General features: G+C 33.0%; 2 protein-coding genes across 9 annotated transcripts; one reads left to right on the forward strand and one right to left on the reverse strand.

Moving 5' to 3' along the window:
* The first annotated feature begins 37,204 nt into the window (after nt 1–37,204).
* On the forward strand, nt 37,205–40,729 carry LOC107842379 (protein CURVATURE THYLAKOID 1B, chloroplastic). 8 transcript variants are annotated; one of them, XM_016686187.2, is made up of 7 exons: nt 37,205–37,664; nt 38,255–38,371; nt 38,818–39,501; nt 39,595–39,681; nt 39,797–39,859; nt 40,284–40,321; nt 40,415–40,729. In XM_016686187.2, exons 3-7 carry the CDS (start codon nt 39,313–39,315, stop codon nt 40,470–40,472), a joined length of 435 nt encoding a protein of 144 aa, XP_016541673.1. In that variant the 5' UTR covers nt 37,205–37,664; nt 38,255–38,371; nt 38,818–39,312; the 3' UTR covers nt 40,473–40,729. The 8 variants fall into 8 exon arrangements, with proteins under 8 accessions (XP_016541673.1, XP_016541676.1, XP_016541678.1 ...); XM_016686190.2 differs by having other exon boundaries at nt 37,210–37,664; nt 39,360–39,501; XM_016686192.2 differs by having other exon boundaries at nt 37,210–37,664; nt 39,375–39,501.
* A 10,527-nt stretch (nt 40,730–51,256) lies between these two features.
* LOC107842378 lies at nt 51,257–60,113 on the reverse strand. The gene is made up of 2 exons (XM_016686186.2): nt 59,377–60,113; nt 51,257–52,748 (listed from the first exon to the last, which is right to left on the reverse strand). The coding sequence occupies exons 1-2, from the start codon at nt 59,804–59,806 to the stop codon at nt 52,687–52,689; spliced, it is 492 nt and encodes a 163-aa protein (XP_016541672.1). The 5' UTR covers nt 59,807–60,113; the 3' UTR covers nt 51,257–52,686.
* Nucleotides 60,114–72,089: the final 11,976 nt, after the last annotated feature.

The following is a 72,089-nucleotide window of genomic DNA, read 5'->3' on the forward strand; positions in this document are numbered from 1 at the left end:
AGGACTCGATAGAAGGAACCTGAAAAAGCATGACTTTCTTGAGTACAGGACCAACATCAACAATACATAATCCATTGGCTAAGACATTTCATCAAACACTTGACATACATAACTTGTACATGAATGGAGATTTCATATTATCATACTAGTATGGCACTTTTCCTTCACATAGGCATTTAATCAAACATCGGGGGAGCATGCTATGGTTATACAATCATCAACACACCTAATAATCAAGGATACATCAATCAACTTGCGAATTGAAGGGTTTATCATGAATACTTTGTAATTCCTCACATACTAGAACCAATTTTTGTAATTAATAGTCAATAACATGGAATGAAACCAAACAACAACATGAACATCACTTTTTAATTCAATCAAATCATGAACATTCGTAAATATACAAATCTTTGATTTTGAAAAGATATTCTTGAGCTTCATGGGTGAAACAGACCCATGAATCAACACATGACATACCTTAGTTCTTGATTTAGCGAAGTTTGATGGAGAGACTTTATTGAAATTGAATCCCCAATTGAAACCCTAGCTTGTTCTTGAGAGAAAATTAAGAGAAACTAGTATATTTTAGGTTCCAAATAGTTGAATCTTGTGTTAAAGGGCTTAAATAAAGGTGTGAAATTAACCCTTTTAACCCTGGGCGCATCTTTTAAATTAGTGAAAATTTCCTGAACTGGACCCCTAGCGCGACGCGGGGCTATCGCATCGTGTCACTGGAATTTGACAATTGGGAAATAGGGAAATGGCGTGACGCAGAGCCATCGCGTTGCCACTTTATTTACGACCTGTAAGTTTGGCACAACGCGAAGAAATCACGCTGGGACACTAGAAAAAGGACAATTTCTATTTTATCTTGTGGCGCGATGCGCCACTGAACAATATGGCGTTGTTTTTCGACGGAGACTTGAAATAGTCATAACTTCTTACCCGGTTATTGAATTTAGGCAAATTTTATATAAATGGAAAGCTTATTGAATTTTTCACATGATAAAAAGTGAAAAATCTTATAAAATTCCCCATGGAATAAAAATCATTCAATTTAGAAGCTAATACTTGACATTCTTAAGACAAAATTAGTTAGAAAACTTTGGAGTTAATATCTCCCCCTTGGGAACATTCGTCCTTGAATGAGACTGACTGAGAGGGGAGAAACGCTAAGCCAAAGTACAAACTGAACATGAACATAGAAACATGACTATGTAACTGATATTTCTGAGATTCATACAGAGCATGCATATCTGATGTATGATTTCATGACTAAGCTAATACGTGAATGCATGACTGAGAGTACTGATAAGACGATCACACATATCTAATGCGTGAATACATGACGGAACTGATTACATGATTGAGATTTCTAATAATTGAGTCTTTCATAAGAAGAATGCATATCTGATGCATAAACACATGACTAATCTGATTCATGAACATATAATTAGATATGCAATGGTACTTAGTACCAAGTTTAAAAATGGAATCCTGAACATGAGGATGACACCAAGTTATAACTGAAATCTGGACATGAAAACTGAAAAGCTTAAGGAGAACTGTTACCTTGAGCTAGATCTGAGTTGGTGGAGAAGAGGTGAGGGTACGTGGTACGCATATCTGCTTCTGCTTCCCATGTCTCTTCCTCAACAGACTAATTCTGCCAAAGAACTTTGACTAGAGGGACTTCTTTGTTCCTCAATCTACGAGTCTAGTAGTCTAGAATTTTGACTGAAATCTCCTCATAAGAGAGGTTGTTCTGAACATCTATGCTCTGAATAGGGACTACAACTGCTGGGTCATCTATACACTTCTTGAGTAAAGAGACATGGAAGACTGGATGAACTGAGGATAGATCTAAAGGCAATTCGAGCTTATAAGCTACCTTGCCGAAGCGACTGAGAATTTTGAAGGGACCAAAATATCAGGGACTGAGCTTTCCCTTCTTGCCGAACCTCTTCACTCCCTTAGTGGGAGAGATCTTTAGATAGATATAGTCACTAACCTCAAACTTTAGATCCTTTATACACACATCTTCATAAGACTTCTGTCGGCTCTGAGTGGCCCAGAGTCTTTCTCTGATTAATTGGACTTTTTCTAAGGCATCGAATACCAAGTCAGGTCCTATCACCAAGGCCTCACTAACTTTGAACCAACCAACTGGAGATTTGTATCTCATACTATAGAGAGCTTCAAATGGAGCCATTCGAATACTGGAATAATAGCTATTATTGTATGCAAACTCAATGAAAGGCAAGTGGTCATCCCAACTACCCTTGAAATCAATTGTACACGCCCTTAGCATATCTTCTAGGGTCTGAATGGTCCTTTCTTCTTGACCATCTGTCTGAGGATAAAAGGCTGTACTGAGATGAACTTGGGTACCAAGACCATTGTGTAATGCTTTTCAAAAAGGAGAGGTAATCTGGGTACCTCTATCTAAAATAATGGATAATGGAATACCGTGTAATCTAACCAACCCTCTAATGTAGATTTTAGCGTAATCCTCGACTGAATAAGAGGTATGAATTGAAAGAAAATGGGCTGATTTGGTCATCCTATCTACAATGACCCAAACTGAATCATACTAGTGACGAGTACGAGGCAAACCCATCACAAAGTCCATGTTCACTTCTTCCCACTTCTAAGTAGGAATATTCAACTCCTGTATGGACCCACTAGGCTTTTGATGCTCTATCTTAACCTGCTGATATGTAGAGCACTTAGCCACAAACTCTGCAATATCTCTCTTTATCCTACTCCACCAATAGATCTCCCGCAAGTCGCAGTACATCTTTGTGGCCCCTGGATGAATAGAGTAGCGTGCACCATGCGTTTCTGCAAGAATTCACTGCCTTAAGTCATCTACACCTAGAACACAGAAATGGCCCTGACAACGCAATACGCCATCTGCCCCTTGGGAGAAAACCTCTACTTTCTGATCCTTAACTGACTCTTTCAACTTGACTAAACTGGGGTCTTTATCTTGCTTTTCTTTCACCTCGGAAACTAGAGATGATTCTAAACTACTCTGAACCCATATGTCACCATCCTCTGAATCGGCTAAGTGAACACTTAGTTTGGCAAGCTGATGGACTTCTTGAGCTAACTTCTTCTTACTGTCCTCGACATGAGTAACACTAACCATAGACAGTCTACTGAGAGCATCGGCCACTACATCGGCCTTGTTCGGATGATAAAGAAAACTCATGTAGTAATCTTTCAAGAGCTCTAACCACCTTCTCTGACGAAGATTGAGATCTTTCTGAGAAAAGACATACTAAAGGCTCTTATGATCGGTGAACACATCTACATGAACTCCGAACAAGTAATGCCTCCAAATCTTTAAGGCAAAAACCACGGCTGCTAACACAAGATCATGAGTAGGATAATTCTTCTTATGAGGTTTAAGCTGTCTAGAGGCGTAGGTTATGACCTTACCATGCTGCATGAGGACACAACCCAAACCTACTCTGGATGCATCACAGTACACTACAAACCTATCTGGATCATCTGGAAGAGATAAGACTAGGTTGAGGTGAGTCGAGTCTTCAACTCCTAAAAGCTCTTCTCGCAAGGATTTGACCACTGAAACTTGACTTTCTTCTGAGTCAATCTGGACATAGGGGATTCAATAGATGAAAATCCTTCAACAAACCGTCTGTAATAGCCAGCCAAACCCAAGAAAATCCTGATGTCTGATGGAGAGACAGGTCTGGGCTAGTTTCTTACAACTTTGGTCTTTTGAGGATCAAATCTAATGCCATCACCAAAAACAATATGGCCAAGGAATGCTACTAACCTTAGCCAAAATTTGCACTTCCTAAATTTGGTGAACAACTAGTGATTTCTAATAGTCTGAAGTATAATCTGAGATAGTCTGCATGATCATGCTCACTACGGAAAAAGACCAGAATATCATCTATAAATACTATGACGAACATGTCCAAGTACTGCTTGAACACACGGTTCATCAAGTCCATGAAAGCTGCTAGGGCATTGGTAAGACCAAAGGACATGACTAGGAATTCTAAGTGACCGTATCGGGTACGAAAGGCTATTTTTGGAATGTCATATTCTCTGACTCTGAGCTGATGATAGCCTGATCTGAGGTCTATCTTAGAGAAATAACTGGCACCCTGAAGTTGGTCAACTAAGTCATCAATTCTACGGAGAGGATACTTGTTCTTGACTGTGACTTTATTGAGATGACGGTAATTAATGCACATTCTGAGAGAACCATCTTTCTAGTATATAAATAAGACTGGTGCACCCCACGGGGACACACTGGGTCTGATAAATCCCTTATCTAAGAGATTTTTCAGCTTCTCTTTCAGTTCTTTGAGCTCTACTAGTGCCATTCTGTATGGCGATATAGATATAGGTTAAGTATCTGGAAGAAGGTCAATGCCGAAGTCTATTTCCCTTTCAAGAAAATTTTTTGGAAGATCTTCGAGAAAGATATCTGAATATTCATTCACGATTGGACTGAATCAAAGCTGGGAGTTTCAGAACTAGTGTCCTTAACTCGAACAAGGTGATAGACATATCCTTTAGATATCATTTTTCATGTCCGAAGGTAGAAAACAAGTTGACCTCTGAAAGCTGAAGTACTACCCCTCTACTCTCTGATGGGTTCATTCAGAAACTAAAACTGGACTATTCTATTTCTGCAGTCGACTACGGCATAGCAGGAATGAAGCCAATCTATGCCAAGAATGACATCAAAATCAGTCATCTCAAATTCAACTAAATCTACTGAAGTGACTTTTTGAAATATCATAATCGGGCAGTTCTTGTATACCCCCCAAGATATGATAGTTTTACCCACTGGGGTAGCTGATTCTAAAAATAACTACTATATAGGGAGTTAAAAAGGACAAGGAAGCTCCTGGATCTAGTAAAGCGTAAACATGCACAAGAAAGATCTATAACATACCGGTAACCACATCAGGAGAATTTTCCTGATCGTGCTGGGATTGGAGAGCATAGAGTCTGTTTGGTCGTTGCCCACTAGTAGCACTAGAAGTGGCACCCTACTGATTTGAACGATCAGACTGAGCTGAGGAATGGTTCTGCTGACCCTGATAACCTGACTGGGGATAATCTCTGACTCTGTGGCCTGGATTGCCACATCCAAAACAGACAACGCTACCAGCTCTGCAAGCACCCTTATGGTTCTTACCACAAGTCTGACAAAGGGGATTACTTCGAGCATTGTTGACACTGCCCTGAGACTTAGAGCCTGGCGCCCTATCTCTATTTCCATCCCTGAACTTAGGAGTTGGAGCACTGGCTGAAGAAGGAGTTGGAACTAATGACTTAGGACGAAACTAAGAGCGGTTTGCTCCTTCTAATTTGGGCTGAGAAAAGTTAAAACCACCTGTCTTTGCTCTCTTATTCTGTTTCTCTCTCATCTTAACCTTTTGATCTTCTATCTGCTAAGCATGAATCATAAGCCTGGCTAAAGTTATGTCACTATTCAACATCGCAGACCTACACTCATTGACCACATTATCATTCACCCCAAAAACAAACTTACTCATCTTGGCCTTGCTATCTGCAACCATATGAGGAGCATATCTGGCTAATTGAGTAAACTTAAAAGAATAATCTTTCACCATCATGTTGCCTTACTTGAGGTTGATGAATCTAACACCTTAGCCTCTCTCAGCTCTTGGGTAAAGAATCTATCTAAGAATCTAGTGATAAACTTCTCCCACTCACTAGCCCCTGCATCATTTGGCCTTTTTGATTTCTACCATTTAAACCAAGTATGGGCAACATCCTGCAACTGGTATGCAGCTAGCTCAGCACTCTCAATAGGAGTAACCCCAATGATATTTGTAGCCTTCTGAACCTGATTGATGAATTCCTGAGGGTCTTTATTTGACTTAAACCCGAGAAAGGATGGAGAATTTTTTTGGGTGAAGTCCTGAATCCTGGCCGCAGATGAATTGGCCACTGGGTTGGCTGGAACGATAGCTGGTCGTTCATTCTGAGCAGCAACTGACTGAGCAAGAGTAGTTAATGCAACTCTGAACTCTGCATGAGAAACATGTTCTCTCAAAGGTTCTTCAGGCTGAGGGGCTGACTGATTTCCATTTCTTCTGTTAGGAGGCATGTTCTGTAGACGAAAGGGAGAAATGGATTAGACTGAGAGATTGACTTGAAATTATGCTCACTGGCACAACATGAAAACTGAAAGAAGGAAAATTATTCCTAAAACATCTCATAGCCTACAGTAGATAAATGTGGCGCGCAACACACCTATGCATAAGACTCTACTAGATGCGACTTTCAGACTTCCTAGGACATTATTGAACTTTAGGCTTTGATACCAAGTTTATAACGCCCCGGATCTAGTACTCAAAATGCTATACGGTGCTCACGACCCCGAAGGACCACAAGCTAACCCATGACTGATATATGTACCTGTACACTATATAATATACTAAATATAATGTGGAAATAGAGGTTGAAAGGCCATAAGGTTCAAAACTACATGACTGATAAAATATAACATCTGAGTGGGGTAATAGAATACCCAAAACTGAAATACTGTCTGAACATACTGTAGTCTGAAAAACCTCTAAAACATAACTTTCTGGATAAGGAGTTGATGGGATATGTCCCCACCTAACTCCAACTTATAAATTAATTAATGAGATAATAAATAAATGATCATGTCCTCGAATGATGAGGACTTACTTCTAACTCTGAATGGTGAGACTGGAATGTTACTGATGCTCTGGAGCTCGTGCTTATGAACCTATGATATAAGACACCATAGTGTAAATGCGTCAGTACTTTGAATATAGTGGTATGCATGAAAGGTAGGCTGAATGCATGGGGTTCATATACATGAAAAATACTGGCTAACTGACTAATATGAATGTGAGAATACATGCATGAATACGTCGTAACTATATATGATATCATGATAACTTGAATTTACTGATAACTAACATGACTGATAACTGAATTCTGATGACTGATATACCTGACGACATGAGTGACTGTATCTGACAGTCCTGAATCTGATGGAACTAGCTGAATTTCATACTATTTTGAGTTGAATATATCTGACAGTCTTGAATTCTGTAAAACTATCTGAGTTCTATTACTGAGATTGAATGATTGTATCTGATAGTCCTAATTCTGTAACTAAAATTATGGAAAGTAGTTATCTAACCAACATGCCCCTAATATGCCATTATGGCTGAGTTGGGGTCCAATCTGTAACTCCAATTGGAAGGGTGTAAATACCGTGCCACTGGTAAGGACAAGCTATGAATGACCCTCATTTGATAGTGTCCCCAAAAAAGAACGGTGGGGCCCCTATCTGACAGTGCTTATCTACCTTATCAACCCTCATCTGACAGTGTTGATGTCTCAACCTATGCTGGCTAAATAGTTTTGGAATGCAAGGATGACTTTTAAGAATCACACCCTCATCTGACAGTGTGTGTTCCCATCCTTGATTTCACTGGGTGCTAATTCCTACTCCCATCTGAATAGACACTGATCATGGATTACTAAATTGAACTGGACTGAATTAACTGAGTTCAGTTGATTCACGGAATAGTACTGAGATTATTGTATTACTGAGCTTTCCTAAGTCACATGACTAACTGATTTCTATGGATCATGGCTTGACTGAGGATATCGTGAAAACATAACACGGACTCTAGGCACACAGCTATATTTTTTTAGTACAAGTACCCCCAGGACTTGATAGAAAAAAACTGACAAAGCATGACTTTCTTGAGTACAGGACCAACATCAACAAATTGTAATCCATTTGCTAATACATTTCATCAAACACTTGACATACATAACTTGTACATGAATGGAGATTTCATATTATCATACTAGTATGGCACTTTTCCTTCATATAGGCATTTAATCAAACATGGGTGAAGTATGCTATGGCTATACAATCATCAACACATCTAATAATCAAGGATACATCAATGAACTTGTGAATTGAAAGGTTTATCATGAATACCGCGTAATTCCTCACATACTAGAATCAATTCTTGTAATTAATAGTCTATAACATGGAATGAAACCAAACAACAATATGAACATCACTTTTCAATTCAATCAAATCATGAACATTCGTAAATATACAAATCTTTGATTTTGAAAAGAGATTCTTGAACTTCATGGGTGAAAGAGACCCATGAATCAACACATGATATACCTTAGTTCTTGATTTAGAGAATATTGACGAAGATACGTTCTTAAAATTGAATCCCCAATTGAAACCCTAGCTTATTCTTAAGAGAAAATTAAGAGAAACCAGTATATTTTGGGTTCCAAATAGCTAAATCTCATGTTAAAGGGCTTAAATAGGGGTGAGAAATTGACTCTTTTAACCCTGGACACATCTTTTAAATTGGTGAAAATTTCCCGACCTGGACCCTGGCGCGACGCGGCGAATCGCGCCGTGTCACTGGAATTTGACAATTGTGAACTAGGGAAATGGCGCGACGCGGAGCTATCGCGTTGCCACTTTATTTGCGACCTAGAAGTTTGGCACGATGCGTAGAAATCGTGCTGGGACACTGGAAAAAGAACAATTGTCATTTTATCTTGTGGCGCGGTGCGCCACTGACCAATATGGCGTTGTTTTACGATGGGGACTTGAAATAGTCATAACTTCTTACCATATTATGAGATTTAGGCAAATTTTATATCGATGGAAAGCTTATTGAATTTTTCACATGACAAAAAGTGAAAATATTGAAAATTATCAATGGAATAAACATCATTCAATTTAGAAGCTAATACTTGACATTCTCAAGACAAAATTAGTTAGGAAACTTCAGGGTATTACAGTTATCCTGGATTGTAGTGTTATTTTTATCCCTTTTTGAGGGTAGGATAACTAATCCTGGGATACGTTTTTTTTTTCAACCAAATGACCCATGTATTCTAATGGAAGCTTGGTTGCAAGTACTTTTGAGGTAAAATCTTAATTTAATGCACTATTCCAATATATTAAGGTTTTTCTCCCATTTGAATGCTAAGATATGCTTTTTTTGGTTGTACTATTTTCAGACCTAAATAGTTGAGGAGTACATGAAATACATAACTGTCACTCCGTTGTAAAGGTTAGATATGTGCAAGTGAGCAACTTCCTTTGGATCTTAGGGTTAGGCTTTTTTTAGAGTTATCTCATCTATTTCATCCTTCACTATTATGTTCCTGTTAGCTGTGTTAGTTGAATAGCTAATTGTTTGACTTGTTTAATGCAATTGACTGTAGTCCATCGAGAAAATATGTAAGTGCATTGTTCCTTTCTTTATCCACCATGTTATACTTACAACTTTCTCATATCAATGTCCACTTGATTATATATTCATTTTTACTTTACTTTTGTAGTTACTCTTCCTATTTTTTATTTTTAATACTTGTAGAGATTGGATATTATTGCGCGTCAACTTCGTTTTCCAAATAATCAGTTTCTGACTATAGAAACCTGTAAATTGAACGCTAAATATAAATTGTGTTATATTATTATAGTAGCAGTCTCTTACCATCTAATTGAACATGCACATCTCTAAGCTTCATATAGGGAATAAGGGTATAAGAAAAATGTATAAAAGACAACTTTTATCTTGAGTGACTTAAGAAATGCTAGCAACTTATGAGCTTGTGTTTCAAACTTCTACATTGCTTATGTTTACTATCTAACTGCTCCTCCATTCTTCGCTTTTTTTTCTTACAGGTTTACACTTTGAATATTCCTTTTGTCGGCTGTTGCTGCTCCACACTACAAAGAAGACTAAATACCTTTCCACTTTGTAAATAGTATGGCATGTAAATATGTATGTAATGTAAACAATACGTAAATGAACGTTTGTCAATCATATAATATTTATATGTGAATAATATATGTCAATCATATAATATTTATATGTAAATAATATATATGTCTATGCTAACAAAAATGTTTTAACGTTGGGCCCGTGCCATCACTATCTAGTATATATATATATATATATTCAAATGAAAAAAATCTAGTAGACAATCTAAAAGCTTACTCTTCGTCAATCAGAGGCTGACCTAGTACTCTCTACATTGAGGGGTCATCAGACCTCATTAACTTCAGCAAAAAAAAAAATTGTATATGTATTACGAGTATATACATTGAAAATGATTATATAGTTAACCTGGCACCCTGAAGTCTGAACACTAATAACCTTTTAGGGGACACCGATTGAGCAACAAGGTCAATTTTCTATAGTGCCTCAGTCGTGTTAAAATTTTAGATCCACCTTTCTCATTAATTTCCGGTATCAGGACTAGGAACTGACTCCATATTGTGGTCAATATAAAAATGCTTCACAGTAACCATCTCTCGGTTTCTTTATCACGGGGAGAAGAAGGCGGAACATCGCCTTTTTTGAAGGGAATTCATTAGTATATTGGCATCGTGAGAAGGATCAATCTTCTTATCCTCGATATTGTTCAATAACTTTCTTTCTTCGAAGCTAGGAGCATAAGAAACTAGTAGAAGAATTAAAGTAAGGAAAATTATGTTGCAATGAGCCATTAGTTGGGAGGAAAGTTTGAAACACTATACTAGTAGAATTATTGAAGGTTAATTGAAGGCAAAGAGAGTCATTATGATAAGAGCAGGGTGGCTGCGTGGTTGGCAAAGGGGGCGTGAGGGTCAAGTTAGTTTGCTTAAGTCCAGGTTGAATGCTTCCAAGTATATACACTTACAAAGGAATAAAATTATTTCTTTTATTTTAAAATATGTGCACCAACAGTGATTTTCTTTTGTTCTAACGTATGTGCGCTAATCGTGTATAAATATAGCTAAACATATTTTTTTTACAAACGTGAGGTTATATTAAGATACCTTGCAATAACCGTTATATCCTTCATTCCATTTTATATGAAAACACTTTTATTTAGAGAGTTCAGTTTTTTCTCTTTGACTATGACTTTTTCAAACTTTGTTAAAATTATTTGGAATTATTAACTATGTTGACGTGTAAAAAATTTTCTTTTATTTTAAATATGTAATTTTACTTTAAAAATTGAAGAGTCGATACAATAACAATAAAAATTAGTAAATGTTTGGACATAAATTGAGAAGAGGGAATAATCATTTATAACATGTATGATCTAGTAACCTAAAATATGGAATAAAAATAACATGGGATAATAGGTAAAATTGTATAATAATTTTCTAAATTATTAATGAATATAAATTAAATCATTTTTCTTAGAGAGAAGTTTTAATTACTCCTTGAACTTGTAATGTTTTATTTAGTGTATACCTAAACTATATTTGTCTTAAATATTCCCTCTAACTTGTTAATTTAATACGTCGAATGTCCTTTTTGGTTCAAAGATCACAATCGTATAAACACGCGTGTACAAGATGGAAAAATTGCTTATGTGTTTGTCCACGTAGATAAATAATATTCACTTCTCTCATATTTATCTAATATCAAAAAATAACCCACTTCCACCCTTAATTCTCCAATTTCTCTCTAAATTAAAAATTATGTTTTTGAGTTTTTCTCTGCTCCGAAATAGAGAAAGATTAAATTTTCGTCGATCAAGCAAGCTATTATCTAAAAAAAATTATGTTTTGTGTTTGTTTTCTTTGTGTTAAAATATGGGGTTGTTTTTTTCGATTAGTATTTCATAGTAGTTTTCGATTACTGTTTCGATTAGGATTTTGAGGAGACTCACATGCACAAACAAGTTTTCTATTATAATTTATGGAGTAAGAAATTACAATATTAAGTAGGTAAAATAGAAGCAATTGAAACAAAATATTTTTAAAAAAAAATTATATTTTTGAATTTTTTTCTGGTCCAAAATAGAGAAAGTTTGAATTTTTGTCGATCAAAAAAGCTATTATTTAAAAAAAAAAAATATGTTTTTTGTTTGTTTTCTTTATGTTAAGTTTTTTCAATTAGTGTTTTCACTCTAGTTTTTTATTACCACTTCAATTAGAATTTTGAGGAGACTTGCATGAACAAACAAGTTTCATATTATAATTCATGGAGTAAGAAATTACAATTTAAGTAGGTAAAATAGAAGTAATTGAAAGAAAATTATTTTTAAAAATTTTGAAAGTGACTAAAGAGAAGGGATAACAAATAGGAAGAGAAGAGAGAGACTTTGAAATTTTTGTTAAAATAAAGAAAAATGAGATTTTTCGTTTTTGACCATTGAAAAATGTTGATTTAGCAAAATTTTTACTACATTACACACCTCATTGAGTTTGTACCCACTTTTATGTTAGATGAACCAAAAAGGAGTACACGATATATTAAATTAGCAAGTTCGGGAGGTATTTAAGATAAATAATAATTTAGATATATACTAAATAAAACGTTATAAATTCATGGGTAATTAGATTTCTCTCTTTATCTTATGTTTGTACTATATATTAAGTGTCTACATATGGAAATTCCTCGTGTAATTAAGAAGTCGGCCTTCGTTGTTTTTGGCACTACATTCACTTAACTTGGCTCATGATATATCATTATTTGATAGTAATTGACATATAGTAGATCAGAGTGTCCAGCAAATATACAAATTAGTTCTTCATGGACACATATTATCTGCAGTGACTTCTGGTGCGTGCAAGCAATTATGTCAGGTGCAGTTTGGGCCTTTTTGGTGATACAACCTTTACTGATTTCCATCCACTAATAATAGAGGCTAAAACTTGAAGTTTATGCTGCTTTAGTAGAATTGGCACTTGGCAATGACTGAATGTAAGTAGAACTTGGGGATTCAAATAGGAAGATTGAATTAAATTTCAGCGGTTTAAGATGACCTGAATTATATTGGTCTGTTCAAACGTTGTTTGAATTAAAATAAGTTAGACTTTAAAATAACTAAAAATTACATATATACATAAGTAGTTTTACCTTATTACATAAAATCTTATATTGAAAAAAAATTACAAAAATCCTAAAGTGATTAGTTAAATCCCTTAAATTCACTCTTTTTCTCTCATCCACCTCATACATATCAAAATACCATATTTTGCTCCTATTTTAGTGCACTGATTTTTGCTCCATACATGTGCTCCTTTATTTACGCCTACAATCAAGCTAAGGTAATTTTAATACTCTCTCATCCCCCTCCTATTTGCGTCACTTTTATAATTGAAATTGAAGATGTACACTTTCAATTCAACTAATAAAGGAAATTGAATAATTCTATTTCCTTATTATCGTGTAGCAAATGTAATGTTACAATAACACTAATTTTTCCTTAAAATTATTATAATCTTGTAGATAATTAATGTATAAGGGGGATATTTTGTATGTATAGTGTGATATTATACATTTTAGAAGATTATATTTTAACTTATAAGTTATAACATATCAGGCATTATACATTAGTTATTTTTGGAAGACTAATGTATAATATAATTCTTCTGCTACATATTTCATTATGTTTTACATTAAGAAGTTCTTATTACATTTAAGAGGCATTTTATGTATTATTTAGTATTATACAATTAGAAAGTATTAATATTGTATAAGGTTACATTATACCTTCTGATAAAGATACAGAAGTATACATGTTTAATGTTAATACTTAAATGTATAGTATGACATTATACATTACTGTAGATTATTTTTTAAATGTATAATGTGTCTACATATATGTGCAACTGTTGTATAATGTTATCTTTAATACGTATCAGTTTACTGCTATCTTTTTCTCTCTTAATTTGAGTCTGTTTTTATTTTTTCGGGGCATGAAATACCATATTGACAAATCCCGAAAATTGTTTCTTCAACTCCATATAAACCCTCACTCCATTGTCATTCCTTATGATAATGAGAGAAGAAGTACCCTCAACGATGTATTTTACTTTAATTTTTGTACGAACTTATTCAATATTCAATTTCATTGCGATCATAGCAATCAATTTCAAGAAGATTATACTTTTCGAAACAATAATTGCGTCACTTTTGTAGGATTAATAAATAATTTTCGACTCCCAAATATCGAAATGACGCAGCAATATGGGAATGTTCATATTTTTTTTGAGAATTGAAGAAAGAAGACAGCGGTTTTTTTTTTCAAGAACGTAATTCAATAATGAGAACAATTAACAGTGATGTTTAAGAATTTTTTTGAATTTAAATTTTAGTTAGTATATTTAAACACCATATAATAATAGGTAATTAATTGTGTTAATTAAGGTAGAGAAAGATAGTTATCTGATTTCTCTTTCCATAAATATAAGCAAATTTTATCATACATTCCAGCAATGTATATATAAGGACCTATCTAATGTATAAATATATTTTACAAATTAAGAAGAGAAAAAGTCTAACGAGATTATATATAAATACTTTAACTATAGAAAAAATTTATGTGGTTTATACTTAAAATAAATCATAAAAAATTCATCAAATATATATGTAATACACAATCCTAGGGTGCGGATATTTAATAGATCTAATAGATTTATTAGGTTTCTAGTGAATCTATTTTTATTTGTGCGTGGATATTCCTTAAATTTTGTTTTAATATCTTTTAATGATTTACTTTTTTCGTAAGATATATTCATTAATTTGTTTATTATTTTATCCTGTAGTAATTGCAGAGTTACAAATTTCTGTATAATAATTTATCCTATCTATACTGTAATGTATATCTAATTCTAGATTTTCAATGTTATTTATTATCTTGTGTTGTTCTTCTCGTAGTGAGTTTTTTAAATTATATAAACTATCACATGTACTTTTATCTAAATTTTCTAAGGTTTTTTCTATCCATATTAATTTTTCTTTTAGATTTTCCATTATTTTTCTAATTCGGTTTCTATAATTAATTTCATTATTTAGATTTTCTTGATTTTGTCTAGTTTTTCTAATATATTCTAACATCTCTTAATCTGTATAATATTCTTCTAGGTAAATTTCTTCGTATAACTGTTCTAGCCAATTTATAGTTTCAATTTCGTAGGCTATCACTTTTTCTAATATTATTTTCTTAATATCTATAATTTCTATATTTTTAAGTATATATAAGATTAAAACTTTAAGATAATCTAAATGATCTATCTTTAAAATTGGTTTTATTATAATATTTTGTAGTTGTTTGTTTTAGCCTTAGTAGTTCTTGCATATTTTTATTAAGAAATTCTATGTATTTTATATCTTTATTTTCCTTGTATTTGTCTATATTTATTTTTATCTGTTTTTCTAGTAACTGTATGTTTTTCATGTAATTTATCATCATAAGTATTTATAAGAGTAGTTAGGTAGATATAGTATATAATTTACTCTAGTCATGTAATATTTACCAAAGGCTTTTTTTAATATGATTTTTCTTATATCTACTACTTTTATATCTTTAAGTGCATACAAAATAAGTATTTTAAATTTATCTACCATCACATCAGATAAATAATTATTCATTATCATAAAATTATTTTTTTCAAAATATTCCCTTCAACCATGTACATAACAAAATATTGTCATCTTAGCTTACTATATACTAGATTATTCTTAAATAATATGTTCTTCGGTCACTATTAACATGGTAATCCGGATACTTTTTCCCTTAAACAGCGCCTCTACTCTGGTTACTCCCCGCCACGGCTTCTTGCCTCATTGGTTTCACCTTTAGGATGGCATAGTCCTTAGGGATTTTTTTCCGTTTCCGCTTTGTTAATAAACTTCTTAACACATTATTCTTCGAATAATTCTACTATAAAGTAACTAATATGAATTTATTTTATCATATCATGATTGTTGGGAATTATGAATTTAGCTATTCATAATTATAAATAAATATACCTGTTCGGGTAGTTTTGATATTTCTGAAGTTTGTTCCTCCATAGCTTTTTCCATTGAAATATGTCTATTTAATTAACTGAGTAAAATATTTGTTGTGGAATGGAGAGAATGTTTGCTTCAACGCATGAAGGCTTGCCTTTGCAATGCCTTCGGCTTTCTTTATTTATAGAACGAAAAGTAACTTTACAATCCAATCTAACTTTACATGTTTTTAAAATGTAAAACTTAAAAGTCAAAAAGGGAGGCTAGGCTACTAACTAGCCTACTAGCCTTTGATTTTTTACAAACTTACAAATCTATATCTTTACGTAAAAGTCTAAAGTTTGTTCAATAATTTCAACAATAATAATAATTCAACAGTATCTTGTCTCCGTTGATTTTGTCGTATCTGTTATATCTTCATTATTGCTTCTTATCTTATCTTTCCAGTTGGCATCTTGTCTTCTTTCATTCTAGATGTACTTCTGGAATAGTATTATCTTTTCCATTACACCTTGAACATTGGTGATCTGGATATTTATGTCCAATTATTTTACAATATCTTGTCAGTAGTCCGTCTGAAATAAATCCTTTTTTTATTGCTCTTGCGGTAGATTGTTTTTCTGGGTTGAGTAGCGTCATTATCCATTGTCTGACGTCTTCCATATCTTCTTATCGTAGCTCTTTTGAATATGAGTAAATCATTTGATGATCTGTCGAATAATAGCTCCATATTGGGTTTCCATTTGTATAATTATTTGCTAGTTCTTGAATAATCGTAGCTAGTCCGATAAGTCATTTATTTGCATAGAAGTCCGGTATCTCGATTCTGGGTATCTCCGGTTGTTGTGTAATATCTTCTGGTATAATCATATCTCTAGTTAGTCCTATCTTTACAACTTGTATAACTGGTTTTATTTCATCATATAGTATCTCTGCCGGTGCAGTATAACACTTTATGTAAAATAAATTTCCTTTTGTTATTCTTTTGTAGGTGGTGAATATCTTGTATAATTCTTCCATAGCTGTTAATTCTTCTCCGTCTTGGGTATATATGGTGGTTAATAGTCCATAGTCAAAACAGGTTTTTACTAGGCTTGGGTTAGTTTTGGGTAGTGCAATTAGTTTGTTATATCCTTGTAATTTTTGGGTTATATAGTTGGTGTTTGGTTCTTTGATGTTTGTAGCTCTGGGGTTATGGTTTAGAAAGGTTTGTACTCTGTATATATTTTCTATGTATTTCTGGGCGGTGTAGTTGTAAACTTTTTTATCTTGGTTTAGGCTATCTCGGTATGTGTTAACTTGTGGGGGTATGAACAAGTGGTCTTTTTGTGTTTTTGGTGTAAATGGTTTTTCAAATATTTTATTCATATTTACATTCTGGTATCTTGGTCGATTAACTCCTTTGCTCGTACCTGCAGAAGTAGATTGATAAATGTTATGGGTTTTATGGAGTGTCCCAACGTCTCCTTCTAGCTCTGGAACTTTAATGTCTTCCGATCGACATAGCTCTGCACACTGCTGAGTTAGCTGATTTGTAGCTATAGACTTCAGTTTATCTTCATTAGTCTTTAGCTTTTCTATCTCATTACCCATACTGTCCACTTTCATTGAAAGCGTAGTTAGGGTGTTAAGTATTTTTTCTAGAGTATCTTCTTCTATTATTTCAATCTGTGTAGCTTTGTCTTGATATGTAATCTGCAATAATATTTTTGTTAGTACTGATCACTTCAATTGTAAATGTGAAATTTAATATATTCAAAACTAGTCTCCGAATCTCTTTTGTTGTAACTGAATTTTGTATTTTCTTTGTTAACCACCAGCGTACCTGTGTATTATCTGTTCGTACAATAAATTTGTTATACACAATATATGGCTCAAATGCTAATAAACATTTATATAATGAACATAATTCTTTCCTATTTATTTCCCATTTTACTTCTGTCTCATTGAACGTACCTGAGTAGTATCTACAATAGTGTTCTATTTTTTCTGCTTCATATCGATATTTAAGTACTCCTCCGTAACTATGTTCACTAGCATCTGCTTCTACTATATATATAAATTTTCTATTTTCATCTGGAAATTGTAATTTTGGTAATTCTTTACAAAGTAATTTTATTTTTTGAACTTGTTTTTTATCTTCTTCATTATAGTTATATTCTACATTCTTTTTAAATTTTTTCTGTAGTGGTTTTAAAGTTTCTGCTAATTTTGGAATATATTCTCTTACTTGGTTTACTAATCCTAAAAATGATTGTAATTTCTTCTTTGTATCTAATTCTTCTTTCGAATTTATTATTTTTTGTACTATATGTTGTTGCATTTTTACTCCACTTTTATCTATTTGTATTACTAAAAATTCTATCTGGTTTTTCATAATTTCAGCTTTCTTTTCGCTTAGACTTATTCCCGATTTTTCTATTATATCTGTAAACTGTTCTAATAATTTTAAATGTTCTTCTCTGGTTTTTGTATATAATAATATATCATCTATGTATACTATACAATTAGATAATTGTTTAAAATAATTATTCATAAAATGTTGATATCTACCTGGTGCATTTTTATATCCAAATGGTAATACGTTCCATTCATAAAATCCTTGTGGTACCGTAAATGCGGTTAATTCTTTAGATTCTTCTTCTAGCTTTAGGTGGTAAAATCTTGATTTATAATCGAATTTGCTAAAATAATTATATCCTTGTATTTGTCTTATTTTTAATATCTTATTTGGTATTGGATAATTATATGTTATAGTTTTTGCATTTAAATTTCTATAGTCAATAACCATCCTACTTTTTCCTCTTTTTTGTTCACTATGTTTATTTACTATAAATGCTGGACTATTATGTTTACTATTACTTTTTGTATATATTGTTTTTCTAATAATTCATCTATATGCATTTTAAATTCTTTTAAATCGTCAAAATTATATGTTAATGGTTTTTGGGTTATTATGCTATTTTTATCTATTAATTCAATTTTTATAGTAGTTTTATGTTTTTCCCATCCTTTTAATAGATCTTCACTATATAATTGTTCTAATTTTTTCTGAATTATTTCTATTTTATTTATTGAAAATATAGTTATTTCTATTTTATTTATCGAAAATACTACTAGTTCTATTGTATCTACAGTATTTTTTATATTTTCTAACTTTTGTGTAATTTTTTCACTTCCTTTTATCCAATCAGTTTTCTTTCTTATTTTATTATTAACTCTTTTTGCTCTTACTTTCTGCTTACATGGTGTTGTAAACCACCAGTCTGTTTTGGTTATTATATGTGGGTATAATTTATCTAAGAACGGCATTCCTAAAAGCATATCTTTTGATGTTAATTCATAATTATAAATTTCTTCTATTGTTAATATCTTATCCCATACTTGTATTTTTACATTCCTAGCTTTATAAGTAATTAGGCTTCCTTCATTATTAAATCCTTTAACTATTATTGGTGTTTTTAATTTATCCCATTTACTTTCTGGTAAGCAATTATATCTACATAAATTAGCTTCTGCTCCTGTATCTATCATAGACGTATAATATCTACTGTAATATCCTTCTACTACTATCTTCATTAATACATATATCTTCATTTCATGTTAAGGCTCTTTTTAAGAATAACTTTTCTTTGTTATATGTTAAGGTTAATTGTGTATGTTCTATATTGTATGGTTTTACTTGTTCTAACCATTTTATTTCTAATATTATATCTGCTTTTTGCATTTCTTCCTTTACTTCGAATTCTATTTTTATTTTTCTAATTCCTATTATTATTTCTTTTTCCGCTATATTTTTATTATTTATTAAACTTCTTGGTAGATCTGGGGACATATCATTATCAGTCTTTATTTCTTCATTTTTTACTAGATATTTTGCTATATAATTTTCTTCTTGTCCTGTATTCAAAAGTATTAGATATTCTTTTTCATTTATTTTTCCTGTTATGTAATATTGGTTTAAATTACTTATTGAATTTGTTTCATAACTTGTTCTTTTTGATGAGCTTAATGATTCTGGTTTTTCATTAGCTATTCTTTTCGTTGTACTTATTCTATCATTTACTATTTTTAAATTTTCTTCTGTATCTATGTCTCTATAGCTATAATCATTATAATCTATTGTTTTTACAATTTGTTCGAATGGGCTTTCTATTCGTATTTTGTTAATCTTATTTTTTCCTGTTATTTTATGTTTTGTTGTTAATACATATAGATTTTTGCATCTTGCTGTAAATATTTTACTTCCTAGGTTAATTCTATTCCTGAAATTTCCCAATATAATACGAGTGATTTATCTATATTTCTATTTGTTACTGCTACTGAATAATTTGCACTTATTATAAATTTAAATTTTTGGTATATTAGATTTCCTTTTACGGCAGTTATTATGCTTTTTTCTATAGGTTTTATAATTCTATCATCTGCTAAATATAATTTTATTGGTGTATCTATTCCTTCTCTAAAACATGTTTTTATTAGCATCTCTGTACCTCCAAGGTGTACATATTTTATTGGATCTCCTTTACTTTTTATTTCATTTATTTCTTTATTAATTATTCTTTTTGTTACTAGTGGTATACTAGCTTTGCCTTTTGCATATCTGCAGTCTATTACATGTTCTTTTTGGTATACTACATAATATTCATCCTTTTTCCTAGTAAAAATATTTTTTATTGTTGGTATTTTAAATATTTTCTCTATACTTAAATCTAATTCTTTTCCTTTTATTTCATCAAATATGTTACTGTCAAATATTATTTTTTGTTCTGTTCCTTCGTCATTTAAATATTCTTCCTTTGTTATTATTTTTATATCTTCTTCAGTCATTTGATTCATCTATTTCACTATCTATTTCATTATCTATTTCGTTTTCTGAAATTTCATATATACTATCCTCACTTTCTAATTCATAATCTATATAATCTATCTGCATATATTCTGTATTATCTATTTTTATTTCTGATATTTGTTTATTTTTTGGATTTTTAGGTAATTTACAATCTCTAGCTAAATGTCCTAACTTTCCACAATTATAACAAGTACATTCTTTTATAGAATTCTTCTTTCTATATGGTCTTTTATGTTTATAATTTTTTACATAATATCTTTTTCTTGGTTTCTTATATTTATATTTTGATTTTTTATATTTCTTATATTTCTTATGTCGTTTTCTTTTCTTATAATATCGTTCTTCACATCCAAATTGTGGTGCTATTTTATTTTTGCAACATGCTAAATTTCTTATTAATGTTTTTTCCATTTTTAATTCTTCTCTATATTTTTCACATAAGTTTCTATACCATTGTTGTAAAAATTTTATTCTTGCTCCTAACGTATCTACTATTTTTGCTTCTTCCCAACTTTTTATTATTTTCAAACTAAATGGCTCAGGTAATTTAGTAAAATATAATTTTCTTATTTCTTTACTTTCTTCTATACTATATGCTCCTTTGTAATAATATTCTTTAAATGCGCAAGTATATTCATCTATATAACACATATTACATATTGCTAATTTTAACATTAAATTTCTATTTGTATCTTTTTCTTCATCTTGTTCTTCTTCCATTGTTGTCGTACTACCAAATTCATCTTTTATAGCTGTTTCATATTTTTTTAATAATTCTATAAGTGTTAGTTTAGTTGTTGTTGATGATGTTCCTTCTATAGATTTATTAGTTCTTAATACTTTCTTTCTATTTTCGGTTAAATTTGAAAACCATAGTTTTACTGATCCTATTAGTGTTCTTTCTATATATTCTGGTGCATCTGTTATATTTATATTATTATCTAATAATTGTTTTGTCATATATCCTATCCATAATTGTATTATTTTTTCTGTATCTATTACATAGTCTAGGTCTAAAAAGTTATAATTTTTATTAATTATTTGTTTTGGTGTCCATTTGTCATATTCATTATATTTTTTAAACTTATTCTTATAATATATAGGTTTTCTTATTTCTGTTGTTTTAGGTATTATATTTTCATCTTCTTTTTTATCAAGAGTATTTATTTCTGTGGGGTACTTTCTAAATTTTCCTCATTAATTTCTTTTTGTTTTTCATTGATTTCTAAATTTTTTGTATTTGTTAATATTTCTGTATATGTTTCACTATCTTCGGAATCATAATTGTCTGTCTCTGTCTCTTCGACATCTATATTATTTATTTCTAATTCTTTGTTTTTTATTTCCAATTTTTCCTTAAATTGATTTATCTCGTTTAGTAATTTTTGTTCTCTATCTTTTTCTTCTTTTTCTTTTTGCCTTTGTTCATACAGCTCTTTTAACATTTGTAATTCTTTTTCTAATTCAGCAATCCTATTATTTTTAGTTTCTTCTATTTTTCGTATTTCTTCTGTAGTTTGTTGTTTTATTTTTTCTATTTCCTTTTTTCTATCTATCTCTTCATTTTCTTTTTCTATTCTTACTATTGCTGTTAATTTATCTTCTAATTTTAATTCTTCTTTTTCTAACATTAGAAATAAATGTTCACCTATTTTCTTATATCTTCTTCCTAGACTAGAAAATACTATTTTTATTCTTAATCCTTCGTGGTTTTCATATATTTTTTCATCTATTATAAATTCTTCTTTGTTCATTTTATTGTGAATAGTTCATGTTGATATATATATATATTCTAAACTATCTATTTGTGATTCTAATTTTGATATTTCATCTTTTTGTGTGTCTATTGAGTTTTTACTAACTCTGGCAAATATATTATAATGTAGTCTTTTTATTCTTATTTTTAATTCTTTACGTTTTTCAGAAATAATTTGTTTTAATTCTTTGTATTGTTGTACTTTATTCATTTTAAATTATATTTATAATATCTTGGCGGATATCTAAATCTTATTTTATCATAATTAGGTAGTATGTGTTTCATTCTCCTAGATTTTAAATGGATTATTAATTTTGATTCAATACTAGATATTAATGTAATTAAGTAGGCTAATCTTTGTGGGTTTTCTTTTGTTTTATTTAGACTTATATATTCTGAATAATTACTAATTAAAGATTCTTTAATTCTTCTAAAAGTTTCTCTATTTTTAAATGGTCTTCGCATAATTAATTTAATAATTAGGTAAATCTAATAATTCTAACATAAATTCTAATAACTCTAATAACACTAACATATATCTCACTTCCGTATCTTTTGAATTACTGGGCTCTGATACCATTTGTAGGGGGGTGCGGATATTTAATAGATCTAATAGATTCACTAGATTTATCCTAATTTTGTTTTAAAGAAAAACGACAAAGGTGGCAAGGGATGAGTCAATTAGTAAGCGGGAAAAGTCAATGACGTATCTATAATATATAAAAACTGTGAAGACCCTTAGAAAAGTGATTCAAACTTTTTACCCTTCCTTGAAAGCTTCTCCTTTAGACAAAATCGTCTTTTCACTATTTTCTTAAATTATTATTTAATTATATTTATATATTGTCTCCTAAAATATATGGGATCAGGAGTTTAAAATATATGGTAAGACCTTTTCTTAAATTAAGAGATAATTTTAATCAATCATAATTTACCTTAAATAAAAATTGTATCTTATTATAATTATACTCACTATAAAGATTAGCACTAATTTTAGAAGTAGGAATGTAATAACTTTGGAGTAGAATAATTGTCATTTCACTATTTTCTTATTATATTTGAAAAATAAAAACTTTTCATTATTTTTGATAAATTAGACATATAATAGGAGTCCTAGCAAACATTGCCTTATTTTTTGGCAAAAGAAAAACTTAGGACTTAGGAGTATATTTGGCAAAATTAAAAAGTTGTCATACTTTTAACAAATTAAAACACAATATGGTAACAATTATACATTCATTAGAGTCCTAATATATTGTCTTACTTTTGAAAAATAAAATTATTACTTTTGACCAACTGTGATAAAATAGTATTTTTGGCAAAATAAAAATTACCTTATTTTTAGTAAATAAAAAATTATCGACGGAAATAATTTTTTGCTAAATAAAAATTAACTTGAGTTCTTTTTTTATTATAAATAGGAGTCCTCTTTTCTCTTTGACAATCAATGGATGATATTCTAATACAAATTATATAGGAGTCTAAAATTAAGTTCTTTTTTAGTTTATGAATACTCCATTCATAAAGGAGTTCTTCTATGCGGTGATTAAATCATTAAGTAAAGAAAAGGTACATAGAAATGGTTATTTTGTCCTTTAATTTTTTCATTTCTTTATCATTATATTTTTAATTGTGTATTTGGATTGATAATAAATCATTACATAGAATAACATAGAGTTAACAAGTTTTTATAGTAATTGAGTTGTGTTATATGTATAGATATTTATTTTTGTAATCAATGGATGAAACAAGAGTAATATGCCATAATCCGTTTGTATCCTTCGAAATTATTTTTCAGCAATTAATTAGGTACTGCTATTTTATTTCAAAATTTTATTCATTCATTTTTTAAAAGATTTTATCAATTGTTCAACATATATTTAAAAAGCAAGAAGTGATACCTTTACTTTGCAATATATAGCAATTAAATTATAGCACATAAGATCAAGATGAGGACTTGAAACTTCGATTATTAAATTATTACAGATTTCTGACTTTTTTTTATAATCATTTTTACTTGGTTTCAAGTTTCAAATTTGAATATTAGTTTGCAAGCATTCATAAATGCCTCTATGATTTTTAAATTTGATTATCGACATTATATTTACAGTTAAAATTTTACACCGATAACATTATCCAAACTCTTTTGTTTTGATGATATTTCTCATGCATGTTGATTTTTTGCCGTGTCACCCATAATCTTACTTGATATTTGGAGAAGAATTTAAATAAGTAATTATAATTAGTCATGGTGTAAAAAGAACAACTAAAAATAATACAGTTAGTTTTAATTGATTGTATATTGAAATTATTATTGACTTTATCACTTGAATTTCATTACAAATCTACATCTATCTATATTATATTAAAGTGTGAAGGAATCTATCGATATTATATTAAAGTGTGAAGGAATCTATCTGTATTATATTAAAGTGTAAAGAGTCTTACAAATATTGTATGAACCTCTTGTCTTTATTAAAAGACTATCTTTTAGACAAAATCATTTTTTTATTATTTACCTAATAATATTTAATTAATTTAAAACTTCAAACCTAACTAAAATCGAATTCTTTTCCCCCTTCTTTTTTAGGACTTCGAATCATGTGTATATCATTTTTTTTAAAACAAAAAACTATGAACTCTATCTTATATTAAATAAAAAGGAAACAAAAGTCTACCAAAATTTTAAAAAGGTTCAGTAGACATCTTTAAAAAATCCAATATTTGTTTTAGTTTAGTTTCGTTGAAATTCAGAAAATTCTAATATTGATAAATAATTTATGAAAAAAAGTAAAAATCTATCATATTTAGATAATTTCTTTACTAAAGAAAAATATTTTGAACTTTCATAAATTGAGAATTCTTCAATAACAATACAATAATATCTAATATATGGAACAAGATTTATTTATTTTTGTTCTTAAATGATTCTTTGTCGTCTAGAAATATATTTTTGTAATCTTTGATTTACTTTGATGCATTGCTTTTTGTAGGTTTCTTTTCCCCCCAATTTATTAGGTATCTTGAAGATGAATTATGACGATGATAATATAGACAATTGACCATCAAAATTTTGAGCCATACAAAATATTATGATTATTTTTTGCCTACCTCATTTGTATCTTAAATATTTACAATTACTATATAACTAATTAAATAAATTCTTTTATTATTTAAGCAAACATTATATTTAGTATAACGTTTAAACTCATTATAGTGAGGTACACACGCGAAGCGCATATACCTAAACTAGTACTACAATACGCATGCCATATATGAGAGTGCTGGTTGAAATTCTTTCATTTTTAATATTCCCTTCGTTTCGTTTTAATTGACTCTTATTGACTTGACACACCCCTTAAAAAATTATTTAATAAAGGCTTATTTTATTAAAATAACCTTATTAATTATGCATTGAAAATATGAATTTGAGTAAATATACTTTGTTTAGTCATTTAATGTTGAGGGTAATATTGAAAGAACATAATAAAATCCTCTTGATTTTATCAAAGAAACAACTAAATTGAAACAAATATGTTTAGAAAAATGGCCAACTAAAATAAAACGGAGGAAGTAATAAAATATAGGAAATGGATAAATCTCATTACTGTGGATTCGGCCTTAATCAATTAAATAACCTTTCTAACATGTCATGATCTGGAATTGGATGGGTCAGGTACTAAATTAACTGAACACTCAATTGATACTTAAAAAAAGGTATCGTTCATGTTATATGTGAGGTTTGAAGGTTAGATCAGCCACAAAGGTTCATTATATATAATTTTACCTCTCGTAATTTCCTGATCACAAGTCATCAATTTTATCACTTACTTTAATTGGAGTACAGATTTGTGACTATCACATGCTACACGACAAAATTTGGATCAAGAAATGACTGATGATTATATGTTTTCAGGCAAAACTCATATAATTAACGATTTCAATATACGCATTATTATCCAACAAAGTACCAATCAAAGCACAAATAATATGATACATGCGGCATGGAATGAGAGATCAAAAGTGTAAGAAATTTGTAGCACGAACAAGAATCGTAAGAATCGTATACCTATTAACAACAACAAAAGTTTACATAACCTTCATTAAAGAATTACTCCAAATCGAACCTCAATTTTTCTTCATATTCCACGAATTAAGTGTTGGATTTTTAAGAGGTGTGAATAAAAAATGAATAGGTGTTTTTTCCGAAAAGACATCAAGAGAAAGGATGCAATTTAAATAGGCACATTTTCGGATTGAATGGTTATGATCTTTCCAATGGGTTGTGACTTTTTCGAAGAGTTGCACCTTTATGAGGGGCGCACCTTTCTGAACCTTGCTTCTCTTCATGAGGCAACACCTTGATGGCTATAAATACCTGAATATTTTCTCAGGTTAGATAATTTCTTTTGAGTGGAAAAACAATCTTCTTCTTCTAAACACTCTCGTGTGATCATCAAATCGTTGAGTGTGTTTGAAGATTTTGAAAATTTGAGCTACCGCTATCTTCCGAAAGAGAATCATTTTATCCTGAGAGGAAAGATTCCATAACCTCGGATATTTGAGGGTAATAAATTCCTTAAGGACATACCGTGCATTCGGTGGACTTGATTCTACAATTTTCTACTTCATCTTCTTTCCTAAAGTTGATAAACACTTCATTTTAATAGTTCATTTGATTATTCATTTGGACTTGTGTTTGAAGTTGTTGAAACTTCATTGTAGTTTTTGAAAGTTGTTCTTGAACTAAGTATTGAAATTTGGGTTGAAACATACAGATTTTTGTACCCGGATCAACAATTTTCAGGATTTTGTTAAAAAAAAAATTGTGTTTTTTTGGTGAAATATTTTTCTCACCATTTATAAATAAAGTACATTCATAGTTTGTATTGTTTGGTTTCTTGAGATTAAAGCTTGTTGATTTCTACTCTGTTTGAACTTAATAGTGATTTGAAGATATAAAACCTTCATAACAAGTTAAAGTTCATTCTGTTGACAATTAGAAGAACATAAAAACTTCATCGTTAAACTAGAAACAAGTTGGTGTTTAAAGTTCTTAAAACATTATAATTAGTATTCTGACATACTAAGTTGGTTGTCTTTTGTGACAACAAAATGAATGCTGAAAGTCATCCAAATGATGAAATGGCAAGTGTAGCAGCAACAACTGTTGCTACAACAAGTCGTACAAGTGTTGCGCCCGCAATGGCACCTACGAAGAAATTCGAAAAGTTTTCGGATGTAGATTTCAAACATTGATAGCAAAAGATGTTCTTTTATTTGACGAATCTAAGTCTTCAGAGGTTCTTCTCTGAAGATGTTCTAGAATTGCCCAAAGATACATCGGACAAGGAGCAGTTTGCTGTAATGGAGGCATGGAAACACTCAAACTTCTTGTGCAAGAATTATATCCTAAGTGGCCTCCAAGACGACTTGTACAATGTGTACAACAGTATGAAAACCTCGAAAGAGTTATTGAATGCTTTGGAACAAAAGTATATAACTGAGGATGCAGGAACTAAAAATTCCTTTGTTGCAAAGTTTCTTGACTACAAGATGATTAACAATAAAATTGTCGTCTCTCAAGTATAAGAATTGCAAGTAATTATCCATGATCTCCTTTCAGAAGGTATAAATATAGTAAATACCTTATTTGAACATGTTAAATGTGTTCTTGATAATCATATGACCTTTGTTGTAGGTTGATTATGAATGATACTTTCCAAGCAGCAGCCATAATAGAGAAGTTGCCACCTTTGTGAAAGGACTTCAAAACTACTTTAAGCATAAGAGTAAGGAGATGTCAGTTGAATACCTCATTGTGAGGTTGTGTATTGAAGAAGATAACAACGCTGTTGAGAAGAGGTCAAAAGGGAATTCTGCAATAAGCAGAGTTAACATTGTAGAGGATGACCCTAACAACTTAAAGAAACGTAAGAAAGCTGTTGGAAAACAAAGCAATCCACCAAAGAAGAAATTCAAAGAGAAGTGTTTTAATTGTGGACAGGCTGGCCACAACTCCGTAGATTATCGGGCCCCTAAGAAAGGTAAGTAGAAGGATCAAGCCAATATGGCTGAATTCAAATAAAATGGATGATCTATGTGTCATGCTTTCAGAATGCAACTTGGTGGATAATCCTAGAGATTGATGGATAGATTCTGGTGCTACCCGACATATCTGTGCAAACAAAGAGTTGTTTTCTGCATACGCTCCTGCTCAAGCTAAGGAGAAGATTTATATGGCTAACTCAGCAACAGCAAAGGTTGAAGAAAAAAAATCTTCTTGAAAATAGCGTCAGCAAAGTGTTGACTCTCAATAACGTCCTTTATGTACCGGAGCTGAGAAAGAACTTGATTTCTATATCACTTCTGATAAAAATTGGATTCAAATATGTATTTATTTCTGATAAGGTTGTAATTAGCAAATGGACAATGTACATAGGAAAAGGCTACCTCACCGAGGGCTTATTTAAGATAAATGTAATGACTATTAAGATCAATAAAAGTTCTATTTCTAATTACTTGCTTGAGTGTAATAAATTGTGGCATGAACGATTAGGACATGTTAATTACAAAACTTTGTGAAAATTGACTAACTTAGAAGTTTTCCCAAACTTTAAGTGCAATAAATCAAAGTGTCAAACGTGTGTGAAATCAAAGTATGCTAAGCATCTGTATAAGTCCGTTGAAAGGAATTTTAATCCCATAGACTTAATCCACATAGATATTTGTGATATGAAGTCAACACCATCTCGCGGTAGAAAAAAATATTTTATAACTTTTATTGACAATTGCACTAGGTACTATTATGTTTATTTGCTAAATAGTAAGGATGAAGCAATAGACGCGTTTAGGCTACATAAAACAGAAGTTAAAAATTAATTAGAGAAAAAGATCAGAACGATAAGAAGTGATAAGTGTGGAGAGTATAAATCTCCTTTTGCAGAAATATGTGTAGAGAATGGAATTGTCCATCAAACTACTGCCTCGTATTTACCTCAATCAAATGGGATTGCAGAAAGAAAGAACCGAACCTTAAAAAAAATAATGATGTCATACTTATAAGTTCGATTTACTGCAAAATTTATGGGGGAAGCTATCCTTATAGCTAACTAAATATTCAATAGAGTACCCCATAATAAGACACTTTCAATTCCATATGAAAAATAGAAAGAAAGGAAATCCAACTTGAGATATTTCAAAGTCTCGGGTGTCTAGTGAAAGCCGAAGTTTCTATTCCTAAAAGGGTAAAAATATGACCTAAGACTATGGACTGCATGTTCATTGAATATGTTAAAAGCAATAAAGCATGTAGGTTTTTGGTTCATAAATTTGAACATCCGGATGTCATTGAAAATATGGTAATTAAATCAGATAATGTTCAGTTCTTTGAACACATTTATTCGTATAAAACTAGACATGAGTAGTCTAGTGGAGGGTCAAAATGACCTCGAGGTGAACCAAGCGAGAATGTACATAATGATGAGAATCCAAGGCATAGTACACGTTAAAGAACATCAACTTACTTTCTTTGGATCAGATTTTGTAATGTTTCTTCTAGAAAATGAGCCTCAAAAGTTTAAAAAAGTGATGTCGTCTTAAGACTCATCCTTCTGGAAAAAGGCAGTAAATAATGAGATCAATTCAATCTTGAGAAACTATATGTGGGAGTTGGTTGATCTTCCTCCAAAAAATAAACCTTTAGTTTATAAATGGATCTTAAAAAGGAAAATGAAAGCAAATGGTATTATTGATAAATACAAGGTAAAACATGTAGTGAAATGCTTCAAACTGAAGGAAGACCTTGATTATTTTGATATATACTCGACTACAATGAGGATGACGTTAATTCGGATGTTAGTTGTCTTGGTGGTTGTATATGATCTTGAAATTCATCAAAAGGATATGAAAACAGCATTCCTAAATAAAGAATTGAAGGAATAAATTTACATGGAACAACCCGATTTTGTGGTTCCTAGTAAAGAAAAGAAGTTGTGCAAACTTTTTAAGTCACTTTATGAACTAAAACAAGCACCCAAACAATGGCAAGCAAAGTTTGACCAAGCCATGTTGGTAGATGAATTTTAGATAAATGAATGCGATAAATGTGTTTACAATAAAGACACACCAAATCACAAAGTCAGGCGCGGACCTACGTTATAATTTAGGGTGCTCCGACACCCACTAAACTCGACGCGAAATAGGTATAATTACATAGAAAATATATAAAAATAAGTATAAAATATATTAAAGCACCCACTCTAACAAAAAGTTGGTTGGGTGCACTGGCATTTAGGTTGATCTTAAGGTGCTTCACTGGAAGTGTTGACCCGAGTTCGAACCTCATTGAGGTCATTTTTTATTTTTTTCTCAGCTTTTTAATTTTTTAAGCACCTACTATCCTTAAATTCTGGGTCCGCCACTATACAAAGTTGTTGTTTGCTTATATGTGGATGATGTGTTAATCACTAGTAGAGACATTTCTGATGTAAATGCTACAAAATGAATGCTTGAGAGCAAGTTTGATATGAAAGACCTCGAAATTTTGGATGTGATCTTAGGAATATGAATTCATAAAACTCCACAATGGTTAGCTTGTCACAGTTTCATTACATTGAAAGGGTACTTGACAAGTTCAAGTTTGAATTTCGGTATTGCCAAGACTCCATTAGACGTGAACTTTGCACTTTAAAAGAATGAAGGTGAAAGTGAATCACAGTTGGACTACGCAAGAGTGTTAGGAAGTTTAATGTATATCATGAATTGTACACGAAAAGACATAACATGTGCTATTTAAAATAAGTCGGTATACGCATAATCCCAATAAAACTCATTGAATGGCAATGAAAAGAGTTTTGGGGTATCTTAAAATACACTCAAGACTTTGCTTTGCATTATAATAAATATCTAGTGGTCATTGAGGGATATAGTGATGCAAATTGAATCACCGCATCGAATTAAGTAAAATTCACGAGTGGATATCTATTTACGTAAGGTGGAGGACCAGCCTCTTGGAAATCATCCAAATAGGCATGTATTGTCCGCTCTACAATGGAATCTAAATTTGCCGCATTAGATAAAGCCGGTGAAAAAGCTGAATGGCTTTGGAATTTTGTAGAAGATATTCTTTATTAGCCTAAACAATTGGCACTAGTATGTATATACTGTCATGCCAAGCACCGATAAGTAGGAGAGGGATCATGATGCATAATGATAAATCTTTTCATATAAGACAAAGACACAATACTGTTAGAGAACTACTCTTTAGTAAAATTATCACTCTTAACTATGTGAAGTCAAAGAATAATATATCGAATCCATTTAAAAAAGGCTTATCTAGAGATGAAGTTGAGAGAACATCAAAGGAAATGGGTATACGGCCTAGGACAAGTTAGCATGGCGGTAACTCTACCTAGCGGAATGAAGATCCCAAGAGTTAGGTTCAAGGAGATCAAATAAAGTTGTGACTAACGGATCAACATTGTTAATATACCCAACTCATTCTTATGATGAAGACAATTTTGAGAGAACAAGGATAAGGCTTATGGTTTGAAGCTTTTTAATGGTTTCTAAGTTTGGCAGGTTTGATCAAATAGTTTGATTTATAGGATTAAACATTTAGGAATCATCTATGTGAAGGTAAAGTGGAAGCCGCTTCAAGGAGAATGTTAGTAAAGTCCTATTTTATATGTTGTTATGAAACTAGGATGTGTTCATGGATGAAACAAACAAAACTGTGAGAACCATAGATGATAAAAGGATAGTTATATGACTTATGTTGTCTAGGTGATTAAAGTTTGGCGATTCAAAGATATCAAATATATGGATTGACCAAGTACATCCGATGCATGTTCACTATGGAAAGTTCAAAGAAAAATCTGCTTATCCAGATGCAATTAATCTTTTTTTGTTGATTACACACTTGTCCATAAAAGTTTTGTTAAAATAGTTATTTCTCATTCACGTGAGAGATTGTTGGGTTTTTAAGAAATTTGAATGGAAAATGAATAGATATTTTTTCTGAAAAGACACCAAGAGAAAGGATGCAATTTGAATAGGCACCTTTTCAGATTGAATGGTTATGACTTTTACAATGAATTTTGACTTTTCAGAAGAGTTGCTCCTTTGATTCTATGATTTTCTGTTTCATCTTCTTTCTTAATGTTGATAAACACTTCATTTTGATAGTTCATTTGATTATTCATTTGGACTTGTATTTGAAGTTGTAACTTGATTATAATTTTAAAAGTTGTTCTTAAACTTAGTATTGAAGTTTGGATCTTAAACTTAGTATTGAAGTTTGGATTGAAACATACAAATTTTCTACCCAGATCAACATTAAGTGGTGCTTCTATGTATGTTTTTAGGAATATTAAGAGAGAAAATCTTTGTACTCTTTTTACCAAGTAGCCTTGCTATGTTCTTTATAAAATAGAGGTAGAGGTTATGAGGAAAATCGTTTCCTATTATTCACGTAACATGTTTTTTCCTAAGCAAAAATTTTCTGATTAAGAAAAAGTTTCTCACATAATAACCTCTTTAATTCTTTATTTCTACTAATTGGATTGGGTGAGTCCACATAGAGCAATTCATGAACAAATTTTCAATATATTCCACTTTGCTCATGATGGGATAAACCCAAGCTAGCCTACACCATGCAAGTAGCACACTCAATTCATGCCAACAAATAATCCGTGCAACTAAGGAGCATTAAGAGGTATAATTTTTGTAACCTATTAAGGTTGTATAAAAGCTCAACATAGGAATTCAATCACACGTAGAAAAGATTCACTACTGACATAAGAACAATGCTATTCTCAATATTCAAACATCATTTTCTACGCAATATTCAAACATCATTTTCTACTCCAGTACCTATTTATTCGATTTCTCATCTACATACGAGATGAACTCAAATTCATATTTAACTTGGTATTCACAATTACACTTGATATCTTTATGGTAATTGAAATAATCGTCCTGTGTGTACAAGTTAAATTATTAATTTTAATTGATTTTCTGTTTTATTCAAATTTATTTTTTCTCAAATCAACTATTTTTGTAGACATCAATGCATTGTCAAATTATTCATGTTTATTAGTGACATGGTAAAATAACAATACTAATTAAAACTTCAAAAGCTAGTTAAAAGAAAAGTTAATGTAATTTTTCAGGGTCTCACACAACAAATAAGGTTTCAATAAATCATTAATTCATTATATTCACTAAGAACATATGACATAAAATATATGTGAGGTGTTCTCACCTTATATTAATTTGAATGTCTCATTTCATTACTCTTTTAACACCATATATATCTTGATTTGAACATTTCTAGATGTCTAATCCTTGTTTCTCTCTTTAATGATCCTTACACACATCTTCTTAGAGAAATTGATATTTAACTTACAAAATAAGTCATAGCATGATGGTGAAATTCATATCCACTTTTCTTGACGTAAGGACAATTATTGCTCGTGTGAAAGCATCAATCTATGACTTGTTGACATACTTTATCAGTAAAAATATGTCATTATATGCATATGAGATATGGACATAAATTCAAGAGTCGAATATTGATGAAAATATTATAACAACCAAGTCATTTTACAATATAGAAATATGATCATATTCTACAGAAATCTAAAGCCATGAGATGTTTTTCAAACAAGTATGTATATATCAAATTTGTAAAAAGATCAGTTATTATTTCTTATGCAGTAATGTATTATAAATTTATTTCTCTACTTGTTATGATATCTTTTCAAAAATTATATTTGATGCCAATGTGTTTGATCTTGTTGTGATACTTAGGATCCTTCGACTATACAATAGCCACTTGATAACCACAATATAAAATCTTGAGACCTTCAAAATTCTTTGTTATATTCAAATGCTAAAAGAATATCTCAACCAAACAACTTCTTGTACTCTAGATGCACAAGTCATGAATTCAGTTCCATGATGAAAAGATTCGTACAAGCATATTTCTTACTTTTTCATGAAATAGCTTCACCATTAAGAAAGTATAGTTAGAGGTCGATTTTCAATCACTTTGATCAAAACTCAATCAGTAGTTATATAAACTCTCATGTATAAATTAGAGCCATTATATCATAGGAATAATTTACATTTTATTCAGGTACAGAAAAATTTTATATAACATTGCATGCTCGTATGCCTTCATTGCATTTGCAAAGAAGAATCGGGTGGTCTCCTACCATAATGAGATCCTGATTGCATTTGTAAAGAGGGACTAGGTCGATCGTGTGAGGTAAGTTTTCGCATTTGGAAAGCATCGAGTCATGTTGCCTTCAAGATCGTAATAGATGCTCCATGTTTGCTAAGAAGGAAGTATCTAGGATTAAATTTTGTATCTCATTTGCGAACTTGAGCAACTTCTTATTTACACTTTTGGGGAAATTTTAAGCTTGGCTAGAAGAAATTTTTGTGGGATTTTCAAAAATTCTATGTGAGGCCAAGTTTTTAACCTTTCTTTTGATAATTTATCAATGATTTATCATTACATTCATTGACTAATTGTGTGTAAGAAATAGATTTTTGAATTTCTTCTCCAAGTTTAAGAATATGTAAATTGATGATTTGTGGTCCTATTTGAGATCAATTTTCCATGAAATCTCATATTTGAGTTTCTTATTTTATGGGTAAAAAATTGTTTAAAAAAAATCTTATTTCATTGTCGAATTTCAAAGGTTAAATTTTGACCCGAATTTGATTCAAAATTTTATATAGCAATATGTGTATCGATGGAGTCGTATTTACATATAGAACATGTATTTGATAGATGGAGAGCATTTCAAGGTCATTCTAAAGAAAAAGGTTATTGTACGATTATTAGTGGCTTGCGACTCGACTTCAAGGTAATTTGTGATTTATTTTTCTTCAGACTTAACTTGGACAAAAACTTATTGTATAGGACATATATTGATTAGACAAAATATTAGATTGAAGTATTTATTGTGCTATCCAAAATGAGATTTTTGTTAATATTTGACCTGATATTTGAAAAGACTATTTCGTATACTACGTTTTGGGTTGTCTCTTGCATTATTACTCGTATGAGAGGTTGATTTGCCACACGATATGAAAAATAATGATTTTGATAAAGAGGTGTGACTCATGTGCAAGATTGAGAAATTTATTGATATTGAAGTTTGTAGCAAATGCTTTCGAGTTGAGAAATACATTGTATTTATGTCTTGTTACATTTGTTTTTACTTTAGGTGAAATGATCAATTAAACCCTTGTACTTATCCGAATTTGTAATGTGAACGCCTCTATTTAGACCTTTGTCATCTGAACCCTTAAACTCAAATAATCACGACATATGAAACTCTTCTAGTTGTTTACTAATCCTAGGTGGAAACTTAACAGGTAAATTGAAACAAATGCGTGATTTCATGTATATAAAAGCGCGTATGCATACAATTTTTTAATTAAAAATAATTTAAATAAATAATATAGCCACTTATTTCTTCTTTACAACCCCCACCCCACCCACCTACTGTAGTTTTATTACCCTGCCCCGCCCCTTCATTTTCACCATTTTTTATCACCTTCAAAGCTTTATTTAATTCCTGAAATAGAATTAAAATATCTTCTCAAACCATAAAAGAAACTATAATTTTCCCAACCAAGTGACAATTCAATCTCAAATCTCGATTTTGATCTTAAAAAGTTTCAAATTTTTTTTTGAAGTGACAATCGTAAAAGCTTCGATTTTGTTCTTAACAAGCTACAAGTGACAACCGTAAAAGCTTCAATTGTACTTAACAAAAATTACCCATTTTTTCTTCAAATTTTGTTATAATTCAGTCTAAAATCTCGATATCTACAGATATTCATTTTTCCTCAAAAATCTAATCTTTTATTAAATTTAATACTTCAAATATAATTTTTCTCCTATTGTTTACTTATATTTTTTTTTGCAGAAAGCAAAATTATTTTCCGTTGTGAAACAATTCTATAGATCCACTGCCCTCCTCTTTCGAATGTTTGATTGTGGGTGGACTATGATTGTTGAAGAGTTTCGTCGAAAATGAAACTTGCCATTAATGGTTGAAAATAAAGCAGCGGACATCGTGACCAGTTTAGGATTGATTTTGCTTAAGCAAGGGTTGAGTTGTTGTTGTTGAAGTTGTCCGTTGCTCCACCAAAAATGATGTTTTGGTGGGTTCTAATCGAAATACAAAGAACAAGGAAAAGGTCGATTTGATTTTGGGTATTAGTGGCTTCTGGTAGCATTCCGGCGATGGTGAGATTGGAGATAAAGAAGAAGAAATAAAGGTGGGAGGAGGGAGAGGTTCATTAGAAGAGAAGAAGAAAGAGGGGGTTGGGGTGGGTACGGGGGATGTATTTAATTTTTCTTAAAAAAAATTCTTATGTGTCATTAAAAAATGACGTGGAATCCTACGTGTACTCGTTTGCATTACACACATTCATCGAATGAAAAAAAGATTTAAAATATTGTATTTTTATGGGTTGAAGGATTCAGATGACGAAGAGCTAAGTAAAGGTCCATAATACAAATTCGAACATGTACAACGTTCAATTGATAATTTTTCCTTTACTTTATTATTATTGTGACCACTCATATATATTCATTCTCATGGATCATTGATATTTCTAATATATAGAAGCACCGGTTTCGACCTAGGTGCTTCATGTCAAAAAAAATTTATGCAAGGATATTTTAGACATTTCATCTATCAATCTGGTGATACATGTATTGCTTAATGTTATTTATGTATTACGTGTATTGCTCCTATTGACGAATGGATGCCTAGCATCTCAAAAGTTTGTCCCTATCTCCTCTCTCCACTCATTATTTTATTTCCATCACAAATTTCCACAAACTTCTCTCTCCTTCTAGGCTAAGAGTTTTATCTAATTGCTCTTAACATTTTCTTTCTGCTTCTATTCTAAATTTCATCTATCTTTGAGTAGATAAAGACTGTTGTAGCTGTCGGGTTTGCTAGAGAAGCAATTTGGTGGATTTTGTTGGTGATTGAAGTGATGGAAGTTGTAACAAACTCTCGAATCCCGAATCCTAAAGCAAATCCACTCTATTGTTGGACTGTAACTTCACCTCAGGTTGAAGTTCTAAGCCCATAACAGTTCATAATAAGAGCTTTGGTTGAGTTGGGGTTAGATTTCAGCGATGCAGGTGAAGGGGATGGGAAAAATTACATTTCAGCGATGGAGGTGAAGGGGATGGGAAAAATTACAGGTATGGTGTACTAATTGAGTAGTTATCCTTTGACGCTTTACACATATTCTTTCATTTGCTCTTCTGATTACATATCTTAGCTCTATTTTTTCCAATCTCTAGCTTAATTAGTTATCTTTCTAATAAGCTGCAATCAGAACTGTAAATTGGTCCTGTAAGTTTATCAGTTTTTTTGGTTTGTACGAACTTATGATTATGAGATTTTAGTAGTTCATTTATAATTCTTCTTCATCATCATCATCATAATAATAATAATAAGGATAAACATGTTTTTGACTTGGAATTCTATAAATTAGGATAGTGCCAAAAGTTAAAACTTGGTACATAATACATCCTTAAATATTTAGATGCAGATGGGCTTCAATTATAGATTTTGAAGAAGTATGATTTATGCATCTTCTTTTTTTAGTTTGACCATACAAGATAAGCATCAGTCTACACATAATCAGTCTTTGAAAAATCTACAGAATATCCTTATTTGTGAACAAAAAGGACAAAAACATCACATTCATAAACATGTTCGATTTGTGTTATGTATAAGCTCCTTTTTCAAGGATCTTTTGTAATTTCTTCAACTTTGATTTCGACAGGATACAATGAATCTTATGCTTGGATAGATGACACAGCAGCTTCATTGATGAATAGAACAGCAACAACGACTTTCTCTTCTCTAGAGCCGTCCAAAAGTCTATTGATTCCCAATTTTGGTATAACCTCAAGACTATTTATTGCTTATCTTATGTAATGTTTGAAATTTATGTCTTTGCGGTACACCAGTTCTTTTTTGAATGATGAATTTGGTATGTGTTCTTTCTCAAATTAATTTAATTTACTCCTCTACGTTTGCTGATATGTTCATAAGAGAATCATTTATCATAATGACCTGCTTATACATCACATAAGAGGAGTTAAAATTCATTTCAGAAAGACATAGTTTTTATTTTTTGTAGCGATGATCATGATATTTCATTTATTAGGATATCAATTTTTTGTTTTTAGTACTCTTTTTCCCCTTTCTGTTGACTGATATAAAATTATAGTTTGTTTGAACAATAATGATCAAATCTCTACTTCATTTAAGGTTTAATAACTTTTACGAGCAGCAAATGTTGGTGGCTTCTACGTAGCTATACATTTTTTACCTCCTTTTAAGGTTATTCTACTCCAATTCCATTTCATTGGCTCACTGTGGGGATGGTTGCGATGAATTCTTTGAGCTTAAGCTGATGGGAGAACAAAAGCAGTGCCTCTAAAGCTAGGGAGCCAGGGGTAAAGCTACATACATACCACTCTACCTAGATCCCACTTATGGAATTACTAATAGATAGATGATCTTTCAATCCTATAATTAGAAAGTAGCTTCTCTGTCGTATGGAATGCTCAATCAAAAACATAGTATAAGATGTTATGTTATACTATACGACAGTGACAAAAACATAGTTTTTTTTTAAATGGGTAACTTTAAAACGTAGTTAAAGATATACTTTAAACTTTGTAAAGTTGTAATGTAGTAGATCAAAGATTCAAGAAAATGCGTGTAAACTAGAATGGAGGAAGTAATTTGCACTTTATACTAAAAGTTAATTGTGTCTTTTGTTAAAGAATATTGGATACTCTGCTCACTCATTGCCTTAAAGTTTTGCATTGGATGTTTAAATTATTTAATACCTTTGTAATTTCTTTGATGTGGATGAGCTGTGATGCTGGTAGAAAGATGGAAAGGAATGTTGTCTCAGTGGCAACATCAACTGGAGAAGTTGTCACAGCAGAGCCCACAACAACTGAAATGGCAACCACTAAGCTGCCATCAAAGCTTGTCCAAAAAATTCAAGAAGTTGTAAGGAGATAAGACATACTACTAGCTTTTTCAACTTTACTTGGTTCTTGGTTTGCTCTAAAATCTTGATGCCTATCTGATTTCTTCTTTCAGTGGAACAAAGTTGATGATAAGTACGCAGTCAGTTCATTGGGTGTTGCTGCATTTATTCTGCTTTGGAGCTCTACAAGAGTGATCTCGGTATTGATACTTACTAGCTACTAATTTCTTACTTAGGACCTCTATTAGTTCCATTTTTGTACAGGTATTGGAAACTATTGCAAACTTGACAAAGGGACTTACTTAATTGTGGCAGGCAATTGACAGGCTTCCTTTAATTCCTAGTGTCCTTAAGCTTGTAGGAATTGGTTACACCGGTGTAAGTTAAAATATTTATCACTCTTATACTACACTGTATGTGTTTTCTCAAATGTTGAAAGATCTCTGGAAATTAGTTCCTCCTAGATCTTTTATCCTTTACTTTTGGTATTTTAACTTATATACACTTAACACTGTCAAGTTTTCACAATATCGAGAATTTATTGGTCAGTATAATAGTCTCTATAATGTGTTTAGCAACTTGAAAAACAAAGTAAGTGATCTTCTATAACTAATACTTACACTGATAGGGTAAAAAAAAAACCTTATGCTTAAGTTAAATCCTTTCTCTGAACCATATTGCATAGGAATTAGCATCAGGTTTCATCAATGATTCTTTGGTTAAGCTTTGTACTATGTAGATGATCACCATGTTATCTTGAACTTATTTACACTTTTTTTTTGGATCTACCCTTCCTCTGTAGTGGTTTGCCTACAAGAACTTGATCTTCAAACCCAACAGGTGATTCCCATTTCTTAGTATATGAACTAGTGAAAGTTACCTTTGTGTTCATCCTAGCTTACCTCTCTTCTTATTACCTTTTGTTACTAACAGAGAAGTTTTGATAGCAAAGATCAAGGATTTGTACAAGTATATTATTGAAAGCAGCTAAAAGGGAAATAGAGTCCCGATGATGCTGCAGAGACATGGTCAAAATAGATTTCAGTTGAGCAATCTTGTTGCTTTGCTCTTCAACCTGTAAACTCTGCTTCATTGTTTTGCTGTCTTTTTATTCTAACATAATAAAACCCAACTGAACTATGTCTATATATGTGCTTATCTGTACATTGTCTTATCATTTTCTCACCTTCAATATGTTTTCTTTAGCAGTTGGAAGTTAATGTATATCAATGCTGTCAAGTTTTTCCATGTCTTTGGTAATTAATCGCTTAATATAATTTGTACAATAGCATGTATTTCTAATGGTTATATTAGTCCAAAACTATACATCCAAATCATTGAGGCAACTCCTCGTAGAAGGTTAATATACATAGTCATAGATCTTTCTATCAATTCGTAGGCCAAAAAGAAAAACAAACGTGTAAATCCAAATAGTATCTCTGCACGCTCTCTCTTAAATTGGCAGCAAACCAATGCTAGCTCAATGCAAAATTCTACAGCAACCATGTCATCTTTTTCCCATTAGGGTGGCTTTCGGTTCTTCACTAGTACATATGGAATACCAAATTGAAACTATTTCAGTTTAGTTCCTCGGTATGGAAACTCAACATGTCATTGACACATATACACCACAATTTTAGCTGGTGAATTTTATGAAAACTTTTTATCAGAATTATGGTTATCCTTGTTCCTCCTTTTCATCATTACTTGGCCATAAATTCTAAAGGACCTAATGCTTTAGCGTTCTAAATTATATAGTTTATATTTATAACTACCAACTTAGAAATTATAATTCTTTTAGAACGTGCAGCAAACAGAATGTAACAAAAAAGTTATCATTAAACTAAATTTGCAATGATAATATTCATAAGGAGTCAATAGGATTAGACTATTAGAACGGAAAACCTCCAGTTAATACCCAAAAAACATAAACCAGAAAGCAAAGAAGCCACACCCAAAAACTGCAAGTTGTATACTATAAAAAATTTGACATAAAAACATACCCAAAATAAATTTTAAAAAATAAAAATGAACACATACCATCAAAGTATTGGAATAGAGAATATGCTCTATTGTCTAAAAAGTTAACTTTATCTAATTTTACTTTGGAAAAGAATTGTTGTTGATGAAAATTGCCAGATTTTTACTTCTACAATTAGAAAGAATAAAGTTTGTTACTTTATAATTCCATTTTAGATATATCAATATGTTATAGTTGTCATAGATTCCCTCTTATATTAGGATTAGTCTTTTGAGTTTAGATGTTAAGAGAGAATTAAAGAAAGGGTGAATATCAACTGTTGTTGCTGGTGAACTTGACTATAAATTACTCTTATAAATATTAATTAATCAAACTGGGAAGTGATGCAAAACTAAATCATCGAGAGAAATATGACACATAAAACTCTCATGAATACGTATAGTTTTTGTGTTACTTTTAATTGCAGAAAGTGTTGTTGGTACATAAAAGTCTCAAGAGGTTGTTTTATTGAAAATAAGTTATTTTGGGATTGTTTGATTGGGTTCAATCTTCTTCTTTGTGCTTCTGTTGTAATGTATGAATGTTGTTTGTGAAGATTCAAATGTCTTAATTGAGTTAAGAGACTCCAAATATGATTGAACAACGCCTAAGGTTTTCGTCGTCCTGAACTTTGTTGTAAATGGAAGTAATTAAAGGTATGAGTTGGGAAGCAGCTAGAAAGGTTCTCAATGTCGTGTTTTTCTTGATTTTAACTATGCTCCTCCCTTTTCTAATTTTGTTTTCCTTACAAATATAGGCTTTGACCTCATTACTATCTGAAGCTCGCAGTTCTTTATTTGCAGGTGGTAGTTGGTAAATTTATGAATGCTTATTCAACGAATGATTGGATGGTTGGAGTTGCCTTTCGTGCCAGGTATGCATTATCTGCAAACGTAATAGTACTTTATTTGACATTTTCTGCTTCTCCCTTGTGACTTCTGTAATTTCTTCTAAATAGTCTACTCACTCAAGACTTAGCTGAAATTCAAATGTCAAGTGATAGTGAAATGTCATTAGTTAGAGATAATAGTTAGTAGTCAAATTGAATTTGAACACCAAGAGTTACTTATTCAATTTGAATTTGAATACCAAGGCCAAATCTCCAACTTGAAGTTGTGCTACAAGTTTGTGATCCCCTGAGCTCAATCATACTAATGAAAATATTCTACTATTCAAACTTTCTACTCCAAGATAAATCCTAATACTTAAAAATTACAATCCATATATTCTATTGTTGGGCCCGTGCTGACACGGGCCTTGCACTTCTAGTGGTATCATAGAAAATCCCCTTTTTCTTGAAAGAAAACATTGGGTTTTGCCCTGGTTCAAGTCCAGATGGTGATGTTGAGAGAGATAATGATGTTCTTTGGCAAAAAATAATTTCAAACGGGATATATAAACCTTGTGAGTCCCCCCATGGATTCTACCTTACACAAGGCCGGACCTACGTTATAATTTGGGGTGCTTCAACACCCACTAAACTTGACTTGGAACAGGTATAATTACATAAAAAATAGATGACAATAGGTATAAAACATATAAAAGCATCCACTCTAACAAAAAGTTGGTTGGGTGCATCAGCATTTAGGTTGATCTTAAGGTGCTTCACTGGAAGTGTTCACTTGGGTTCAAACTTCATTGAGATTATTTTTTTCAGCTTTTCAATTTTGTAAGCACTCACTGTCCTTAAATTTTGGGTCTGTCACTGACCTTACAATATGACACTATGAAGGGATGTATATCAGTATATAATCTCGATCGATCTAGAATGTCTACTGATACTAGTATTCTATAGTCATACTTCATTTTTTTCATCTTTTCTAATACAGATCCAAGAACTAGTCGCTAGTGCAGTCTTTGATTTTGTTCATGGTCAGCATTATTTAGATTTGTGGTGAGCTCCCGCTTCTGGAGTCTTGACCTGTATTCCTTCTCATTTTTATTTCCTGTTCTTTTATGTCTTGGATAGTGATGTATTAGATTATTATCATTTTCTTATTGTAGAGGCTTTTATACACGTGATACTGAGTCTCAAATTAATTTTGTAAAAGTGGTGTCTTGTGTGATTGCCTTTATTCTTGCCCTATCGCATTTGTGTCATAATTCATTTGCTACCATATTACTTTGTTTTGCTTGTCTCCTCTTGGTTCAAGTTGAAAGAGAAAGTTTAGTCTTAGGTATTTTCCGCTGATACCCTGTCGCGCTCTTTGATTGTGTGCCCGTCTTTTTCAACAAGTGGTATCAGAGTGTTGGTTGTTGTTGATTGTCGATTTGAATGATGGAGGCAAATATGAGCAAGATGGTATATTTGAATAGTAGTAACTATCATACTTGGAAAGGCAAGATGAAAGATCTTCTATTTGTCAAGAAAATGCATCTACCTGTGTTTGCATTTACTAAACCTGAATCCATGGCAGATGAGGATTAGGAATTTGAGCACTTACAGGTTTGTGGCTATATCAGACAATGGGTTGAAGATAATGTTAGAAATCATATTGTAAATGAGACACATGTTATAAGTTTGTGGGACAAGCTCGAGACACTTTATACTTTGAAGACTGGCAATAACAAGTTGTTCTTGCTTAAGCAATTGATGAATATCAGGTATAAAGAGGGCAGTCCTATTTCTGATCATATAAATAATTTTCAGGGTGTCCTTCACCAGCTGTCCAGAACGGGTGTAAAGTTTGATGAAGAAATTTAGGAACTTTGGCTTCTTAATACTCTGCCTGACTCTTGGGAAACTCTTTGAGTTTCTTTGACTAATTCTACTCCCGGTGGTATTGTAACCATAGAATATAGTAAGAGTGGTGTCTTGAATGAAGATATGAGAAGAAGATCTCAGGCTTCATCTTCTTCATCTTCATACTCTGATGTTTTGGTTACTGAAGAGGGAGGAGAAACAAGTCCAGAGATTCAAATGATAGAGATAAAAGTAGAAGCAAGTCAAGGTCTAAATTCAAGAATGTTACATGTGACTTGCAACAAAAAGGGGTATATCAAGAAATATTATTACAAGCATAAGAGAGATATAAGACGACAAAAAAAAGAAGGCGATAATGAAAATTGTGCTGTTGTTGTTGCTAATGATGATCTTCTTATTGCTTGTGGTAAGAATGCCATTAATCTTTTTCGTGATGAGTCAAGCTGGTTTGTGAATTCTGGTGCTACTTGTCATGTTATGCCAAAGAAGGAATTATTTTCTTCTTATACTCCAGGTAATTTTGGAATGTTGAAAATGGGCAATAATGATGAAGTTAGAGTACTTTCCACTGGCACGATTTGTCTGGAAAGTAACAATGGTTCCAAACTATTTCTCAATAATGTCAAGCATGCTCCAAATGTTCGCCTGAATTTTATTTCTATAGGAAGTGTTGATGATGAGGGTTATGTTAATACCCTTGGTGTTGGCCAGAGGAAGCTTACTAGAGGTTCGATGATTGTTGCTCGAGGTGACAAGTTGTCTAACTTGTACGTATTTCAGGGCTCTACTTTTAGAGGCTTGATAAATTTGGTGGAGAATAATACTTCATCAGAGTTGTGGCATAGAAGGTTGAGTCATATGAGTGAGAAGGGGATTGATAGTTTGTCTAAGAAAAATTTTCTTTCTAGAGTAAAACAAGCAAAGTTGAAGAAGTGTGTTCATTGCTTAGCCGGTAAACAGAAAAGAGTTTCTTTTTAGAGTCATCCGCCTTCAAGAAAGCTCGATTTGCTGGAGTTGGTGCATTCTGATTTGTGCGGTCCTTTTAAAGTAAGGTCTTATGGTGGTTCACTTTACTTTGTGAATTTTATTGATGATTATTCTCGCAAACTCTGGGTATTTTCTTTGAAGTCCAAGGATCAAATACTTGATGTGTTCAAGAATTTTCAGGCCTTGGTTGAAAGATAGACAGGAAAGAAATTGAAATGCATCCATTCAAATAATGGTGGTGAGTATATTGGTCCTTTTGATAGATATTGCAAAGAGCAGGGCATTTGGCATCAAAAAACTCCTCCAAAGACTCCTCAGTTAAATGGCTTAGCAGAGAGGATGAATAGAACACTAGTTGAGAGGGTTAGATGTATGCTTTCAGATACTAAGCTGTCAGATTCGTTTTGGGCAGAAGCACTTAATACGGCTATTTATGTTAGCAATTTATCTCCTACTGTTGCTTTGAATGGTGATGCCCCAGACAGAGTTTGGTCTGGTAAGAATGTTTCTTATGATTATCTTAGAGTCTTTGGGTGTAAATCTTCTATTCATGTTCCTAAGGATGAAAGGTCAAAGTTGGATGTTAAAACTAGACAATGTATCTTCATTGGTTATGTTCAAGATAAATTTGGCTATTGTTTCTATGATCCAGTTGAAAAGAAATTTATTAGAAGCCGCGATGTTGTATTCTTTAAAAACCAAACAATTGAAGATTTTGACAAAGCTGAGAAGGTTAATTCTCAGCGTAGTGAGAGCCTAGTTGATGTTGATCCAATTCCTTTGACAACTGCTCCTGAAGAAAATCTTCATGATGATGAAAATCAAGTTGATAATAAAGATGATGATCATGTTCAGAATGACCAGCAAGAAGTTGTTGATGCTCCCGTTCAAGTTGATATGGTTGATCAACAGCCAGATGTTGATGCTCCAGAGAGTTCTCTTAGATGATCTACAAGAGAGAGAATACTTTCGTCTCATTATTCTCTCAGTGAGTATGTACTCTTGACTGATGGGGGAGAACCTGAGAGTCTTGATGAGGCCATGGAAAGTGAAGAAAAAGAAAAGTGATTTGATGCTATGGAAGATGAAATTAAATTTTTGCAAGATAATCATACCTTTAATTTGGTTAAGCTGCCTAAAGATAAAAAAGCTTTGAAAAATAGGTGGGTTTTTCGGGTGAAGCATAAAGATGGTAAACCAATTCCACGGTATAAAGCTAGATTGGTTGTGAAGGGATTTAATCAGAAAAAGAGAGTTGATTTTGATGAGATATTTTCTCCGGTTGTAAAGATGTCATCCATTCGTGTAGTTCTAGGCTTAGCTGCAAGTCTAGATTTAGAGACTGAGCAAATGGATATTAAAACTGCTTTTCTCCATGGTGACTTAGACGAAGAAATTTATATGGAGCAACCCGAAGGTTTTGAAGTCAAGGGAAAAGATAATTATGTTTGCAAATTGAAGAAGAGCTTGTATGGTTTGAAACAAGCTCCTAGGTAGTGGTACAGGAAGTTTGATTCCTTTATGAGTCAGCAGGGCTTCAAGAAGACTACTTCAGACCATTGTGTTTTTGTGCAAAAATTCTCTGATGGTGACTTTATTATTGTGTTGCTTAATGTTGATGACATACTTGTTGTTAGTCATAATGCTTGCAGGATTCAAAAGTTGAAGCAAGAGTTGAGTAAATTTTTTTCTATGAAAGACTTAGGACCAGCAAAGCAGATTCTTGGCATGCAGATTGTCTGTGATAGAAAGGCGAAGAAGTTGTGGTTATCACAAGAGAAGTACATTCAGAAAGTACTTCAAAGGTTTAATATGGACAAGGCTAAGGTTGTCAATACACCTTTAGCTATGCACTTTAAGTTGAGCACGAAGCAGTGTCCTTCCAGTGATGATGAGAAGGAAGACATAAAGAAAGTTCCTTATCCTTCAACTGTTGGTATTTTGATGTATGCAATGGTTTGCACAAGACAGGATATTGCTCATGATGTTGGTGTTGTTAGTCGTTTTCTTTCTAATTCGGGAAGAGAACATTGGAATACTGTGAAGTGGATTATTAGATATCTTTGTGGCACTTCTAGTCTGAGTTTGTGTTTTGGTACAGGAAAGCCTATTCTTTGTGGTTATACTAATTCAGATATGACCGGTGATGTTGATACTCGCAAGTCTACTTCAGGGTATTTGGTTACTTTTGCAAGGGGAGCTGTGTCTTGGCAATCTAGGTTGCAAAAATGTGTTGCTCTATTTACTACAGAAGCTGAGCTTATTGCTGCCGTTGAAGCTTGTAAAGAATTGCTTTGGATGAAGAGATTCTTGAGGGAACTTGGTTGTGCTCAAGAGAGGTATGTGCTTCATTGCGACAGTCAAAGTGCCATACATCTTGGCAAGAATTCTATATTTCATGGTCGGTCTAAACACATTGATGTGAGATACCATTGGATTCGGGATGTGTTGGATTCTAAGTTGCTTGAACTTGAGAAGATTCATACGGATGATAATGGTTCCGACATGATTACTAAAGCTTTGCCAAGAAGGAAGTTTGAAGATTGTTGCATGATCGCCGGGATGACGGTCTCCTCCACATAGTTGGAAGGGGGAATATTGTTAGGTTATTGGGTCTTTTTTTCTTTCTATGTGAATAAATAAGCCCAATTTGGACCAACCCACTTTTGCCCATAGTTCCATTAGTATGAGGCATATATATTGATCTTTTTAGGTCTTATTCACCATCACAAAAAGAGAGTTTTCAGCAGCCAAAGAGATAAAAACAAAGCTGATTTCGCACCTAAATTTCAGCCATAGCTGTCAACTTCAAATTGCGATTCCCGCTTCGTTTCTTGTCCAATTGAGATGATTTTTGTACTGATTGTTCCTCTCATCTCAATATTTGATTAGGAACTGACGTAGCTTGATTTGGTGGCTTGTAGCTCCTGTTCTTTAGTCCCGAACAGTAGCTGCATTTTTTGTGCTTTCACTCTTTTATTTCTCTAGTGTTTGGTGTTGTGGATTATGTATTGTTTCTTGTTGTTTGGCACTTGTTTGGTGGCCATTTTGGAGGACAATATTGTAACTCTTTGGTGATTATAGTGGAGGTTTGGTCCCGTGTTTTTTTTACTCTTCACACCGAAAGGTTTTCCACATAAATTTGGTGTCTTGTGTGATTGCCTTTATTCTTGCCCTATCGTATTTGTGTAGTAATTTATTTTCTGCCATATTACTTTGTTTTTCTTGCTTTTCTTGTCTCCTCTTGGTTCAAGTTGAAAGGAAAAGTTTAGTCTTGGGTATTTTCCATTGCTACCCCGTCGGGCTCTTTGATTGTGTGCCCGTCTTTACCAACAAGTGGTATCAGAGCGCAGGTTTGGGTGTATCAGATTGGTGACTGCGGTTGGTGAAAAAGTTCTCGGTGTAACGACAAGACTGGTGATCTGCAGTGGTGCCTTGTGTCGAAAGTCTTCCTGGTGAGTGGTGGTCAGGCGGCGTGTCCTGTTGGATGATAACGGCGGTACAAATGTTTGGCAGATCATGTGAAGTGACCTAGTAGTTGAGATCTACGGTTGATGCCTCGTGTCAAAAATTTTCTTGACAAGTGATGGTCAAGCGGCGTGTCCCACTGGTTGGTAGAGGCGGTACGGGGAGGTCACAAGTGATGTGGTCTTGGTTTGAGGGGGGATTGCTGAGTAGCAAATGGAATCCCACAATCCCACATCGGAAAAATAGAGGGTATGAGGCCTTTTGGGAGGTGCCCAAAAACAAATCCGTGAGGGCTTGGCCTAAAGCGACAATATCATACTAGTGCGGAGTTACACGCGGTCCCAACAAAAATTACGTGTAAACTTTTAGCATAAACATTATTATTTGGGATTACTTGATGAAAATAATGATTAACAAATCCGATATAATACATTAAACTACACTTATCATGTATTAACAAAAGTTCTATACCTTGGCTTTCCTAACTATGACTTTTGGCATAATTCTATCATTTTATCTTAAAATCAAGTGTTTATAAGTACTTTATTATTTTATTCAAACCTACAAAAAGACTTAAAAGCTATTTTAACTTAAAGACACTAAAAATAAGTCAATTTAAATAGGCTTTAAACCCGAAAATGTAGATAATGACATGTTTGACTAGAAAGCTTATGAAATACTATATGTCTATATCTCAATGTAGTATAAGTTACATATATACATAAAGAAAAGAAAAAATCATGAGCCTACATCTAGGAAGGATATATGATTTCAAAATTGTGGGATACATAGGGTACATTTAATATATATTCGCGTAAAAGTAGCTAATAATATGCAAAGGTTAATGTTAATTGCCAATCCCAGGGCTAGGAACCGATCGATCAACATTGACACCAGCAAGCTTGGCATGACCTTTTTCACTTGAGGAATTCAGTAGTACACTGGTAGCTTCTTCTCGAGAAGGATCGATCCACTTCATCTCCTCTCGCATGCTTTTATTCAAAAACTTTTTTGATTCAAAACTTGGCGGATAACAGACTAACAGAACAATTAAAGTAATGGATATTACCATGCCGCTGCAGCAACGAGCCATTTGGTAATACAATGAGAGAATTTGGGAGGAAAATGGACACTTTGTTGAATGAAGGAAAGTATCGAGGAATTTATAGGAAGGGAAGAATAGTGTGAGTGTCAAGGTAGTTGACATGATAAAACTAGGAATATTATTATTTTTCATATGTTATGTAACGGTACAAGGTGTCTAGAAATGATGCCTCGTGGAAGTACGGTAGGTAAGGTTGAACTAAGCTGCCGGCTTAGTTTTGTTGTTGTTTCTGTGTTCAAAAGTCCCTTTTTAATATTGCTTATCTGTTTTGTTCTCTAAATTATCTTGGCTTCGTTAATTGTATTCACATAGAGGGATAGCGGTTGGGGTGTGTGCGTGTGTGGTGGTGGTGGTGAGGTTGGCGTGGGGGTGGGAGGTGGGGTTCAATTAAATCCCCCTCATCAAAAATTGGATTATGTAAATACGATCTTTTAAAATTAATGAATTCTTTTGCCGAACTCACATTTTACTTTATGTTGAAAGTTTGAATTCCAATTCTTTTGTATTTTACTTTATTCTTGAATCCTTGTATTTGAATTTCAGGCTCCGTGTAGCATAATAAAATATAGAAAAGTTACATAGGTCACATATTTCTAAAGTGACATGTTGTGTGCACGCAAAATTCGAGCTGCATTTTTGGCTTTGCTAGTGAAAATGAAATTTATCTTTTCCACTATTAGAGGCTAAAATCTTTGAGTTCATGTTGCTTTGACGCAAATCGACTCCATTTGATAACCAACAGAGGGCACATACATCAAGAGGGGCGTTGAAACCCTGATGTATACACAGGGGCCATATTAGAGGCTAAAATCTTTGAGTTCATGTTGCTTTGACGCAGATCGACTCCATTTGATAACCAACAGAGGGCACATACATCAAGAGGGGCGTTGAAACCCTGATGTATACACAAGGGCCAATCAAGCATCCTAAGGCGAAAATCAAATGGAGATTTTAAATTTTTAAGAAAAAATAACTTTTTTTAAATAAATTCTATTTTCAAAATTATATAATTGATTTTTTCTAATTATTTTTTAAAAATAATAATATAATCAATGTATTTAATCTTTCTTGAGATATAATACTCTAGATATATGAACTTCTTTTAATAATTCTTTCCTTTTATATACAAAATTTATTTTTTCTATAAATAGTATTTAATATTTTTTAAAAAAATTATAATATATCATCGTAAAAAATGAAGCCCCTCAAATTTGGACACCTAATGCGACCACCTAATGTTTTAAGAGGTAGAGCCGCCCTGTGTATACTGGTTTACCTAATTAGTAAGTAGCAATTTACCTAATTTAGATTTGAACTTAATTAGGTATCAATACTTAAAATACTCTTGATTTTAAATCTACTTATATTCTATTATATTTTAACGACCAAACCTCTACAAGTTGAAAGTGTTTATTTGGGGCAACAAATTGAAAGTGTTTAGTTTTTCCAAAGAGTATTTTGTGCAACATTAGACAAGTATAAAGTACTGCTTTAATAATGACAAAAATATTTTCCAAATTATTTGATCAACCACAAACTGCAATTTCCAAAAGCACTTCTAACTAAAACCATTTTACAAAAATAAGCAGATGTGAAAAACTTGACAAATGTATCGTGTTTTGCTAATACAGCTCTTCGATCACTTTGTGAAATGGAGAACTTATTCGAATAGCCCCTCCACCCCAATGTACTTTAGCAGTGAAGGGCAAGAGAAAATTCGGTTTAATGATATGAACCTAATGCAAATATATGAAGTGCTTCGTTAGAAAGTTACAGTTTTGGAAGAGAGCACAAACGAAAAGGGAGAAAAGTAGGCAAAGGTTGATTTAATAACCATAAAAAAGTCGATGAGCAAAGTTATAAAAAGAAATCGAACTGATAGAAAAGGCACTGTGATAGATGAGAGGAAAACGGGCAATTCCTGGTACTTACATGCATCGTTTAGATTCGGCTTAAATAATTAATATGCACCTCCACTAAATCAGGATAATGTTCACAAGTAGCCATGTTCAGTCCCTACAATAACAGCATATTCATTGTGATCACATAAGTGGGATATGAGGAAGTAGGGAGAGGCTACTTCCACGGCTCAAGGAAAAATGTTCTAACAACAAGTTTGAAAAATACAAGATTGAAAGAAGTTTGAAAAATAATTTGGAATGGAGTGAAACTCCACGACATTACAATGGAGTTTCAATAGTACAATTTAAATTCCATGACAATGTCTATTTTTTGAAAAAAAAAAACATTAACAAGTCCATTTTCTGGATTTATTCCTGAGACCCCACCTGTGAATTGCACTGAGCATGTTGTTTGTTTGTTGTGTTCTAGATTAGTGATGTAGTATAGAGTTGCTAGGTATTATTTTATAACAAATCTAGTAAAGATGCTGCAAAACTGAGATTTTACATAATTGAAAATTACATTGGAATAGGTATTTGACTTTTACTTGTTATTCCAGGAAAATTTGGATCTTTTCTAAGAGCATTTTGTCTTGATTTTGAGCTATTTCCAACTGGTGTCAGCAGGTTACGGCTAATTGGTTTAATGCAAATCTCGCGGCCCGCACCAAAACATTGCTTTACCCCTAGATGTCCAGTCAACTGCTGCGCCTCAACGCATTTCGGGAAGAACCAGCTAGCTCTGAGTTTGAGTGGCATTTCACCCTCGCGGTTCGGGGACACTTGAGTCAGCCGCCGGCGCCCGACAGCGTCTTGACCCCATCAAATTTTTGGGCCAATTCCCCATTCGTACTACCAAAAAATGAGATTCTTGCCAAAGACCTTGTTGAGCTCTCCCGATCATCGAAAGTTCCTATTTTGCTGCCTCTTCGATCGTCTCCGGATTGGTGACCTAGATGGTCAGGGTATTGGCAGCATATCTAAATTAAGTACCAAACTCAATAATCATATGTTGTTAGATTAAGCACCTGCTGGCTGCTGCCACAAACCTGATCCCTTTGGCTTCTTCAGCATAACTGTACCTGTAGAGTCCACTAAATTATCAAATGAAATCTTGCTACCACTACGACAAAAATGAATCTTCTTCCTGCCAGCCGCAGACCCTAAATGCAAATAAAACTACAGGCAGAAGTGAAGATCACTAAAGCTGAATGTCGGTTATCATTGACTTACTTCATAACATGTAACATAAAGGGCAGCTCGGTGTACTAAAGCTCCCGCTATACTCGGGTTCCAAGCCAGGGAAGGGTCAGACCACAAGGGTCTATTATACGCACTCTTACCTGCTGTTTCACAGTAACATGTAACATATGGTCATAAACACTCTGATAAGTTCATAACATGTAATGTGGAGTCACAAATAGTCGCAGTAAGCTCCTAATCTTATCCCCAGCTACCTGCTACAAAACACTAAGCAAAAGCAGCACAGCAAATGCAAGATGTGCAATCAATTGAAACCACTCTGTTCCCCTCTCTTTGCATCTTTTCTTCACAAGAATCAATTCAGTATGCTAATAGCTTTCACAACAATAATTTGGAATTACTGATTCATACTTTGAGTAACTAGCATACAAATTCAAACAAATTGATATTGCTGCTTACGAGACTGATTGAGTTGGAAGAACATTAATCTAGCACATCTGGACAAAGTTTTATTGTCTTTCATGTGCAACAACAGCACAAAGGGGACAGAAATACATATCACAAAAGGAACAGATCACAGAAATTGAACTTCAGATTGCAGAGGACAGCATGGTAAAGGCGGACAGAGAGCAGAAAAGCTTATTTCTAGGACTCTAGTTAATTTGATCTATGAACTACCACCATATAAAACCAGCTGTAATAGCAATGCCCTCCTACGATGTCCAGAAGTCTGAAATTGCAACTTCCATATTGACTACTTTCTTGAAGTCCTTCCCTTTTCCATCCAAATTATGTGTAGCTTGTATAAGAAAAATAATTTGCTTCCCATCTCTGCTATACCAATTGAAACTTTATCAAGGCACACCATTCCATTTGTCACTCTACAGAGCTTAAGCAGATGATGCTCTGTTCGGGGATGATGATCTTCCAGACTTTAGTTTGCGTTCTGGTCATAGCTTATATCCCAATCCAGAGAAATTAGTTAAGCAGCTTAAAGGAAATGTCTCATTCGGTTGTTATATGTCAATTAGGGCTGTGCAAAATCCGAACAGAACGATAAACCGAACCGATAAAAATGTTATTGGGTTATTGGTATTGGATTATCAGGTTAACGGTTTTTTATTGATATTATAAAAAAAATTTATTGGGTAAACGGTTCGGTATCGGTTTTAGCTTATTGGGTTATCGATTAAACCGATAACCCAATAAGGATACACTAAGTTATTGTTTTATCCCTATTTATGTTATATATTTAAATATATATCTCTCTTTATCTATCTATCTATCTATACATATATATAGATATGTGTATGTATATAGTTTATATGCACTACTAATTCATAATTCAGTGATTCACAAAGTATTAACCTATTCAGAGCAACAAAGGCACAATATAAAGTTCGGCTATTATCGTAATAAAAAACTTGAAGCATTTATAGCTTCCAACAATTAGGATTTAATTTTTTTCCTAACAAACATTCAGTTCAAGTTTGAAGATTCTTGTAAACGAAAATGCACTGTGTAGATTTTGACAGTAATTAAGATTTCATTTGTTTATGTTAGTTGTTACTATTTCTATTTTATAAGTATTTTCTTATTGGTTAAACCGAAAACCAAACCGTTAAGGACCAAAAACCGATAAACCGAAACCGATAAGAAAATATCTTATTGGTTGGTTATTGACTTTACATATTTAAAAATTGAAAACCGTTAAACCAAACCAATAACACGTAAAACCGAACCGATGCACACCCCTGATGTCAATGGCAGAACAAATAAGTTTTGAAAGCAATAGCTTCTCATACTATTAAGGCCTGAAAAACAGATTTAAATAGAAGCAAATCTAAAAATAAGTCTAGTGTAGAGTCTTTTCCGTATTTGATTTATCAAATTTACCTAAAGGAAAACAGAATCTTGACCATTACAACCTTCTATATACAGATATGGGCTAAAAATATAGAAACAAGTTCCACAGCCGGTGAGGGCAGAAGCTATAAACACTTTACAGCCATGATAAAAATTTCGGGAGAAAAGAAAAACAGGCAACATGCTTATGAGCGAAAAAAGTAAGCTTAAGCACTGTTACAAGTCAAAGTTGTTTGGACACAGACGATGAACTTGGGAGTTAAATATGTGTGCACATTTAGAAGGTGTGTCAAGCCATTACAAGGAGAATTTGTTTACTCCCTAATTATCATTCCTACGAGAGCAGACACATTAGACAAGTTATCTTGTTGGTACATCATGGAAATCATCATTTCCCACACTTCTCTACTAATACAATCTACAGAGGCCATATTATCCAAAGCTCTCAGTAAGGACTCCCTATCTCCTACTTGAATTAGCCCATCGAATAATTTAAATAAACTTGTTTCCCGGGGAATATACCCTTTGAAAACCATCTCATGCAAAATAACTGCAGCATCTTTAAACTTCTCCGCTTTACAAAGCCCATCAAAATATACCCTATAACTAACCACATCGGGTTTACACCTTCGTCTAGGCATATCATCCAAGAGGTCACTAGCTTCTCTTAATTTCCCATCATCACAAAGGCCTCGAATTATCACGTTGTAACTAATTACATCAGGTTTACACCCCTTTCCTTCCATCTCATCCAGAACACGAAATGCAGAATCAAAGTCTTTCTCCTGACAATAACCATGCATCAACGCATTGAAAGTGACTCTATCACATTTGCATTCATTTTTTTCCATCTCTTTCAACAAATCATAAATTTCATCCTTTCGACCAACCCTAAAATATGCACTAATCAACGTCGAATACACAGCTGAATCCAATTCCACTTTCTTTTTCAACATCTCCTCCTTCAACTTAACCGCCACATTCAAATCACCAACCTTACAAATTCCTTTAATCAACGCAACATACATGAACGTACTAGCCTTCAACTTGAAATCTCTCTCCATGATCCTCTTTATCCTAAACGCATCGTCTAAATCTCCACTCACGCAAAGCCCATTAATCAACGTCCCAAAACTCACCACATTCGGCTTAATCCCTCTCTTACGCATTTCATCAAACACCTCCCGGGCACTATTCAAATCACCACATAAACAAGACGCATTCATCAGTATATTAAACGTACAAACATCTGGGGTTCCATAATTTTCAAAACTCTTCAATAATTCACCAACCTTGCTGTACTCTTTACAAGCTAAAAGTGCATTCAACAAACTATTAACAGACTTTATACTTCTATGGCAGCGAAAAGAAGGTATTTCATTGAACATAATTAGAGCTTTTTCGGGTAACTGTGCTCTGCCATAAAAGGAAACAACATTGCAGAAAACGACTTCGTTGAGAGAAAATCGAGTGTCGTGCTTCAATTTGTACAAGATTTTTTCCATTTCGTGGAAGAGTTTGGCTCTACCGAGTTTGCAGATGATGAGATCATAGCAGAGAGGAGAATAACGAAAGGGTTTAGTAGTAGTGTTGTGGCTCGGATTGGGATTGAGGAAGAGTTGGAGCGCTATTTTTGGATCTTTTTGTCGGTGGAGTAGAGAGGAGAGACTGAACGACGATATCTTTTTTACTTTCTCCATTTTGTAATCCCAATGTGTTTGTGGTCACAAATGACTCGAGCTTTGTTGGGACGGTAAACAAGAATCTACATTTTTCATGCTTGGGAAATTTTTAGAGTGTGTTTTTATATGAAAGTTTTTTCATTTTTCCATGTTTGATTCAGCTTAAATATTTTAAAAAATATTTTTTAAATTAATTTATTTTTCTCAAATTCAAGTAAAATAACTTTTCTTTAAAAAGTAAAAAGATATTTTTTAAAATTCTCTTTCAAACTCATTTTTAAATTGAAATACTTATACAACAACATATTAATGTATTTTCATAAAATGAGATTGGGGAAAATAGAGTGTACGCAGATTGTAACTACCTCAGGTGAAGTAGAAAGTTGAAATATTCATACAATACCCAAAATCACACACTCCTATCTCGACTCTCAATTCCCTACCACCTCTACCCCCTACATATCTAAAGAAAATATTTAATTTATTTTTAAATAATTTTTTAAAAAAATTCTTAACACATTCCCTAACCCAACCCCTCCCCCCCCCCCCTCCCAAAACAAAACTTTTTATTAAAATAAAAAGATCAAATTTTTTTTCTTAGCCCACCTTCTACCCGACCCCCACCATCCCTACGAGCCCCCTCCATCCCAACCCTCCAACGAAAAAAAATTATTTTTTTTAAATTTATTTTTCTAAGAAATTTCATTTTTTACTTCATCCTCACACCCTACCCCGACCTCCACCCCTACTCGTCGTCGTCTCAACCCCTCTTTAATTTTTTTGAAAAAAAAAAAAAACTCAAAATTGTTTTCTTACCCCACCTCTTTCATCCTATTCTGACCCCCAACCACCTACCTACATATCAGTCCTCCTCCAAAAGTAAGATTTAATATTTTAATTTATTTTTAAATAAGTTACAAAATATTTTGCTTACCCCACTCTTTTTACCCTATTTATTCTAATTTTTTTTTATTAAATATATACAAACACATTTAGAAAATATTTTCGTATTTACATAACAAACACACAAATATAAGTAAGAAATAAATTGTTTTCCTAAAAAAAAATTTTGGCCTCCATATTGAACACAGCCTAAAAAATAATATTTTTTGGGTTACAAAATTATTTTTATAAAAAGTATTTCTCTATGTTAGCCAAACGCTAAAATGTATTTTCTAAAAAATATTTTTTTATTCACCAACCAAACACATCAAACATAAGAAAATGAGTAAGAAACAAACTTCTTTTCCATGAAAACATATTCTAGAAAATATTTTTCATAAAACATTTTCCTTCATACCCAACACACCCTTAATTTGTTTAAGGAACGGAACCTCACATGACTTGCACGTATGGCTATTACAATCATATACATATATAGACTAGACGGCCATGGTCCGCTGCTGAGCACATAGCCAACTTCAACAAAATTAAATTGTTATTCTAGCTCAGACAAAGAAATTGCACAACTTAAATTACATCCCCTATCGGCTATGGATGTTGCTCATTCAAGAAGGTCCATTAGTATGTCATAGCTGCCGCTACCAAAAAATAAAATGTAGTAGCTGCTTCAAATCTTTCAACTGACCTAACAGATCCTTGACTTGCTCCTCAGCTCACCCCCCCCCAAAAAAAAAATTACTTTCATAAATCATTTGAAGAAGATGAAAAATTGAATAAAAACTAAGAAAAAAAGTTTGAATATACTCACCATGATCCTTAAGCTTACTACTTTGACGGTGTTCTATAACCTAACATTATCTTGGTCATTTGAATGCACCTGGTTAACCAAAAAAAAAAGTTAAATTTTCCTTCATCCTACATAATAAATGAATTGTTGGATTTTGACATACATATTAAGAAAAAAACATTAAAAACATAAATTTAATACAATTTTTCATTTTTACCCCCAAAAAAAAAGTTGACCTTGTAATATTTTTTCAAAAGTTAATTGGTTGTCAAATCATAAGGAAAAATTTGAAAAAAAATTCAATGATTCACTTATTTTAAAACACCAATAAATATCCCAATAATTCACTTATTTCGAAACAGAGGGAATATAAAGAAAAAAGGATAACCGTTGGATTTGACCTTTTTATCTCCTTTTACCAAGCAAACATTTCTCTATGCAGATACTTATAACGAAAAACGACGTCACAAAATCAAGGAACAGCAATCTTGTAGGAACAACATATAACAATTTATGTCTCACAGTCAAATGAACGGTAAGAAGAGAAAGAAAACTCTTGTTACCTAATGCCCTGGCAGCTTATTTTGCAGTTTTCACAGAAACAATACGCATGTAAAAATGCTTTAAAAAGCAGAATAAAAGGTAGAACTCGAGTATCAGAATAATGATCTAGAGTTTCAAGACAGAAGCAGCTGGAGTAATTCTACAGAGTAGAAAGATAGTCTAAAGCCCTCATAAGAATGAAACTTTTGCCTATTAACCTCTCATAATAATGAAGTTGCATAATCTAAACAATAATTGCCTCTATGCCAATATTATTGAAGGTAGAAGATATATAAGGTCTCTCTATAGCCAATTCCTATATTTTGCAGGCCCGTGATTTTATCTCAAACTCAAAAGAATAAGTCCTTGCAATAGTCCTGGTTTCCTATCATATCTAACTAAGTTTCACATCATCAAAAGTTTACAATCTTTTTATTTACTCCATAGTCAATTCATTAATACATAAAATCGTTCCAAGTTCAACATTTTTTCTTCTTCAAACGTCTCTCGAAGGTTCATTACGTTCTCGGTCACCTCCAAAAATGATGGCAAAGAAGAACATGAAAAATCAAGTTATCACGCTGCAATAACCTTCTAATTTAAAACATTTCTTGATTAAACTTCCAACGGTAGTTGCTACAGTTTGGACAATGTAATATTAGAAGAAGAAAAGAATCAAAAATCTAGATGTGGTAAATTTAAGAAGAAGAATCGCCAAGAACAAACCTGGTTGCAAACCATCGATTGAAGAGTCTGATATATCATCCGAAACCATCCTTTTGGACTTCGATGACAATTGCTTCCTTCTACTTGAGGTATTATTCATTCTATATATCCTACCAGTTGAAGCACTGCTGTGAAATGAATCCGTTGAGGCATCAGAAGAACATGAAGCACTAAGTGAAAGGTTGGAATACAATGACTCTTGTCGCCTAAGTATTGAAGGAACATCAAAAGTAAGCAATGAAGGGGATGGTTGGTGACCATTTTTATCTTCCATCTCAACCTCCTCTTTTGACACTGTCTTTCTCATAGGTCTCGTAACAGATTTTCTTGAACCAGGTGATCTCCGTGCCTTATTCCCAGCGGGATCAAGAACTGGCCTTGCTTCCGAATCATTTACATTCATTGACCTTACCCTTGAAGCTCCCGACATTGAACTAAAACTCCCCTCTACTTCGTTCACCTAATTCACTTAGGCCTTCGAATCCTCGAAATTCCATACACCCACCACCTCCTGCAACGACCCAAATTTCTAAATTACTTAATCTGAAGAGGCTCTCAAGATCTTACAAAACCAAACATTGGTAGAACCCTGTAAAAAACTCAACAAACCGCATCTAACAACGCTTATGAATTCTATCCAGAACTCAATATCACTCTGTATAGTGTATAACTTTCCAACCTTCTTGTCTGATGAATCTTTAGGAGACTGAAAACTTTCTTGACTGATGAAAACCAACCACTTCCTTTCTTGCCCATTATTCAGCCAAAAAGAATTGACATTTCTATCAACAACAATAACACACATTCAGCAGATCATAACCATTAATAGAACAACTGTTAGGATTGATTAGCAGTTCACACACACTAAATCTGTGGAGAGGATGGAGAAAACTAAAGAGAGTTCTTTAGGAGAGAAAGAATTAATTTCGTGGTAACACCCGTGGGTAATCTTACATATTAATCAGGCTCCACAACCTAACAATTCTCCCACTTGGAGACTGATTCCGTCATCCAAAAATTACATTCTCAAAAAAAATAAAAAATATTCCTCCATCATCAATATGTTCGCCACACCGCAACATCTGTAGACAAAACTACAGAAAGCCAACTAAGGTTTTGCACAACCTTAGTTTACCAACATCAACACATTTAGTCAACATGTCTGCTGGATTCTTTGCACCCTCTATCTTTTCCAAACACATATCACCTTCTTCCACTGTTCTGCGAGTGAAATGGTACCGTCTTCTAATGTGCTTCGTCTTCGAATGATAGACCGGATTCTTCACCAACTGTATGGCACTCTGGCTATCTGTGTAAAGAATCTTCTTAAGCTGCTTCTTGCCCAGTTCTTCCAGATAATCTGCCAGCCATATCATCTCCTTTACAGCTTCAGCTATTGCCACATAATCAGCCTCAGTAGATGAAAGAGCAACACATTTCTGAAGCCTGGACATCTAACTCACTGCTGTACCACCTACGGTGTAAATGTATCCGTAAGTACTCATGCTTGAGTCCATATCCCCACTAAGATCAGCATCAACAAAACCTTGCAGAATTACTTCACCATTGCCAAAACAAAGTGAAGTACTGGATGTACCTTTCAGATATCTTAGAAGCCACTTCACAGCTTTCCAATGCTCTTTCCCAGGGTTTGCATGTACCTGCTAACAACTCCCACTGCATGTGTTATGTCAGGTCTAGTGCAGACTATAGCATACATCAGACTCCCAACTGCAGAAGCATACGAAACAAGTGCCATGTGTTTTCGCTCCTGAGCTTTCTTCGGTGACTGTTCCTTTGACAATTTTATGTAATTTACCAATGGAGTAGTCCTGAGTTTAGCATCATCAACTCTAATTCCCCCAGTTGCACAGAATTTTATGAATTCTGACTTGTTATATTCTTCTCCATTATCAGACCTCAGGCGTTTGATTTTCAAGCCAGTCTGATTTTCAACTTTAACTTTCTACCTCTTGAAAGTAGTAAACACATCTGACTTATATTTCAAGAAGTAAACCCATACTTTCCTACTGAAATCATCAATGAAGATGACATAGAATCTGGATGAAACAGGAGATGGTCCCCAAACGTCTGTATGGACCATTTCCAGCCGTACTTGCTTCGGCTCTATCGCAGTCTTCGTGAAGCTTACTCACTTCTGTTTACCCATAACACAACTCTCATAAAGACCCATATTAACAGATTTCAACCCCTCTAAAGCTCCTTTTGCAGTTAGCATCTTTATTTCTTTAGCACTCATGTGTCCAAGTCTGTTGTGCCACAGACATGAACCAGAAGCACCCTCAGCAACAGCAACCATGTTTATATACCCTGCAGTGGTGTACAAAGTTCCAGATTTTGTGCCATGTGCTACAACCATAGCACCTTTCACAATCTTCCACGAACCTTTCCCAAACTCTGTTGCGTAGCCTGTGTTATCCAACTGATCATTAATATATAGCAGTACGTCACATATTAATCAGGCTTCATAACCTAACAACAATAACCAGAAAGAGAACTTTCCCAAGTCAAAAAGAAAACTTTGGACAGAATTAAACTACTGTTCTTGAATCATGAATTATGTGCATAAGAAAACTAAAGAAGAAAAAAGAAAGAAAAAGTAAAGAAGAAAGTTTGGAAATAATAAAAAGAGTAGTAATTGCAGACCTGCTTTTTTTGTCGTTAGTATTTACCAATTTCACGAGGTCAAGAAGAATACCTTTCCTATCGTTTATAGTGACTCTATATACAACACTATATTGAATACCTTTCCTATTGTTTATAGTGACTCTATATACAACACTATACTACTCTTCCCTTTTATTATTACTACATGTACAGTTAGCCTTCTTAATTACACATATCGTATATCTTTTATACTATTCTTACCTCACTTCACAGGTCCTTAATCTGTCATTGCAATTATATATCACAATCAGTATTAAGTCATTGCAATTTTTCTCTAATAACATTGTGTAAAGTTTTCTTTGAGCGCATTTGGATTATAATCTTCCACTTCTGCAGTTTCATCAATGGACAAAGTTCTTAAAGTTTTACTGCATTATGGAGTTAGCTAAATGACAGATGTTTTGAGTAATAGAACTCTTAAAGGGAAAAATAGAGTTTCCTTATCTTGGACATTTCAAAAAATACCTTAGTAACATAGAAGTTTTTTCTTTTGTTATTTCATTTTTACTTCGGGTACACAGAATCTGTATATTACAACACCAACTTTAACTTGAGTTCAAGTATAAACAAGAACACAATGAAGTATATCAAATACCCTCAACACAAGATCAAAAGGACCTTTCCAAGAGGTGTATTTTATTTTGCAGAAATTAAGATGAAACAGAAAATAGCCAAGTTGTCCGAATTCACAGATTTTCCTTAAGGAAATAATCTCCCTCACTGTACTCGAGGTTGTGGAATTTTTTCTCTTAGGATAAAATGACTAACAGACTAACAGTAGCGGTACCTTAAACGGTTGGAATATCTTCGAACTCACAGAACATTTTGAGTGATCACACAGAATATTTTTTAGAGAAGAAGAGAGTTTTTAATTTGCAAATTTTTGTACTAAACCTGTGGAAGAAACCAGGTTTATATAGCCACAATATGCCTCTTCTTAAAAGAGGCAATGGTTCACTCCAAATGTTACACCTTTGCTGTAAGTTCATGTCTGTTCATCAAAGATTGCATCTTTTCCTGAATAGTCATCTCATTTCATGAATTAGTGTGTCACTTCATTGAAGGATTACATCCTTATGAAGCATCATTTCAAACCATTGCAACCTTCTGTAGCCTCAGTTCAGAACAATGTATCATTTCTGAAGCACTAGTTCAAAAATAATGCATCAGTTCACTTGAAACAGTGCAACTGTTACTGCATGTATATATAAATGAAGGTCCAAAACTGCAGAAAAATTTTTACTGCATTTTTCCTTGGCATTCTTCGAAATTCAAATAAAGTTTGTCCAAAAAAATAGATCTCATCGATAGATCATTTGCCAAATCCAAATCCAAATTCAAATCCGAAGCCAAAATCGAGCCGAGCGAGCGACGATGATAAAGGCGTGCGGCATCTATTATTTCTTGCCTCACTTGCCATGTGGAGTAAGTATTCTTGATTATAAACACTTTCAAGTTCTCTTCTTCCACCAACGTGGGAGAAAGAGTAAGCTTTCTAATTTAGGAGTACACTTTTCATTTTAATGTCTCATTCCCCTCTACCATTTTATTCTCTATTTTTCCATTCGCTTTTCTTTTATATACTATGAACCCAGCACCTTTTTCATTACTAATTTATCTTCAATTTGAAAATGAGTGTGTTAAGTGATTTAATAGTTTGTTGAACAAAGAAGAAATATTTCATAAAATTATTTGAACAAATAACTAAGTGCATGTACAAGATCAATCAATAAAACATGAAGGAAGAGAAAAGTTGAGATGTAAATAAATCAAGTTACTTAAAACACTAACTAAAATGAAAAATAAAGCAAAAGGACTAAGAGGAAACTCTAAAGCCTCACCATGGCATTATTTTTATGTTCATAAATTTTCAATTAGGTTCAACAGTCCTTCATCTCCTCATTGTCCACTTAGGAGCATCAATTGATCGATTAGACATACCTTTTGAAAATGGAATAACATGTCCAAGTCCAACCACCAGAATGAATCTACAAAGGGACAGATAAAAGAATCACTCACTAAAGAAAAAGAGTGATGAAACTTAGCAAAACAGGAGAAAGAAATATGAAGTGAATAATAGAGGAGATGAGTATGGTGAGTGATATTGTTGTGCATCAACTGAAGAAAAAATAGACACTTATTCATTCACCAATAATAGACGCCTATTCATTCAACAATAAGCTAAATCCAAATTTAATGTACAACTCATACTACCATTGGTACAGGTAGTAGGTGTTGTGATGGTCTGCTTGTTCACTTTTATATAAGGGAATATGTGTGTGTGTATATATATATATATATAAAGTGTGAAAGCACTTTAAAAAGTTATTTGAACTTTTTGCCTTTTATTAAATGATTTCACAATAGATAAAATTGTATATTTACTATTTTTCTAAAATATTTTTTACTAAAAAAAGAAAAAAATAATAATTGAAATAAAATTTGAATAGGTCTTGAATCCTACTTTACTTTTAAACCTTCAAGATTTTTTCTTTCTTTTTTTACATCAACTAAAACAGGTTTTCTTCTTTATAAGTTGCAAACTTAAACATAAATTAACCCTATATATAAGCCAAAACAAGAGTACCAATACTACATAGGCCAATTGTATCAAAAGAAATAAAAGTTGTACTACAACAGGACTAACATTGCACAGGCTAATTGTACCAAAAGAAATAAAAGTTGTACTACAAATTTGGGTCTATTTGATGGACAATTGAACACCTGTAAACTTTATTTAGTATGTCTGAGCCACGTGTATTGTATTTGTTAAAACGAGTGTAATCTTCAGTTACCTTAAACTTTCTCTCTTCGGATCTTTACCTTAATCTTTCGCCTTCTTTTCCACTTCCTTTCTCTATATGTACTATATTTCTTTGTCTAATGCACCAATTTATTGATAATGTGAATTTGATAGTATCTGTGATTGTTAGTTCTTGGAGTTTTGCACAGATATTTGTTAACTACATCTTCTACTTCAATCAACCACTATAATTTAACCGGATTTCACAGTCGATGATTGGAGATTTCGATTAGCCTTTACAGTTCTTGAAAAGATAAAATACGCATGCAATCCATTTACAAATTTTAATTCTCTGGAATTTCTGTGGATATTTATTTTGAACTATAGTTTTCCTGTTGGATATCTATATCATGCTATGTTGGTACATCATTTTTACACCGATGCATATGTGACGCTTGATAATTGATACGCCTAAATTACACCTCTCTTACGAGAAAGTAAGTGGTCGCTGTCAAATATAGAACCCAACTAGGTTTGGGTCAAATCCCACAGGGAATATGGTACTAATTAAGTTGTATGCAGATTAGTTGACTTTTAATCATTTGTTTCCGTAAAACAAAAAGGGAGAATTTGATTCAGTTCACAAATTAATGGTTTTAGTTTAACAAGATGAAATATGTGTAGTAGTATTCAAATTCAGAGAAATAGCAAGCTAGGGTTATGTCTACCTTGTAGTTTTTAATACTTTCTAATTATGGGCTTTAAGAGTTCATACATGCATCATGCTTATAGAGAAACGTATTACTTTTAATAACATAATCTTAGTGTTTCTCAACCATCAAGGACTAATTCACTTCAGTTCTCTCGAATCAAAAGTGTTTACAAAAAAATAATACGAAATCTCTAAGTAGTTAATCCTATTAAGGCATTAACATATGAAATAGGGGTTGGAAATCCTATTTTCTTATCACTACTCTCTTTTCCGAACAACAACTTTTCTATAGAACAAGTTGTGTTTAAAGGCACATTCTCTATGTTTGCAACCACGAGAATTCAAGATAAACGAAGAGAGTATGATATAAGCAAATCAACGCATGATGAATTCAAAAACCCAAAGTAATAGATTGTATGTTACAAGGTTTCCATAGCCCTAACTAATAAACTTAGCTACTCATGAATAAAATGAAAATCCCAATAGAAATATTCATCATACCAAAAACTAGAAGATGATCTTGGTGTGCGAATAGTGAAAACAAGAGAAAAAACATTTTTCTCTTTCTCCTAAGTTAAGCCACCCTTTTCCTTGTTCAAAAACTAATACAAAATAATGAATAATTATAAAAAAATTCAGCATCAAGTCTTTTTAATAATCTTTTCTCTCATAATTACCTTCTAAGTCCCTGAACTAATTATAAATAATAAATTAGTCTTGGACATAGTTTCTAGGCGCCACATTTGGTCCAACAAGCTACTTTTCTCTTGTGTGATTCGTCATCCGCAATCCGTAGTCCTATCATGTCTTTATCTACCTCATTAACACCCAAAATCATGCTAATCACATAGGTTAGCTCAATTACATAAAAGTAAAGTAAACACATAAGAAACTAGACACTTTATTCTCAAAACTTAGCTAAAATATGGGTAAGTTATGGTGCTTAGGCGTATAAATACACCCAAGATCACCACCCCACACTTAAAGTTTTGTTCGTCCTTGAACAACTTATCCATTTACGTATACAGAAGATTTAAAACCCACAAAGAAAACACAAGATGCTCAAATAGGCTCACACAACGAATATGAAACAAGAAGTAGATTCAAGAACCATTACTGAAAATAACCTACCCTTAAGAATAGACTTATCAAGTTGGCAAATTCATGCATACTGTTTAAGCGAAGAAGTCATATAAATTACCCAACCTTCATCAATCATATGCCCCCACAGCAAGAAAGTTACCCATAATCACTCGCAATCACGTAATTTCTAACAATATAGGTATAAGAATCAAGTTGCGCTCACTCTCACAAGGAGTTCTCAAATTACAACTGATGACCATATGCTTGCCTTTAGTATTATGCTCCACTAATATTAGAATGCTAAGATTAGGATCAAATAGGTCTTTTACGGGTTGTAATGCAGGCTAAGGGATAAGTAGGACTATTTTTGGCCAGAAATAGTGACTATATTCCCTAAGCGCTTTAATACACTACATTATACAACTAAGACCAATTTTTAACAACCAAAGTACACCACTTTCATCTACCCATATCTTTTGTTTTCACCCAATCTCATTAAACTCAATTAATAACACTATGGTGGGAGTATGCAACTCTTTCAAATCTTTTTTTTTTGCACTTATTTCACATTATGCACCCTTATGATAGTCACCATCAACTTAAGAAATTTTCCTTAGTTGAGGTGCATAATGTCCTGGAAGGATCAGGGCCAAAATAGGTTCATTGTATCATGTCCGGGATAAAATTTGGAACTTTTTCAACAATTTTTGATAGTCCCAACCACATCAATTTCATACATCAATAACTAGCCTCTGGGGCATCAATTTCACCTTTTTTTCTCTTATGGTCAAACTCCTAACTCAAATTGATTTTACCTTAAAGGGCTTAGGAGCTTTTGGATCAAATTACGGTCTATTCAAAAATGGGTTAGGCTATATATGAGGCTAGCAAAAGAACAAGCTAAAGGCTCAACGGGGCAAACTAAGATAATTTGCAAAGGTAGGTCAAAAGAAGGCATGAACAATGGTTGTCAAAGAAATGCCTAAATCATCTCCTAAACTCACAATCTTTATTTCTCTTTGTACACATACCAAGCAAGTTCTAGCATTAGTTGAAATAAGGAATATACAATAGTCTTACACACTTATGGCACATGGTCAACTCAATTAGGAGCATTATAGATTCTCGACCCAATAATTAAATGAATTCAAATAAAACCAACAATCACAACAAGAGTCACAACTAGAGCCTAGGTGTTTCAAATGTAATGACCCATCACATACTTATGATATAATTCCATGTGATCCACAAGAACAGTTACATGCAAGTAAATGACTAATTTTCTTTTAAGACGGTCGTCATCCATCCATCATCGAGAAAAGCACTTAACTACAACTAAATTAAACAAACATCTAACAAGAAACAAAATAAACAAAATAACTAATCCTATCACAGAAGTATACTATGGAAAACGTACTATTTTCTTACAAAACAAGTAGCAAAGTAACCAACCACCCCACACTTAAGCTAAGCACTGTCCCCAGTGCAAATAACAAGATAAAGAACCTGGCTAGTAGTACTCCTCATCCACATTAGGAGTCATGCTACCTATATTGAGATTATCATCGAAGCCATTTTTCACTATGACATGGTGTACCAACGTTAGTTGCAATACAATTCACTCATTTCAATTCCCCCAATTCGATTTCAATGAAGCACTTTTTGAACAAAATCATGTACTATAACTTCAACCATATCAAGATAAATAAAACACCATCACTTTCACATGATTTTCTCAACATCATGTTCAATAAAATAAGATGGAAACTAATGGTTACACAACTACCATGTTGGTTGTGAATAATTCACTTACATGTACAAGCTCAAAGTACTGCAACAATGGTGCTTATCTTCCCAAGATGTTCAAAATCTTTCTTTTACATAGACATGGCAAGAATTTAATTCATAATCCTTAAGAAATCAATTAACTATAATAAAAGTTCACAATAACTAAGGGTTAAGAAAGTAAAACTTACCTTGAAGATGGAAGATTAAGGAAGGAAGAGGGAAATTCTTGAGATTGTTAAACAAAGAGTAATCTTGAAGGATAAATAGAATGGTAAGAGAGCAATCTTGTACAACTTAGGGGTGAAACAAGGATGACTTTGGGCATTCATGGTGTGGATTCTATTAAACAGCTTAGGGGTGAAATAAAGATGACTTTGGGCATTCATGGTGTGGATTCTATTAAAGAGTGAAAACCGGATCGGATTGACCTAATTAAAAGTCAGGTACTAAACTAAATTGGGAAGGGTATGCGAAGCACAAGGGAAGGCAAATGTTTAAGTGTGCGTCGCATAGGTCATCGCATAAGTGAAACAGTGAGCATATACATTATGGTTTGCGTCGCACATGTTATTGCACAAAGGTAAGTATGCGCCGGACAAGGTATCACACAAATTGGCTAGACATAGCATAGGTAGCCGCACAAGTAAGACAGTGAAGGTATGCAGTTGGGTGTGTGACGCACAAGACATTCCAAAGTTAAGGTGTGCGCCGCATAAGCTATAGCATATGTGAGGGTGATCTAAGGCTATGTCTTAGGCGACACCTTTGCCATGACCTATGTAAACTTAATCACCACACACCCTGTAGTACACTTAAACTTTGATACCATGCACCCAATTCTTTATATAAGGAATTGAGAAATGTCCATACCGCGGGACTTCGCCCCTGTACCCCCATCGAGGTCAGTGGTGGGCTCCGGGATCGAGATGCTACCACCATAGACCTCATTAAAAATCACAAAATAAAGTCGCACCGTGAAACTTTGGGGGGCGAATTAACATAATTTGGGTCATAGCTCTAACACGAATCATGATTCAAGCCTTAACATTCTGTAATGTTCCCGTTACTCCTAACTTACCACCATTGATATGGCTCAATTCCAAACCAAATTTGGTACCAATCACCCTCTTACTACTTCATGCACCTATACTTAATCAAAATTAACTAAAAATAATTAGAAGAATGGGTTGCCTCCCACCAAGCGTCGTATTTTTAGTCGTGGCTCGACTTTTATTTTTGTATTTTTATTTAACATGATAAAATAAAAATAAAATCATGGGTTGTCTCCCATGCACCGCCTGATTTAACGTCGTGGCATGAATAAATTATCTTGACTACTCAGGCTTTATCAAGATATATCTATGATACCATTTGTACCTCATCTTCATAGAATACATCAACGATTGAGAAAACACTCATCTCCTTTTGTTGTTTTATAAATTTACACACTTTAAAACTAACCTCTTTCCCGTTGAGCCTAAATTTGAGCTCATTTAACTCCAGGTAAACTAACACTCTCCCAATTGCTATGAACGGCCTGCCCAAAATTATGGGTACTTCAAAGTCCACTTCGCAGTCAAGAATTACAAAGTTGGCAGGAAATATAAAATAGGCCACCTTTACAAGTACATCATGTAGAATCCCAATCGGCCTTTTCACCGATCTATCCTCCATTACAAGTCACATGTTTGTGGGTGTGGGGTCTCCCAAACCCAGCTTCTTATAAACAGCTAGCGGCATCAGATTGATGCTAGCTCCTAGATCACATAAGGCCTTACCAAAGTCCAAAGACCCAATCGTACAAGGGATGATAAATTCTCCTGGGTATGCCTTATTCTGCACCAATGACCTTGTAGAAATAACACTACAAAGATGGAGATTATCCACCAGTTCATAGCTTACCGCTTTTTACTTCGTCACTAGATCTTTTATAAATTTAGCATATCCTGGCATCTGCTCAAGTGCTTCAACTAAAGGCACATTCACTATCAATTGTTTCAATATAGCCATGAATTTGTTAAACTTGCCTTTACCTTCTTTCTTCTGTAATCATTATGGAAATGGGGGTAGTGGCCTTAGGATTTTAACTGGAGAAACTTTTACCTCCTTTCTTATACCTCGATCCACATCACTAACATGCTTTGGCTTAGGTGGTTGTTCCACTTCTGCACTCTTTCGTTCCTAACTTCCCAACTCCACAGGAACCACTGAAGATTTATCAACCATCTCCCAATCCATTTCGATTGCATCAGTATGAGAGGATGCTCCTAAGCTTGGACTAAATAACATCTTACCTCTCCTAGTGGTAATATCCATGCACGATCCATCAGTCCTCAAATTCTGAACTGTATCACTTGATAGAGTCTCATTCTGTCTTTGGTTGAATGCTGTGGATAACTGGCTTATCTTTTACTCCAGTTGTTTGATAGCAGTTGGGTGTGAATTTACTCGTTGACTCATGAAAGATATGGCACTCTTCATTGTAGTCACCCCAGAATTGGTCGCCTCAACTCCCTTTAATAGTTTCTTCATCATGTCCTCAATGGACATTTTGCCTAAACTGGTGGTAGCATTATCACGGCTTCCAAGAGGTACATACAGTCCACTCCCGTCACTTTTATTCTTCCAATCTCCTTGATGGTTCCAACCTTGGTTTCCTTGACCACCGAATCGAAAACCCCCTAGTTATGCAAATAATTAGCCTTTTGCTCGGTGTTTGATTCAGCTCCCTTACTATGGGACTCCACAAATTTTACCTTTTCTCATTCCCTGATAGCAAATAATTTATGAGCAGATCCATCTAGGTTTTCATTTGAGCCATATCTTGATCATGCTCCTCTTCTCTCCTACACTGCCCTACTGATATTATACTAGACCTAGTATTACTTGCTACCACAGAATCTCTGGTATGCCAAGCTCTACTTGTATTAGTCATTCTTTTTAACATGTCTGTAACCTTCATAAAAGCTTCATATGCAGCATTATCCACTATTGGCTTTGTAAGTAAGTTCAAATCTTTGTAGAATGTTTCTATCAAGTGTTCATCAGTTATCTTACAGTTTGGTATTGAGTCAACTTCTCTATAAACCTCGCCCAAGTCTCATGCAAAGCTTTATTAGCCAATTTCCTAAATTTGTTGATCTCATCCCTCAACTGTAACATTCTGGAGGGCGAAAATAATCTTTCTAGGAAAGCTCCTTTCAATTACCTCTAGTTTTTTATAGAATCAAGAGTCAGCTTATTCAACCACATAGTTATCTCTCCAGACAGAGACAGTGGGAACAATCTCAAACGAATAGCACTTTGTGCCACTCCAGGATTATCAAATGACTTACAAATATTGGTGAAATTTACCAAATATAGATTTAGATCATTACTAGGTAATCCACCAAAGAGTCCTTTCAAATTTAGTAGTTGGATCATAGTACTGGTAATGTTGAATTTCAACCCAAGAGCTAGTGGTGGTAGAACGATTGCCCTTGTAGCTTCAGTTCCATCTAAATCGTCCTTATTATTGTCAATATCAATTTGCATAGCTTAGCGGTCTAGTCTTCCTCTGAATGGACGATTTCGATTTACATGTGCAACTACCCCTGCTGCACGCCTCCTATTAGCTGGGTCAATTAAATCATCATCTCCCAATTCCTCTTCATCTGTATTAGGTACCCAACCTGGGTTATCTGTATTTTGTTGATTTAA

The sequence above is a fragment of the Capsicum annuum genome, chromosome 9 (assembly GCF_002878395.1).
Source record: "Capsicum annuum cultivar UCD-10X-F1 chromosome 9, UCD10Xv1.1, whole genome shotgun sequence".
NCBI classification, from domain to species: Eukaryota; Viridiplantae; Streptophyta; class Magnoliopsida; order Solanales; family Solanaceae; genus Capsicum; species Capsicum annuum.

Excerpts from the sequence above, each read along its gene's own strand:
- LOC107842379 (XM_016686187.2), top strand. The coding sequence starts at position 39,313 with ATGTTTAAATTATTTAATACCTTTGTAATTTCTTTGATGTGGATGAGC. Across the intron at positions 39,502-39,594 it reads TCCAAAAAATTCAAGAAGTT|TGGAACAAAGTTGATGATAA; the intron begins GTAAGGAGATAA and ends TTCTTCTTTCAG. Across the intron at positions 39,860-40,283 it reads TAGGAATTGGTTACACCGGT|TGGTTTGCCTACAAGAACTT; the intron begins GTAAGTTAAAAT and ends CTTCCTCTGTAG.
- LOC107842378 (XM_016686186.2), bottom strand. The coding sequence starts at position 59,806 with ATGTCGGGAGCTTCAAGGGTAAGGTCAATGAATGTAAATGATTCGGAA. Across the intron at positions 52,749-59,376 it reads AATCGATGGTTTGCAACCAG|GTACAGTTATGCTGAAGAAG; the intron begins GTTTGTTCTTGG and ends TGGACTCTACAG.